This window comes from Uloborus diversus, chromosome 10 (genome assembly GCF_026930045.1).
Source record: "Uloborus diversus isolate 005 chromosome 10, Udiv.v.3.1, whole genome shotgun sequence".
Lineage (NCBI taxonomy): Eukaryota > Metazoa > Arthropoda > Arachnida > Araneae > Uloboridae > Uloborus > Uloborus diversus.
In genome coordinates this window covers 107,457,057-107,529,145 of record NC_072740.1, presented here as the reverse complement: position 1 = coordinate 107,529,145, position 72,089 = coordinate 107,457,057, and the positions used below count along the sequence as shown (strand labels likewise).

Genomic DNA, 72,089 nt, shown 5'->3' with positions numbered 1-72,089 from the left:
TATCATTACTGAATCAACTGTACAGTACAACTATAGGGCATTTGTTCTCCTTACTACATGCCATACATACAGTACTGGTTTATTTTATGTCTTTCTTTCCCATTGATCATTGCTTTTGTGCATCATAGCAGAATTTTATGTTGAATAAAACGGCTTTTTTTTTAAATACAAATAAAAATTCAGTTCTTTATGTAAGAAACAGTAAGGTATGGTTAAGAAAAGGTTTTTAACTGTTTAAGGTTGTGTTTACACGTGTCTAAAATGATTGGTTATATTTATAAAAGTTTTTACATACATGGGCGGATTTATGGGGGGGCAGAGGGGGGCAATGCCCCCCCAGTTCTGGGAGAACTTTATGTAGTAATAACACATTTTCAAATTTTTTTTTTTAAATCATTATTTTTTTTTCCTTTGACTAGTTCAGAAGGGCATGGGTGGATTTATAGAAGGGGGGCATAGGGGGCAATGCCCCCCAGTTTTGGGAGAACTTAAAATAGTAACATTACATCTTTCAAAATCTTAAAACAAAAAAATCATTATTTTTTTCTTTTTTGAATAGTTCAATGAAAATGAAGAGAATAGGAGGGAGAAAAGAAAAAAAAAAACATTAAATACAAATAGTAAAGCTTTCACTGGGGTGCTGAAAATATGCCTATATTCACTATTTTGAACTGAAAACCATTTGGGCAAGTATATAAGTGAAAATGTAGGCTAAACGAGCTATGCATTCAGCTGCAACACTTATAATAATTGATGATTATTTTTAAATTAGAACCTAAAACAAAGGGAACCCCCCTCCCCATTTGCGCTAATAGAATGATCTACTTGTTATGATTTGTTTTCTTTATTTTCAGAATGTTTGTTTTCAATTTGCGTGATTTCAAAAATTAGATATTTTGTGTTGTTACAGACGAAAGCTTTTGAAGAATCTTCTGGAATTCACACGTTCTTATTGGTAAAATTGTAAAAATATTTTAACCGTAAAAACTGACGAATGTTCGTAAAAATTACAAAAATCTGCAGGTAAGAGTGAATTACATATAGGGCCGGATTTGCCTATAAGATAAACAAGCTATAGCTTCGGGCTACTGCTTTGAAGTGGGTCCGTAACTCGCAAAAAAATTGCATGATTTGTTCCTTGAAAAATGGTAAGTGCTTGGAAAAAACTAATTTTATTTTCAAGTGCTTGAAAACCTTGAATATTTGGAAACGTGTGGCTACAAACCTCAAATTTTAAAATTTCTAACAAATGCTAGGGGGATGAATGCCAAAATATGTCAAATTCAGCTCCTTGCTACATCCTGCATCAAAAGTGTAAAAATCATGGTTCTTTGGTTTGTAACATATTACTTGAAATAAATTTTTGTGACTCACATGTTTCATATCTTGCTATTTATTTAATCCCAAATGCAGTATTTTGGAAATTCTTCTGTATTGATTGCTTTTATCTTGCTTCTACTGCATATTGTTAATCTGTTTAGCCCAGAAAAAATGATACACTACTTTTATTTCTTTTCGTTTTCTGCACTGCTTATAATTTAAAAAAAGGTTGTTGTAATGAGAGAATTCTTTTGTTTATTTTTTCTTTTAAACTTAAAGTTTGAATAATACTGTAGAACTGTATAATCTAGTACTCGATTTCAGAGACTGGAAAGTGCAAATGAGGTGCCTTAAATGATCAAATCTTCTAAAATTCTTGAAAAGAATTGGCGAAGTATAGCCTACTAGGGCTCTTGTGCCAAAACACCCAATCTAACCAACCAAACCTTGAAAATAATTAGACAAGTCTTTGAAACTCCTAAGCAAAGTGTGCTTCTATTTTGTTTCTTATCAAGTGTATAAATTATGAATTGTTCTAATAAGTAGTATGTTACTCTCATGTTACATATTTTCTAAATCTGTACAGCATTTCTTTTAAAATATTAACTTACATCACAAAGCACATTTAAATCATGAAACTTTAAAAAAAAAATTATTTGTCTATTTTTTCCCCGAGATCTTTGTCTGTCCAATTAACCCTTATAAGGCTTCAAAATGCAGAATTTTGTATCCATTTTACAAATTTTCCTCCGGGGGACAAATCCCCGGACCCCCTAAAATTGAACATATTCTATATTCCACTTAAAAGGGAGCCCTGCGTCGCTCTCTTGATACCAGTCACCTCTCTTAAGGTCAATTAAAAAAGGACAGCATGAAAAACACACACGAAAAAGGTAAAGCATGGCCTTATGCATCACCGGAGACAAACTAAAACATGGAGGAGGGGGGCAAATTAAAATGCTGCTCACAAAAAGGAAAAAAAAAAATCCTGCCCCCCCAAGAACTCAGTCCTAAATCCGCCTATGTTTACATACCTTTTTCCACAACGCGAAATTCCGACTTACGCGAGGTTCCTTGGAACGCATCCCTCGCGTAAGTCGGGATTCGACTGTATATCAAAATATCGGATATTTTCGAACCCTGATCTTAACAGATAATCGCAAAACCCCACGATGACAGCCTTTATTTTAAAATGCAATTCCACACTAGTTAAAATTTAAATCCACATTAATCGAGATAGGATTATTTAAAAATTATTTTCCCACCAAATATTGAAATTTTTACGAACTTGATGTGGGGTAAGAACTTCATGTACCTTATTTTTCTGCTGATCTAGAAGAGGAGAATTCTTCTAAAGTTTGATTCAGGTTGTGTCATAATGACACACCATAGACGTGGAACATTTTAACTATTCATCAAACACTTTTGAACTCAGATTGTGTTTCTTATTCATATTTTTACATAAAATTATATACATGTGTCCACTGATAATGATCATCTTCTTCCTTCTTAAGAAGAGAAATGATCTGTTTACGATAACTAAAGTAAGTAATTACAAATGTACATACTTATCTCTGCGCTGCCTGAACGCAGTACATGCAACCATACAAAATGAGAAAGGAAGCGAGAAGAGTATAATGTCTCACTTTTCTCCAATACCTGAAGGCAAGCAAGCCACGGCTTTCCTTCTAACCGACATTGCTTATCCCCACCACTTTTCGTCACACAAAAAGGTTGGATCATAACTTCAAAGCCCTCGCATAAAAAGTTTCACTTAAAAAATCTTTGATTCAGCATTTTATCATAAAAGTATTGATATTTCAACCGGCAAAACTTTAAATGTACCTAATTTGTGACAAACAAGAGCTGTGGCTGGGAGGACTTTTACAATCTCAAAAACCCATGATAACGGTCCTGATCTCATAGGTAATTCAACACTTGTTAAAACTTAATTATGTATCAATCATGGCCATAATTATTTAAAAATCATTTTCTCAATAAAAATAGAAATTTTTACTAACCTGAAGTGGGGTGATAGCATGCACTTTATTCTTCAGGTGATAAAGAAAGAGTAGCATGTAAAGGAAATAACTAGGCAACCTAAAAATTAGTAAACCCTAATTAGAGCATAATTAAAAGTACCAACACACTACTTGAAACGAACTTAGAACATCTCAGTTTTCTGTTTATGATGGAACACAGTGAGTGACGTGCTTGTTGAATAAAAAAGAGTAAATTACCAAAATAACCAAAACTGCCAACAATTCATTAAATTTTTAATAAAATAATACCTTTTAAATTGGCTCGCTCAACCTAAAAAATCGATAAAAACTGCCGTGAATCAAGCAAGTGTTCTACTTCATATCCACCTCAAACGCTTTGGCAAATTCATGTGGTGACATTAATTTCATAATCGAATTGACATTTTTTTTTACAATTTTTAACTAATAAATATTTGGCAGAAAATCATAACAAATCGTTTTTCCTTAAATCTAAATGTTATTAAAAGATACTGCCAGCAAGCACTGAAAGTTCTATAATTTATAAGCATTTTATTTCCTCTGCATCTCCTGTCAAAAAAGAAAAATTTGACACTGTAAATACTTACGTTGCATAAAGAGAAGATTTAACTTGGAGTTTTATAGCTTGAAGGAATATTAAAAACGATACACAAGTCAATTTTTGTCAATGATCAGGAAAAATAAAAACCCTAACATTAAAACATAAGTTAAAATGGGTTTTAATATCAAGTCACATTTATTTTTTAACAAAATTTCTTCAACATACAGCATTTATAATACAAATCACCAAGTTAAGACATCATCACGTACATCACAAGTGTATGTTTTGTTTACTTTCACTCGTCGCCAAGCACGAAATTGATCGCGCCAAACCGAATACAGAGATCTATCGTTAAAAAAATTAATTTACGCAATTTAAATTTTTGCCTTGTCTTAAAGTGTTGTTTTTCAATAACGTTGTGATTGGAATAATCGATTTAACAGGAAAACTAACTATAAAGACCCAAATAAAGTGTCAGAAGGGAATTTTAGCACACCGGAACACATGTTCTTGATATAATTACGCGATAGTTAAAGAAATAGGAATGGACTCACTCAAGTAAAGCTACCCACGTATAATTTGAACATTGTAGAACAGTAATATGAGCATTAAAATCTTGGACTCACCTTTAATTTTCCAGATTCTGGGTTTTTCCACAGCACTGTCATACGCTCCATGTTAATCCTACGGGAGAAGAAGAAACACTGCCTCAGGCGGTCTTCGACCAATAGGAAAATGATGCCGCGTTGTCGCAACTCTGAAAACTACGTTTTCATATAGGGACTCTAATGGTTACATGTCCCATGGTGCGCTGTGGGTGATAAATTTGTTTTCATGGATTACAATGCAGCATATCATCGAACAGTCACTGTCCAGTAGTGTCTATAGATACCGAAGATATTCTACCTATGGGGTTGTTTTCATGGATTACAATGCAGCATGTCATCGAACAGTCACTGTCCAGTAGTGTCTATAGATACCGAAGATATTCTACCTATGGGATGGCCAGCACGTTTTTCAGCTTTGAATCCCATTGAAAATGTTTGGAATGCTTTTTGGAATAGTCTTTCTGGTCGACAATGCCCTCCAATGAACAATGACACCCTCATCCATGAATCAGATAAATTACCCCAACAGATGCTGAGTAATAATTTGCAATGCATGACATGACGTGTGCAAGCTTGCATCGTTCTCCATGATGCCATATCCCGTACTGAAATCTTACGCCGCAATGCCTGGGAACTGGGTAACTTGCTCACAGAGAGCTGGCGGATGACCTTAAAGCGGAATATCATTTGTATCAATTGTAATAGGTAGAATCTGCCCGAAAGTGCCGAATAGTAAGACGTACAGTTTTGCTAATTCTATCTATTGGGAAATATTAACAAACAACCTATTACAAATGATATTTTTGCTTCAAGGTCTACCGCCTTCTCTCCGCGGTCAAGCTTTAATTACATTTTTTCACTTTTACGTATTCAGCAAAAATGGCCGTTTTGTGTCTTGAGAACTTTACAAAGCCTTCTGGAATTCTGAGTAGAATAAATTATCGTCATTGTAATGTAGTCTTCTTGAATTAGTTTATTTCACTTGGCATCCAATCACACTTAATTTTTTACTCGCTACATAGCCCTCTGGGGGCCGTGGTAGCCTGATCGGTAGGGCATTGGACTCGGGGCCGGAGGGGCTCGGGTTCGATCCCCGCTGGTCGAAGACCCACCGTCGTCATTAAAGGGGACTGGGCGACGTTAAATATGCTCGTGGTCTCAATGTCCTCCAAGTGAAACGATACCTCTGGGGGTGCTAGTACCAGGTAGCTATTAGCTCTTGGACTAGTTCTAAATTCTCATTAACTGTTCGATCCGGTGATGGTGCTGCCATCTATCGGTATATAAAATAATGGAGGCAAGGCACTAGTATGCAGACCTCGACATAAAATACAGTTGAAGTCAGTTGTGACTCTTGAATAGAATAGAATAGAATAGAATAGCCCTCTGGGTTCCGTCCTTAACTATTGTCTACCAGTATAGATATGTGTAAAGGCTTTATAAGAGAAAATATTGGTCCTCGGAATGCATAACCGGCCACATTGTGTTCAATCTTGAACGTCACTCCCTCACAAGTTAGGGAATGACGAATTCGTAAAAAATTGATATTCGTTATTTCATTTAACTGATATTTGATGTTACTTGTAAGCACGTTCTCTAGCGAGGAAGTAACTTATGATCAATCAGTTTTCATGCATTATTTTAATTTGTTTAACAGTAAAAACAGTTGTGAGGGAATGACGGTTGCAGAAACACTTAGTTGGTTTTATACTTTCATGTAGGTTCCAAAAACAAATCTCCAATAACTTAATTCACGAAAATATGCTGCACTAGTTTTCCGGGTTGCCAGCTGCACATTACTAGACTGTTTGTTTTTTAAAAATAATATTTCTGTTCGAATCTAAGAAGGAAATTGACTGTTGAGACGAAAAACGCTATTCGCTGGGGAATAACTTAAGAATATTTGTATGAGCTAATTTGGAATAAAAATATTGTTTTATATGATATTTCTTTATATTTGAATCATTAAATATTTTGAAATAAAAAAAACTATGAACTTATTGCTTGTTTATTTGCTTAGAAATAATGTTTGCTTATTTTTTACTAACTGGGAACAAGGGAGGGAATGACATTTCGGTACTTTAGACTCATATAAAACATAGTTAAAACAAAATATAGAACTTTTACTTCAATTCTCTTGTTAAACTCGATTCTGAAAAGTATTTGCAACCCGAAAAATATGTCTGAATCATAGAACATTCATACATTATAACAAGGACATGAAAATGATCGTTTCTCTGAGAATGACTCATTTAGAAGATAGTTTCGTAGAAACTTGCTTTAAAGGTAGGAAATAACTTTGAAGAAGAACAGGGTCCGGCAACGTTTACTTTCTTATTTAAAGACACAATAAATCCCATTTTATTCTTTGTTTTTCTTTTAATATTGTAGGAGCAAAATTAAAATTTGTTTGACACAATTTTGAGCATTACATAAGGTAGGTGAAGTTCCCCTTAATTCCCAGTGAATTAGCCTGTCTGTATCGTTTCCCATTACTCCTAAAAGCATGAGCAGCGGGTATGTCGGCAATTTCTGCCCATATGTTGATCTTCACGCCCTTGGTTTGTTTTAACAAACTAAAGATCTTACTCCCCCCCCCGATAAAATCGAGAATCGAGAGAAGCCAAATTGGTGGAGCGGACTGGTCACTCCAAAGCACCTTTAATTGATATAAGGCTCTTCGGGAAGAGGTTATTGAAGATAGCTATTGATGTACTCAATGTATGAGCCCGTTGTCCGTCTGAATTGTACTAGATGACCCGTAAGCAAAATTCATCAAATCATGGGGGGGGGGGGGTTACAAGGATCTCCAGGGTCACCTACCGGGTGTGATATTTTAAACTGTACGTAAGAAAACTTTAGATATGTGCATGCATTGTTAAAAATAATTAAAATACTCTGATTTTTTTCAATAAGAAAACTGGGTTGTCGGACCTTGTATTTGTGATAAATGAGGCTTCATTTAACGCATGCACCTGAGTTTTTGAACACATGAATGATTCTGAATTCTGTCACCACGTTTATTTATTCAAATAGTTAGAAGCGTTTTATGTGCATTGCAAAGTAAAAAGTAAAGATATCTGACGAAAAATTTACATGCTTGTTTAAGGGAGGAGGTAGAGCAGGAGGTTTTAAAAACAACTCCTGTGCTTAAATACAAAGTTTTTATGGAGTGAAATCTTAAGTTAGTCAAATCACTGTCAGTGAATATGAACTAGCCGATAGCAATTTCGAAAATTACTTATATTTAATACAGATTACGTTGATCACATCAATTCTTCCTTTTCTAGCTATAATTGCTTGTCATTGAAGATCTAAAATTTTCTGCATTAAGACAGAGATTTTTGGTAATCTCAAAACACGTGTATGCAATAATTTTTAGCTGCGGCAATGTTGGCTTTATGTTTCAGGTTTTGTGCTCATAGGTAAAGCTATATCAGAAGTAAAGTTATAAGGCACAGGTGTGAGCTATATCAGAGCAGAAGAATAACCAATATCTATCTGAAACACTGCAAAAACAGTTCAGAAACGTTCCTGGAAAATAATGGGCAGCTATTGTGCCCAATTTCTGCAAATAACATATCTTGCAAAAATCGGGAAAGTTTCGTGCTAAAAGTTAGTAACTTTCTTGAAATTTGACTAGAATCTTTCTGAAAAATTCAGAAACCTTCCCCAATCAAAGCCAAACATGTTCCTGAACTAACTTAAGAACGTCAGTAAAAACTTATATATCACCCACTCCTTTCAAAAACGTCATATCTCAAAAATTAGCAATTTTAAGTTTTTTTGAACTATCATGAATGAGTAGCATATCTCTGCCAAACCTGCATTTCTATAACTTAATATTTCGCCGTTAGAGAGCAAAATTGTCATATTTGCATTTTCAAATATTCTCGGAATGTTATTTTAAAGAATATCACATCTTGGGTTGCGCTTGATCCATCTGGCATGAAACATTTGTGCTGTTTAGTGAAGGTGATATTTCTTATTCCGAAAACAGTATTGCGCACAAAAACAAAGCATTTTCCATTCTTATTTTTTAATCAAGAACGCACTATTTGCATTTATGTCGGTCTTGTTGGTATTGAAAGGAGAACTATTAGTATCAATAATGACTGATTTTGATTTCTTCAAATAGTATCTTTGAAATTGAGTGCAAGAACATCATATATAAAACGCAACTTGGTAAAACTTACACTTTTTACACTTCTTTTTGAACCAGATTTTCTCAAAAAAGATCGCATGCGCAAGAAAAAGTTCAATCAGTGGCGTGAAATATACAACCCAAATTCAAAACATTAGAATAACAGAACTTTCTAAACAAAATTTGATATTGAGTCGTGTGAAATGAACGCACGCACAATAAAAGAAGGACGAACGTTATTTTGGAAGTAGTAAAACAATTTTTAACATTTATGCAGACATTTTTGTTTATAATTTCAGGGTAGTTAACACATTTAAAAATGCTGGTTTTGTATACGGGTTAAAAAATTAGAATTATCAATATGAATTTGAAAACTAGAGAGAATATTTGCATATTTGTTAACCGATAGGGTTGCGACAAGAACAAAACTTAGCTGTCAGCAAGTTTTACGTTCATCTTTTGCAGGTAACAGGTCATCAAAGTGATTTTTCTGGAGTAACGAAATCGTGCATTATATTACTATTAAAAGATGGAAAAAAAAGAAAAAAAGAATTTATCTCGCACCAAATGAATTTTTCATAATCTATGGTTTCGAAGATTTTAAGGAGATATATAAGAACCATCCAAGAGGTGAACGCAGTCGAAAGCGAATCGTTAAAAATAATCGCTTTAAGTGTGTTTCTTACATTAATAAGTGATGGAAAGAATCTGGAGTTGTCGTGCCCATGTCAATTATACTTGGACGATTGCATCAGTTAGGTTCAGTCGTGGATCCCCAAAGTAAACCAAAGATGGACATGAAGCAGAGACGTGCACGACTGTCCTAGTGCAAAGAGAAGCTCATCTGGGGACAACAATAGCAAGAAAGTGTTTCTCATTATGTGATGAAACACAGTTTCAAACACATGTTGATGAAGGAAGTGATCGGATTAGGTGTTTAAAAAGTAAATACTTTGATAAATCGTATCTAAAACTCTTGTGTAAATTTTCGACATTCGTTATGGCATGAAGATGAATGAGTGCAGCTGGAACAGGGCAATTCTGTACCATAAAACGACGTATAAACTCTACAGTGTACCAATATATGCTGGAATGCTACATGATAACCTCCTCTAAAGATTTATCAGTGACAAATTTAGCTTTGAGCAAGATTCCTTTTCGTATCACTTTTTTAAATCGACTCGTACATGGGTAAATAGCGAGCAGAAAGAGCAATTACTTTCCTAAATCGACTCGTATATGGGTAAATAGCGAGCAGAAAGAACGATATCGGTATTCAACTTGCGAAATAGCTCTCCCACTACCAATTCGATCGAGAATTCGTGGCATCGTCTGAAAAAAAGTTCAGGACTTACTTTTCACCAGAAAAAATGAACTCATTGCTGCATTGAAGAATACATGGTACACTATCAGTAGCAATTAACTTAAATAGCTAGCGGAATTCATGTCTTAACAGATTAGACTGTGATTATAGCAAAAAGTGTCACTGCAAATAAGCAAATAATTGATTTTTTTTGTTTGCATTTTCCCCCTCTAGTATTCTAATTTTTTGACCGAATGTAAATTACCACCATTAAAAACTTCTGGATTATTTAATTCAAGATTCATTTGAATTTGTGTATATATGAACTGTTCTACATACTTTAATACCTAAGAAAGTTTAAATTGCCGTTTAATGCCTACTTTGTGCTTATCTTTTGTTTAACTAAACGTTTACCCGAAAAGTTACAAGTATTCTACTATTTTTAAAAATTTAGGTTGTAGTTTTACTTTATGATATCTTACTTTTAAGAAGCCCAGTGTCTCAGTGGTAGCGTTTGCCGCTCCCTCGCCACAGACCCGAGCTCTATTCCTGGGTCAGGTATGGTTGACTCAGCTGTTCATCCCTTCAGTGAATCGATAAAATGAGTACCAAGCGTACTTGAGAACCAAACACTGGGGGTTTCGCGTTATTCTGACCACCTAACCGGAACATCTACCTTGCATCCTACAGCCCCTGGTGAGGAAAACTGAGTTGGGCAAAGTGGGCCTTGGCCCTCACATGCTGTCGTGCTACAGGGTTTAGTTTTTATTTTACTTTTTAAACTCTACAATCACTCGCTTGAAAAATCAAGTTTTTGAGCTATGACGGATTTGAAAGGAGTGAGCAATACGTATATAGTCATATAAATATGGCCGAAGCTAAAACAGTATTGTAATCAATCTACAATATCCGGAAACTGCATTATGTCCACGAATGAAGTTTCGGTCAAACCAGAGAAGCCGCAGCTAAGCCCGAAAAGTTAGTCTCAAAAAAAAAGAGAGAGAGAAGAGAAAGGAAAAAATTCCAAGCGATTACACACACACACACACACACACACACACACACACACACACACACACACACACACACACACACACACACACACACACATATATATATATATATATATATATATATATATATATATATATATATATATATATATATATATATATATATATATATATATATATATATATATATATATATATATATATATATATATATATATATATATATATATATATATATATATATATATATATATATATATATAAAAGAAGTAACCCCCCCCCCGAAAGTCGGGTCTAGCTACGCCACTGGTTTCTGGTTCCTGTAAGATATGTTACTGGAAGAAATTGGGCATATCAGCTGCCCATTATTTTGCAGGAACGTTTCTGAATCGGTTTTGCAGTGTGTCCTATTTCTATTTGCCAACTTTCAAAATTATTTTTGCAATGGATATTATGTTTTGAAGGATAAACTACACTGGGGAATGATTTGTAACTAAATGTAGGTTGATTTCGAGTTTTGATCTGTTTTAAGAGTAAAGTGTGCACACTGATTTCAAAACCACAATGTAAAAACGATTCAGAAACGTTCCTGGAGAATAATGGGCAGCTGATGTGCCCAATTTCTTCCAGGTACATATCTAACAAAAACCAGGAACGTTTTCCGCTAAAATTCAGTAACTTTCCTGAAGTATTCAGAAATCTTCCCGTTTAAGGAATTTTAATGAAAATTAAGCGTCTTTCTGTCCCGCACGTGACGTTGGAATTGCCCTAAATGTTGCTTAACTAAAAAATATTATAATTTTTCTATATTTTTCAAAATTGTCTTATATTTTATGAATTGTTCGCTTTGATCCCTTCATGCCGCGTACAAGTTTGACGTGACAGACTGAAAGACAAATCAAAAATAAATGCGTCTAAGCAACCACAACGCTTTTCCCCAGTGTTATAGAACATAAACAAAACTAAGAAAGAAAATGTAAAGATGAATGATCTTTATTACATTATTGAATGCACAGCCATAAGCTTTTACATAAATTACGAAGAAAAAGTTATTTCTTGATTGATACAGCCAAGTTAAGTGTGCACGTGGTCCCAAAGAACATTTTTAAGCAAACAAACCCCGAAAAGTAATAAAATGTGCACTAGAAAAGCAATGAATTGAAAACAATATTAATTCCGCCATGTACACAGATTGGGAAGTAATATTCAAAACTGTGGTATTTCATATTTGAAATACATGGCGCAAAATAAGTCGATTAAAAAAAAGGATGAAGTTATATTTTAATTAATTGCATGAAAATATGCATACTATATATCGAATCGTCTGTAAGAAACGGCATCAAAAATGGAGAAAAAACAAATTTCAAAAGCAATCAAAATGCTGAAGTAGTTTTTTGGTATCAAGGAACCACTGAAAGCAATTTTTTTGTCAGAAATATTTTTTACATTCCACCATTTAATTATTTTTCACACTGGCAAACAATTGAAATTTGACAAAATATAAACACTGAAGGATAAACTTTAATTATCTTAATGTTTATATATATACAAACAAAAAAAACCAATGTTCTTTCTTGAAGCAAATCTTCATAGTAATCTCGGCAAATACAAAATGATCAGGATGGAAAAAGTTTTCTTCGTAAGTTGAGAACAGGTAAAAACCCTGTTAGAGAATAAACTTTGTAGGTGTCAAAACAATTTTAATGTCATGTTAAATGTCATATTCACATTGTTATAAATATTTTTATGCAACAACAGTAAAAATTATTTCATTAAATCTCTTATGAATGAAAGACTTCAAATAACAACTGCAACTGCTCAAACAATGTCACCAAACTTTACACATCAACGAGGATAAAAATTAACCGTTTAAACTCTCTTTAATGATTCCTGACGTCAAAAACGTAGAAAACAAGATTCCATGTTTAAAATTTAATACAAAGTCATCAAGAAACTTTACAGGAAGTAACAACATAGTAAAAAATCACATGAAGGGGTTTAAAACGCACCATGTGCGCACACTTGTTAATTGCCATATTTTATTCACTCTTTGTCATATTTTGAACATTTAAAATTTTTTAATCAGTCGGTTCACAATGGATTCATTGATCTTTGCTTCAAAGTTGGTAAAAAAAGGCGCGCAATAAGATTATTAAAACAGTTTTTTTTTTAAATCTCAACAGAAATAAACATTCATTAGTTACAACGTACTCAAAAGGGTAATATGTGAAAACAAATAAATGTGAGAAAATTTTATCAGAACTGAAGATTATGTATACATGGTGTAATTTTTTTGTAACCTATACATGATACTGAGTAGCAAAGTATTACAGACTCAGCCATCTTGCAATATATACAGGGTATGTAAAGATATAAGGTAATTCAAAAAAAAAAAAAAAAACGTGGACAAACTAACAAGGCAGAGCAGTCATACAACGAGGATAAAAAATCATGTAGGAACTTATTGTCACAAACACAATATGAACGCGCTCTATGCTCACAAAACCAGACACTGACGAATGTGTTCACCTTATCCCATACTTATTGCACAAAGATTTTAAGCAACGTTTTTAGTTTGTAAGAAATGGGTAAAGCGGTTGTTGAAGTTTGGGGTCTGCAGTTCTCGTACACGCGTTGCAGCGAAAACACAGCAATCTCTGAAAATTTTTCAATGAATCCTTATTACAACGTTCGGCAGCAACCGCTTACAGCCTTCCTTAAAAACTTAAGTTTTGTATAAAAATCGTCTTTATTAAGTTTTTGATATGTAGTGCATCCGTCAGTGTCTGGCTTTGTGTGCAAGTAGTGCGCCATTGCATTTTTGACCCTCTGTTCCTATGGTATTTTTGATCCTTGTTGCATGACTGATTTTCCATGCCATTTGCAAGTACGGGTAAAATATTTTTCGAGTTTTTCTTCACATTTTTTTACGTAGGAAAAAAAGGTTGAAATTTATATTTATTTAAAACATACTTCTGCAATGGTTTAAATTTTCAAAAATAAAACAAAATAAATTTGCATTAACTGTCTGGAAAGGAAAACAATTGAAATACATTTTCTATACGCAACAATTTTATTATTTACGATTTTTAACAAACTATGCCTACAATTTACCTAAGAATACAAATTATTGAACTATATAATTTCATGTGCGCATGTGCTTGAAAAAATGTAGATTCTCGAAAAGGGTGCAGCTTAGTTTTGAAATTTAGTGATTGGTTCAAATGAAGCAATATGGAAATCCATATTGGTAAATAGTGCACACCTAAAGAACAAAAATATACTTCGGAAAATTGTAAAGTTGAAATTAGCACTACACTGCTTTGCCCTATTTATGTATCCTACGGATGCATAATATGCGTTTCAAAATATTCTAACTCTTTTGCTACAATAGTAGTATTTAAAAATTGTCACAAAACTCTCTTCAATACCAAATGTTAACAAAAGATAACACAGGAAGTACACTTAAAAGTACAGAAAACATTTTACAGAAAATATTTGAAATTTTTTTTTAAATACGATTTTAAAAAAATCAAAAACTCTATTTGTGATAGATAGAAATGCTCCATTTTAATATATAAATAGAAATTTTCTCGCTTGATAGAAATATTTAGTGTATAGTAGTGTTCGTGAATATGATAGATATCTTTCCTTAGTTTAACCATTAAAATGAAATTTTCAATCTAGCAATCTCCTTTTTGGTTATTTTTTTTCCAAATCGAGGAGCAGTTCCACCTTTCTAAGGAATTCGTTTTACTGTCTAATAATAAAAACTCAGATTTATTACAAACTTTACAGATTGATTGTATTACTTATGTAATTACATGTATTATTAGTTAATTACATTTACATACACATATACCTTAATTTTATTGACAGCTAATCCGCAATTTAAATGCTTAAGGACTTTGGTGGCTCATCCTAAAGCTTTATATAGTAACTGCTTTCACATAGCAAGCAAGCGTTAGACAATTTTTACTTTTACGAATTTATGCGTAACAAGCTTGTTATTTATGCTTAATATTAATTAAAGTCGCATAGTACTTCACGTGCTAAGTTGGAAACTAAGCTTTCAAACCATGACATTACTAATTCGATGGTTTTAATTATATGTATGGTAAAAAGAGGATTTCGTCCTTAAGGCTAACATGCATAGTCTCGTACAAAACGCTGCTGCTGCGCTTGGCTATAGTGTACTTCTAAATTTGAAATTAGCACAGATACTTTTTGCTTGAAATAGTGTGCTATAGTATAAGGAAATACCTAATGAAACTGCACTATTTCAATGCAAAGATAAAGTTGTCGAAAGCTTTAAACCTGAAATGGAAGATTCGAACGATTTGCTACACTTTCTACAGCAGGATGAAGAACTTTCACATATCTATGTTTATGAATTAACAACAACAATTATAATATAAAAAACATAGGGTGACCAGATGAGTAACAGGATTGAAATTATTATGTGGTTAGTTTTCTTAATAATAGCTTAAGATTATTAAAAATCCTCTGTCGGTGTATAATCTGGCAATATGTTAGGAATTTTAACAATAAAAATTTTCAGCTTAACTTGAGATACAATTTAAAGCCAAAATTTTGGGGGATGAATATATGCGTGGAAAATATCAATTTCAGAAGCAAAATAATTATATTTTTACCGCAATATTTCAGTGAATAAATATTGTAATATCACAATAAGGTAAGCTGAACAACTTAATTTCTGCCTTAACCTAAAAAATAAATATTGATTAGTTTATTAAACATAAGTTATGAAGCAAAAAGTAAAACTGAAAGTTATAATTACGTATTCAAAAGCTCATAATAGGTGTTTATCTTTTAACGCACATCCCTTTCCAGCAATTTTAATGTTAAAAGTTCTTCATACATATCTTCTTTAGTGCAAAGCGGATGATATATGTGCTCGTCTATTATAAATATCCCAATAAATGTATCAGAAATAAATATCTGTGCTGTTTTTCACAAGAAAACTTCTAAAGCTATGAGACCCACGTCAAATAAGATAATCTTTAAAGGAAAGACAGCTCTATCCAATTTGACCCCCCTCCCTTTTTTTTCACGCACACCCATAAATTATTTAATTGATTTTTTTCACAAAACTATACAATGCCAAATACAGTTTACCGCTAAAACTGAAAATGATGAAAAATATTTTAAAGAAAATTTGATTTTTTAACTTTGAATCAATCGCATACCGTTTCCGTTACGCCACTTGTATTTTTTTGTGTTTGCAACTTAATGTTTTAATAAAGTTCCAAAGGTCATTAATATATCTGGCCACCCTACAATAACAAACATTACTCTATGTGCCTTCAGCAGCAATGGAAGGCTTACGAAGGGGTGTCAATCCTTCAAAAAGTTTTCGAGAAAAATCTTTCTCTGATTTCTAATTTGTGCAGCGAGAAAATATCTATCTGAGCCACGTCTTCCAAACTAACTAAAAGACCTAAAATAAGATCAGCATTCCTATCCTGTACATGTTCCGAATAACTGTAAAGTGTGCGATACATAAGTTGTGTTAAAGGAAACACTTCGTTTTCCAAAAAAAAAGCACTACATAACTTACTTTTCTATATAATTTAAAAAAGAAACTCCTCAATAATATGTTACGTTTTTCTGTGAAACGTGGATTTGAAGGTTTGCTCGATGTCGACTTTTTTTTTTTGTCTTGTTTTGTTTCTATATTGAAACTTGCTGCGAAAACGATTACGTTTTTTTTTTCTTTTACAGCGCCTTTACCTCTGAAGCCAGGATGCAAATTAAGCTATTTTGTAAATGTTCATTATAGTACCTAATATGCTTACGTGGAGATAATACGACAATATTTCTCTTTGTAAAATTCAATTATGTTTTGCTACAAAGCAATGGTCTTCAAACTGCTGTACAGAGCTCTATGATTCCGAGAATCAAAATAAAAACTAAGAAAAATAGATGTAATCAAACACTTGAACTAAAAATGTAAAGAAAAATACGCACATAAAATGCAACTGAAAATAACAATTAACTAAAAATAGCTTGTACGTAAGCATTGTTCAATCTCCATAACAAGATCATGCAAAAGCAAGTTACGCCTGTAGCACGTGTTAATGCTATTTTGCATTAATTCCATGGTTAAATTTGTGTCTGCAAATATTTTTTAAATTGCAATCATGATGTATCATAACATATTGATCTCATTTAAGTATACTATGAAGATATATCTCTCCAAATTGAAACGGTGTTCCATTAAAATACACTATAGTGCTAAAGGTTCCGTGCATCTAAAAAGTTCGAAGACCATTGCTCTGAAATATAGAGCAGAAATACAACGCTTCGCTTTCCCAATGCGGTAAGAATAAATTTTGTCTTTTGGCCGGTTTATTTTCCCCTAAAAGTAAACTCATCAGTTTTGAGCAGCATAATTTTTAGAACCAGCACCACACATATCTATTCATCAAGCAATGTTAATAAGTCGAAAAAATGCCCTTCTTATAGCCGCTGATAGACACATATCACAGACCTTCCTGACCCAAAACGATTCCTCTTTGAACACATGTTAGAAATGACTTGTGACTTCCTTCTAGCGGCCTTATTTACCAGCGCTGACTGCCGATTTGAACCTCTGTCAGACACTAAAACCGCAAATTTCGAAATCTTCTTCAACTAATAAGAAGGCTTCATTTGGCAGTTCGGCTACCTGACGAAGGTTCGAGTCGGGTGGTGAATAAGTCCGTATAAATAAAAATAAGACCATATTTTGCGTCAAATTTTGGGAAGAACCCCAAAGACAGCAATAGTTGTGATGGTACTTATTTAGAAGACCAAAACGAGAGCTTGCTTTTGTGTTAACATACAGCTAAACATGAGCATACATAGCTACTGAAAGTTACTTAAGAGAGCTGGTCTATTCCATGAAAGAATAATATGAGTTCAACAAATATTTAGCAGAAACCGCAACCCTCCTTTATCAATGGAAGTATGGAAGAAACGCAGCGGAGTCGAAGTTTCTGTTAATTAATTATTGTTAAACTCTTGTTATTTTTTACATAACCATTTATTGCAGCAGTGTTTTGAATTGGATGCTGTAGATTTCTCCTAAAATTGGATTGCGTTTTGAGTTTTCTTTAAAATTTATAACTTTCTATAACGATTTCTGGATTTTTTTGGTCCAAAATTCGTTTTATTGCTGCACTGGGAAAGCGACTTATTGCTCAAATTATTTTTCCGTTATATATTAAGATACATGCCGATTACTGACACAGAAAGTGTACGTGAACGGAAAAAATGCATTTTTTTCTTTATTATTATGTTTAAATTACCTATGTAAGTTATTTAACTTCTTATTAAAATATTGTTTAAAAGGGTTTAAATGACAAGATTAGTTAGTTTGCTTACGACTTTAACTGCAAAATAATACTACAGTTGACGCTCGATTTTACGGGCCTTTAATTTACGGAAACTCACGATTTTATGAACAGCTTGAAACATTACTATTTTATTTAATGAACTCTCGATTTTATGATCATTTTTCGTGCTCCCAAAGAGCTCGTGAAATTGAGCGTCAACTGTATTAAATATCGCCATTTCAGCCTGTTTCAAGTATTAAAAGCTTGAGAAATTTTAATATCAATTCTAATAACCGAAACAGATATGGAAATTTGAAGATTTAGATTTAGGTAATATTCGATAAAATTAAGACATCGTACTTTTAAAATAATAATACCATTCTATTCATCTTCAATAATTGAATTCAACTTCTTAGAAAAGTCAAGTGGTTATCTGCATTAGAGACAAAAGATATAAGAAACATTCTTATCTAACAAAGATCCAGTAATTTCTTTTTTTTTTAAGCCCCAAAATATCGCTGTGGAGTCTTTGACCATTTTTGTGCGTTTGATTTACACTGCAAAATGTATGAATGTGTAATGCAAATTTTAGCACTAAACTTGATTTTTTTCAAAATTATCTGTTGTTGAGTTACGCAGCTTTTGTAAAGTAAATTTACATTTGAATGACGCAATTAAAAAAATAATAATAAAATAAATATTTAAAAAAAAGTGCGGAAAAAATGAGCGGGAGAGAGAGAGAGCGAAGTTTAAAACTATTTTAATGTTATATGTGTGCGCTTTAAATATGATTGTATGATTGATCATTGGTGGACACTTATGAACGTTAGGACAGGGAAGTAATAGTATTCATAAATAATTTAAAGAGTGTAAAAATTAAAAGCTGTTGAATATAAAATGAATAAAATCTTGAATTAAAAAATAATTGCAAAAAGAAATACTAAAGATTAAGGTTGAGAGCTAATAAGTTGGTTGTGAAGTTTTTTTTTTAAAATTAAATAAAAATATTGTAATGTGCTCTTGTTTACATAGTATAGTGCCAGCCATCTTATATCATTCATGTGATTACTTCTTTGGGAAGGGTCTGAAACACTAGGTGTTTCAGTTGCTTTGATTAAGAAAGTATGCCAACTGAATAATGTACTTCAGCTACTTCTCATTAAAGAAAGAAATAAATTGAATTTGACAACAATCATAAGGCTTTGATTTCGAAATAGGTTTGCAGAAGTTTTCATCAAATAATAAGAATAATAATAATAATAAAAAGTAGAAACCTTAAAATTGTGTTCCTCTTTTGTGGTAATTAATGTTCCATCTCTCTCCTGACAAAACATTTTTCAGTGTTTCAATTTAATGTCATTAATCTCTTTAACATATATTATGTACATTTTTTTTCAATAAATTTCGGAAATATAAAAAAACATTATTGCTAATGCATCTGAAATTGAGCTAAATTTAACAGAACATTCTGTTATCGTTGTTTCTGCGTGATATTCACACTTGTAAATATCACAAAACATGATGCCTTTAGGAGCATTTAATAATTGTATAGTTACATTGGAGGTCTTTTAATTTTACTTGAAGAAACGAAGCAAATATTCAACAAAATCAAGTTAAAGAATATTAAATATTTTATATTTTCGTGTAAATTATGTTATGAAAGCACATATTAATCATTTTAGTATTATGTTGGATCTTTTGCTGTTTTCACAAGAATGTATCGTAAAGCCAGCCATCCAAGCTTCGAGGGCCCATCTTAAGGTGATACTATTTGCACCAAAGATAAAATTATTTTAAGTACTGAAAGACAAGATGATAGTATTTAAAACGCATGGTAATAAAACTTAAAAACACTTCGTCCCGAAAAGATTAACATGTTGCGTATTGTAAGGCACCTAATGTGTAAAGCGAACTCTTACTTTTTTTCTTTTACCTCAAATAAAGTAGTTTTTGTAATTATTGTTTTCTTGGCATGAAATTGTGTTAAATAATCATGCGAAACAAACCTATGCATTTATACAAAAGGACAGTAAAAACAATAATAATTTGCACCGTACACAGATTTAGGCACATTCGTTTAAGTTCTTATTCAAACTTGAAATTTCTGCACGAAACCATTCAATTAATTTAGAAATTTTCATGTTTGGTATTAGAGATTTATCTGAAGAAATTTCAAGTTCGATAAGAATCTTTACACGTTGTTGGATTTGCCTTTTCTTTTTCACGCTTCACACTAAAAAATAGACTAAACATGGAACAATTTAACCCATATATCTCTGTCTTCAGTGTAGCACTCTCGATGCTTTTTTTTCTTATATTGTCCATTGTTTTATTAAACATATTGGCGCATGTTCTGAAGTGTCCTGTAGGATCAAGGTCTGGGCTGTTCTGGAGCAGGGTAACAATTCCCTGAGGTATAACCAAAAACTCTTCCCAGCAGCTTAATGCTGTAAAATTAGTGCAAAAAATATACGCGTAGAGGAAGAATGCAGTTTGATGTCACATCTTGTTCCCGATGATACCTATCCGATTGCTGAGAAAGAGCTGTGGAACACACCCCGTTCTTCTTAGGTAATGGCAGCACTCTACTAGTGGCGACATCTCGATTATCAGTAGGATCACAATATTGTATTAAATACTTGCATATTTCTTGTTATATTTTCATCCTGAAACAAAGAAAAAAAATCGACACGATTTTTAAATTTTCAGCATCCCAAGCACTAAAAAATGCAACTACACTCAAACATGTTTTTATGTAGTCGTTTTTTATGCGTTTTTTTTTTTTTTGTGCGGTACATTAAAATTTCAATCAGATTGGGATTCAATTGACGGAATTATTCTTAAAACGAGTGCGGGGTGGTATATTCTAAGTGACGACATAGGCACCTCGATGGTAAGTCACTGTGACCTCCCAAAAATTTCCTTATTCGTGGAATTTTGTCCAATACTCGGTAAAAATTATCACTTGGTTTATTTTGATTTCGTTTAAATGTTACAATTTTATAAGTTTTTGGGTTATTTTCAATGTGAGTCTTTTTTTATGCGATACCTTTCCACCGCAAAAAAAAAAAAAAAAAAAAAAAAAAAACTGTTGCGAAAACAACTTTTTAAAGCTACTCGTGAAGTTTCAAACAATTTTTTATGCGATCCCTATTCACCGCATAAAAGCAGGTTTTGGTGTACAAGGTTATCTCTATGAAATAAAATTAAAGCCACTAATACTGCCGAGCGAAGGTACTACCTGTAGAAGTATGTTTATCAGAAATTTGAAAAAAAAAAAAAAGTTTTGTATTGTACGCTTAGGAAACAATAGGACGATAGGAAAATGTTTAAGCTTAATTTTGTTTTCTTTTTGTGCTTTATTTCCAGCGGAAACCAAATAAGCAAGATTATACAACATAGCTAAAGTACTACAAAATATGACAAAAAAAAAATCAAATACTGCGATTAACTTTTCCGCTGCAGTCTACAATTTGATTCAAAACTATTGTTCAACAGTCTGCATTTAGGTTAGTCTAAAGCTCATAAAGGCAGCTAAGGTGACTTATCCGACATTTTGGTTCCAAGACGAATTGAACGCAACCTCGTTTCTAGTATTTATAAATACGATATAATATTCGCTGGTTGCTATGTCGTAAAACAATTAATGATAAATTGAGTAAAATGTCACTTCAGGAGAATCTAGAGAAATAACTTAGTTCACAAATTTAACAAAAATGTATCAGGAAAGGTTTACTGTAATAAACATTTCCTGATACATTTTTGTTGAATTTGTGAACCTTATTTTCACACCTTATTTGTTTTAAATTTGTATTAATTAATTATTCTTCATCTACAGATTAAAATAATCAAACATCAATCAGGCAACACATCTAAAGCTTAGGCACCAGTTTTCTGCAACGAGACTTTTGTACAAATACTATTTTTTTCGTCCGACAAATTTGGAACCAAAATGTAGAATAAAACAGCTCCCCGTATGTAGGAGCCTTAGGTTGACTTAGAGCCCCTTGAAAAAGACAGGCTGACTTATCCGACACTTTGGTTCCAAGACAGAATTGGATCCAACCTCGTTTCCAGTATTTATAAATACGTCATAATATTCGCTGGTTGCTAAGTCGTAAAATAATTGATGATAAGTTGAGTAAAATGTCACTTTAGGTAAATTTTGAAAGATAACTTCGTTTACAAATTCAGCTAAAATGTATCGGGAAATGTTTACGGTAATAAACCTCATTTTCATACCTTATTTGTTTTTAATTTGTATTAATTAAATTGTATTCATCCACAGAATAAAATAATCAAACATCAATCGGGTAACACACCTAAAGTTTGGACACCAGTTTTCTGCAATGAGGCTTTTGTACAAATGTTTATTTTTTTCGCCCGATAATTTTGGAACCAAAATGTCGGATAAGTCAGCTCCCCTTATATAGGAGCCTTAGGTTGACTAAGTTCCCCGCGAAAGCGAATAAGTCTCTGGAGAGGCTGCAGATTTGTAAGGCATTCGAGACTACTTCTGGAGCTTTTTTACTTTGGCTATGGTTGTATTCATGCTTCTGGAGCTTTCTTAGTAGCTCAAGAAGTTTCTAGTCAATGACATTAAACCTACCGAATTTTCTTGAAGGTTCCAGACTGGATTTAACTGGGGGCATTTCCAAATTCTTAAGAAAGACGCAAAATGCTCCTGGTTTTTGCAAGTTATGTTACTGGCAGAAATTCGGCACATTAGCTGTCCATTATTGTCCAAGAACGGTTCTGAATCATTTTTACATTGTAGTTTTATTGGTTTAAATTCAGTTGCATGGTGCGTTAGCAAAATACCCCACATTTCACTCTTTTTTTATTCAAACAGAGGAAAAAATTAGCATTGAAAAAAGCAATACTAATCTAAAAATATGGAAAAATTTTGTATGTTATTAAAATGCTAATTTGTTTTTAATCATTCAGATATCACATGCATATCATATAAAGTACAGTCGAACCAGATTAATGGAATAACCATTTTGACATGAAATGTTTTCTAATAAGCGGGATATTCCATTAACCAGGATCAAAATAACACATTACATTGGTTTGATACATTGAAAACGTATTATATTAAGCGGTATATTCCTTTTTACCGATATTCCAATAAGCGGACTCGACTGTAGTTATAAAATAAGATTATTTTTTCTCTTACCCGTTGACAAGAGTCCAAAAAGTCTTCCATCGACACAACTCCATTTTTGTTAATGTCTAATTTCTATAAAAAAAGACAAAATATAAAATAATTATCCAAAGCAATTTAATACATGTATTAAATAATAAATTTGTCTCAATGTTTTTGCACTAATGCCATTTCAACAAATCTAGTTAACTTTTATAATGTTTATTGATTTGAAAACAAAATTTTTTATTCAAAATTGAAAGCTCTTAAACATTTGTACTGCATTCAGGAAAGTGAGATGGTGGGAGTTTTACAATTGTGGCTAAGAATGCTGTTTCGGATTCTGAACTTCGCCAAGTAACAATTCCATGACACGAAAAAAGTATGGGACTGAATAATTCATATTGACATAAGGGAGATTTTTTTCAGCATCAGTGGCATTCAGTTTTCCCTATGCTTTAAGTTAGGATAATTTCATTCATACATTGCAGTTGAAAGAAGGAAGATAAAAGTATTTGAGGGAACAAATCGAAAATAAAAGATGCGACTTAGAAATATTTAAGTAAACACAAAAATGTTGAATTATTAAAAAAAATAATAAAAAAAACCCCATAGACATTCTTCTGAAGTTCATCAGTTAATAAATAACACTTACTTGAAAAACCCTTTCAACGTGATCTCTTGTTGTGTGGTCTTCAATCATAGGCTCCACAGCTTTACCCATAAGTTCATAAATTGATTGTATAATTCGAGACACTTCATCTTTCGTTATGAAACCGTCTCCGTTTATATCATACAAGCTGAAGGCCCATTTAAGTTTATCTTGCAAGGAACCTCGTGCTAGAACGGAAAGTCCAATCACGAAATCCTGGAAAAATAGAAAACAAAGAAATTATACGTATACAATAAAAAACAATGTTTAAAATGATCCTAATATTGATAAAGAACGTTAAAAGTTAATCTATTTTTTGTACAACTGATGCTCTGGTATCATACATCACTTAAATTACTCAAAAAAAAAAAAAAAAGAATGTATATGTACACTAAAGATGTGGTGCATCAGCATGCGGAAAAGCGGCGTGGGAATTTTTTTGAATTGTGAAAATACGAAGTTCTTTAAATGTAACAAGACGGTTTCTTGTCAGAAACTATGCAGTGTAAGAAAATTCCGAAACTTCTCTGATTATAGTTTCGGGTGCCGTTCCGGGATTTCACAGGTTTTCATCAATTTTCTGTGAAAATAAAGTACCATTGTTAAAAAGTTTCTTCAATTGCTACAAGTTGCACGAATATAGACTTCCAACTGTTGTAAAAAAATATTTTTGCTATCAGTTTAAAAATAAACTGAGCGCATTTCTGAAGTATATTGCCTTCAGTTCGACTACGGCTCGTTCAGATTGTCTTATCTCCAAATGAGAGCGAGATGTAAGATCTCTAGATTTCTTAACTTTGCAAGAATGGCGGGCGAATAAAATGTTTGGTTCGTACTTGTAATTCTGAGTAAACTTTAACTATAATTACAATAACCCTTTAGGAGTTTTCCTGGAAAATCAGAAAGGTGCCAAGCTATTTGTTACCATCTTAGTTTTCTATAAACTCTGATTTGTTTCAGAGACATGACTGCTTTTTCCGGGAAGATATCTGAATTCTTCGGAAAGATTTCAGGAAAATACGAGGACGGTTATTGACTTGAGTGGAAAATGTTTCTGTTTTCCCAAGTTATGTTACTGGTAGAAATTGGGCACATTCGCCGACCATTATTTTCCAAGAACGTTATGGAATTGTTTTTACAGTGTGACATGTAGAACTAAGGAGCATAAGTTTTGAGATACGGCTTTGAAACTAAGTCCTTTTTCCCTAAGGGTTTTTTTCCCCCTTAAACAGCACTTTTGGCGGATTCGCCCTTGTTGCATAGAACACCAAATATAGCAGATGCGAGTATCTAATTAGTGAAAAATGAGGATAATAACGAGGTTGGACATACAACAAATCCAAAGATTAGCTGTTTAAGAATTCCTTTTTTCCTTTGAAATATTTATACAGGCGGGAGAATCTTTACATCCCATATGTGCTCATTCCCTATCAACAATGAATGCAAGTTTTGTCGCTAAACATTAAGAGTGTTAAGGAAATTCAGACCCATACTCTTCAACATAGGTGGTGCAAAGCCCATCCTCATGTTCTATTGCCCATTTCCTGGGATTGAACAATGAGCAAGTAGAACTTCGTTCCCAAGTAGTTTTGACCTTTTCCCGCAAGGGGACTACACGAGGCTGACTTATCCAAAATTTTGGTTCCATAACTATCAGGTGACAAAATTAGTATTTGTACAAAAGCCTCGTTACAGAAAACTGGTGCCCAAGCTTTAGATGTGTTGCCTGATTGATGTTTGATTATTGTATTCTCTAAATGAAGAAGATTTTATTAATATAAATTTAGAACAAATGAGGTACGAAGAAGAAGTTCATTACAGCAAACGTTTCCCGATGGATTTTTGTTAAATTTGTGATCGAAGATATTTTTCTAGATTTAACGTAAGTGACATTTTACTTAACTTATTAGTCGTTTTATGACATAGCAATCAGCAAATATTATAACGTATTTCTAAATACTAAGAAACAAGGTTGGATCCAAAGCAGTCTTGGAAGCAATGTCTCAGATAAATCGGCCTGTCCTGTTCAAGGGGTTCTAGATATCACAGATCTTGTTGGAACGAATAACACGCTCGTCGCCTCTCTTATTCTAGACTTATTTAAGACATCTCCAATTTCAAGAATCTCTTTCTTCCTTTGAAGATCATACTCCTGGATGAAGAATCTTTCGGATACATGCTTTTGTAACTTCTCCCCGTTTATGTAATACATTTCGTATCAATGAGCCTCCATAAAATCATTGTTATCAAAATCCGATTGAATAAGACATCACATGTAACGAAACGTTAAAAAAGAACATTAAATTAACCATATAATATCTCATCTCGTCGTTGCCGAACAACGAGACTGAAGAATTAGCACATGAAAAATTTTAAGATTTTCGTGCATTATGTAATGTAGATGTTATGTCAAATGATATATGTCATAAGATGATCATGATGATGTTATTATGTCATAAGAAAGTATATGAGTTATATGTATAAATTCCATAAAGTTGCTAATATCTTCATTATTTTCTAAATTATTCAACTTTAAGAGGAGTCGAAACATTTAAAAACTATTAATTATACATACACGCAGTTTCACTATTATTATATTATGATGCAAATTTAATGTTTTCTCACAAAAAAAAAAAACCTTTACACATCAAGTGCAGAATTTTTTACAAGAAATTGGTAGGAAAACAAAAACCATGAAGCCAAATATTAATAACTTCTCTTTGTGCATTGTCATAAAAATATTTTTTTCTGTTTTTATTAGTTAGTTTTTCATCACTTTTAACTTAAAGTTTCAAGTTTTCCTCTTCATAATATTTTAGTTTATATAATTTTCTTGAGATTTGTAAAAGTAAAAAAGAGAATGTCCGTTACAAATGGAAAATAAAAAACAACAGCAAGGGGCCGAGGGGGGGGGGGGAGTAAGTAAAGAAACGAAGAAGAAATCATTTTCGATAATACTTACGGTAAATGTTATCGCGCCAGAATTTTCTGTGTCAAAAGATTTGAAAACGTAATGTGCATATTGTGCCGTTTCGGCTCCTTTAGGAAAGTATTGAGCGTATATGCCTTTAAATGTTTCTTCTTTTACCATACCATTTGGGCATTCCTAATGAAAAGATACAATGAAACATGTTAAGAGAACAGAATAAGATATTCATTTTTAAAGACAAATTACAGATATATATATATATATATATATATATATATTGTTTTATTACTTCTTTCAGACAAGTATCTTCGTTTGTAGTTACCACTTTTTTCATTTTCTTCACCCCATTGTTAAAGCCACTGAGTTGACTGAGGAGATGCATGGCAACCTTAGACAAAGTCAACGCGCCTTAAAGCGATAAAAATATTTTGCAGAAGGAAAAGCTCAAAAAAAAAAAAAAAAAAAATCTTTAATTAAATATTACAATTAATTTTTCGGATGATATTATCTTTGTGTAATACTTTATCTTTCAGTTGACGGTAGAGTTGTTATTAATGAACCTAGTTATAAAACTAGTTTGATGAAACAGATTGTACGACAATTTCGATATGTCTCTGATAATTTCCGTAGAACGTTTCGGTACGTAATTTTACAGGTTTTTAGAACTTTCCTTTGAAAATCAAATATATTTGCAAAAACGTTACCTGAAATGCAACAAGTTGAACGAATGCAGACTTCTCACTGTCCTAAAAAATATATTTAGCTACAAATATAAAGACTGACTGAGTGCATTTATTAAAAGTATCGCTCTTATTGTGATTACGCACTCAAAACTGAAACACAGTGCAGAACATAATAAAGATTCATGAATCCAAATAACGCACTCATGAATCGCTACACTGTAAAAACAATTCAGAAACGTTCCTGGAAAATAATGGGCAGCTGATGTGCCCAATTTTTGCCAGTAACCTATCGTACAAAAACGAGGAACGTTTTCCGCTAAAATTCAGTAACCTTCCATAAAATAATATGGAAGCCTCTTGAAAAATTTAGAAATCTTCCCGTTCAAATCCAGTCGTGTCTCTGGAACTTAAGAGTAAACTTAGGTAGGCCATAATAGTATGATAGCTAGGCACCTTCCTGATTTATCAAGGAAATTTCAAAAGCAGTATTGGAAACATGGCCAAAGCTAAGACGAAATTGCAAGCAAGTATTAAGAATTGTACTCGCTTCAATTCTTGCAAAGCTACCCAGACCATTAATTTATTTGCTCCCATTTCAATTCCTGCGAAGCTACGCAGTCCATAAACTTATTTGCTCCCTTTAGGAACTATAAACAATACGCACGGGCCGTAATCAGACCAAGCCAGATACACTTTATAAATACGCTCAGTTAATCTTTTAAATGGGAACTAAAAATATTTTTCACAACATTAAGTTGTCAGCACTCCTGCGATTTTTTGCGATTCCGGAAACTTTTCAACAATGATACTTGATTTTTCCTGGAAGTGGATAAATTTATTAAAATCCCGAAACGTTACACTGAAATACTCAGTAACGTTTCAGAATTTTTTTACAGTATTCTACTAGAATGATGGTGGGAAGCATCTGTGAAAGAAGTTAATGTATAATGCGGCTCTGATCATTTGAGGATTCAACTTGACAACTTTTAGTCCTGTTTTAGATAATGTTGAAGGGTATTTTGCACTTAGTTGAGTTAAGTTACTTTTGAAGTAGATTTGCAGGGGAATTTTGACTCAAATCACAGCGGCAATGTTACTTTCCGTTTTAGCCGAATCCCCTCCAAAAGAAGTAAACTTTGTCAAGGTTATACCTCAACTTATATAAGCCACGCGATTGACATGTCACCCTCCAAAAGAGGAATTTCATGAACTGTTATATCAAACCACCCTGTTTTACAAAACTCTTCCCAACATTTATTTTATCCCCAACTTTCATATTAAAGATATTGCTTAAAAATTCAATTTCATGTAGTCAAAAAATATATATGTTGCTAAGAATTCTCCTTTGAAATAATTAAACGAAATAAAAAAACCCCTTTTTAGAGAAAATTAAACACATAATTTTATTGAAAGTGAAAACGCGAAATAACAAAAAAAAGGAGTGTTAGCAGAGTTTCAAACGTATATCATATCAGCAGCAAAATGATCTTCGTAAAATAACTGATGAGCCAGATACAAAATCTGTGCAAAAAACTGTTAAAAGTTCCGTTAGTGAGATAGAAAATGAATAGTGTTAAAACGAAAGTTTTAAATTTCTATTTGTTTGAAGAAAACATTATCTCGTTAATTCAATATGATGGATCAACACAACGTGGAAAAAATGAAAATCTCCAATTCATCATACAAAAACATTTTGAGATGAAGAATCATATTTCTTGAAGTGATCAGATGAAAAAGTAGTATAAATGATAAAGAAACGAAGCATTTTAGGTTGAAGAAACATTACTTACCTGGAAAAAACCTTCCAGTGAAAAATGTCTTTTTATAGTTGATGATAAAGCAGATCACGTAAAAGACACATAAAATACTTTATGTATAAATGTACCGGGTCATCAGAAAATGTGTATACATTTGAAAAACAATTACTGCACAGAATAATGTATGTAGTTAAGCATAATGGATGATGTTGTTCGGAAACTTTTTCACATGAAAGATATGCTACATCTGTCATTTTTGAATAAAAGTTAAATCACGTATGCATTTAAGGGACCAGCAACAAATTGAGAAAACAAAAAAAGGGTTTTGCTCATCCTTCTTCGTAAATAGCTGGGAATAAGCTATAAGTTTCAAAAATAAGTTTACTTACTATGTAAAATTTATTTTTATATTTTCGTGAAATTATAACTCATATTCCGAAGATATAAACTATTTTTTTCAAAAATGCTTTTTGATTTAGCGGTAAAGGACTGGGTTGTCGACACAAAGATTCTTAGATCAATCCCCGCCACAGACACATCACTCACTCTGCCATCCACATCCGTACGCCATATACTACAGCACCAAAATTTGTTAGAACCAAGTGATGATCATTTGAAAGATTAAAGCTGCTGTCAAAAATGATTTATTTGCATATTTCTTGCGCGCACTTTATTTCAAGGTTTTCAGCAAAAATCAGACCACTATTGCTCCATTGGCTCCTAACTCTCCTGATGCGGTACTGTGCGACTTCTAGCTTGTGTCCAAACTAAATAGAAGATTGAAAGGTTATTGCTGCTCCAGTCGTTTCGTCATTTTACTTGAAATTAAAAAATCCGACGAGGCAGCTAAACATTACGTCAATTAATCTCTGTTTGCCAGCGGGTGACAATTTTGACAGACGAAAAAACTCACGCATGCGCATATAAGGTTCAAAGGTGGCTCATGCAAGCGCATTTGCTTTATATGCTTTATTTCCATCGATTTTTCACACTACGGTCGGATACTTTCCCAACAGCACTTGCATATCAATACATTACTAATACGCTCACTAAATTTCATATGTGAATAAATTTCTTAGCTAAGTATACATTTGCAAAACAAATTTGCACTGTTTACGCATAAACCGTCTAGTTTCTAAGAATATCTGTGAGCGACAGATGTATTCACTTAAAAAAATAATTAATAACTTTAATGCGAAACCATCCTTTTCTTTACATTTAAGTAATTTATATTCCATTGCTGCTTTTTGCTTTTCCTATAAAGTAAGTTTTATTGGATACTTTTGGTAAATGAGGCTTCTGCTGCATTTTGATCGCCAGTTGTAACTAGTTCGGAAAGCATAATTTACCATATGGATGGCATTCAAATTGATGTATACTGCTCATCTGGGTTTTGATTTGGATTTGGATTTCGATTCCGAGTTACAACTGACTACAACTGTATTTATGTCGAGGACTGCATACTAAGTGCCTTGCCTCCATTATTTTTTATACCGATAGATGGCAGCACCATCACCGGATCGAACAGTTAATGAGAATTTAGAACTAGACTAGGAGCTAATAGCTACCTGGTGCTAGCACCCCCAGAGGTATCGTTTCACTTGGAGGACATTGAGACCACGAGCATTTTTAACGTCATCCAGTCCCTTTTAATGACGACGGTGGATCTTCGACCATCGAGGTTCGAACTCAGGACCCTCCGGCCCCGAATCCGACACTCTACCGATCGGGCTACTACGGCCCCCTCATCTGGGTTGATGAAGTGTGAGTCACTAATCATAATGTGTGGATTATGTGGAATAGAAAAAGAATGCTAGAGGCAAAAAAATACTTGGGGAAACCTAAGTATGTATCTCAAAGTTTTAATTGCGGTTGAAATATTGGTTAGGAAATCTGAATTCGAATACTATTCCTCAATCTAAGCAATCAAATAACTGTGATTTGGGGAAACTTCATCTAATATATTCAAATCAATGAGATGGAGCTATTTTTCTTTAAAATGCTTCAATACTTCTGCAATTAAGTAAAGCAAGTTTTACTGCAGAACAAATCATCAGAAATAACAGTTTTGCTTAATTAGTTCACTTGTGCTAAAGGGTAAAGTTAAATTTTATCAAAGAAAAAACAACCAAAATAAATAAATAAATAAATAAAGAAATAAAGAAAGAAGGAAAGAAAGAAAGAAAAGAAAGTGTAAACTTGTTTAAGAAATGACGAAATGGTATTATCATTTTATTTATTTTTTTATAGGCAAGTTAATTCGCAATACTGCAGCATTCACACCCCGGCAAAAGAAGTGACCCAACTCAAGGAGGGAAAAAAAAAAAAAAAAAAAAAAAAAAAAAACTGGAAAAAATCAAGGTTTTACGCTGTACCACTTTTAATTGATTTATTCTCAAATACACGCAAAGCATTTTTGATACGTTTCTTGGTTTGTTTTTGAGGCCTAAATTAATAGTTTACAGTTAAATATTGAAAAAAAAAAAAGAAAAATAATATATATATCGATAATGCACCACTACGAGCCAGTTGTGTTGAATAACTGATTTGTGCGAGTGTTGTGGCAATAAAAGGCATTAAATTAAGTGTTTAATCAATAACTAGTTATTTTTTAATCAATGTTTTGAGTTTTGTCACTTCGGTTTTCGGTTACTGTATGCTAGCGATGTTGCGCTTATATGAAGACACAGTAACATTATTTTTTCCAATTACATTTCTGCACCAGTTAGCATTTTTTTTTTTTTTTGATTCATTCATAATTCAGTCACTCTGTACTTCAGAGCCAGAGTGACGTAAGTCCAAAAATTGCGATTTTCTGTTTATTAGTGCATTGTATGTATAAGCCTATTTTGGCATCGAGTCATGTAAACGTAATTCTTTAAAAAATTCATTTGCAATTTTTTTTACCAAGGATAAATGAGAGCGATTCCCATTCTTTACATGGGCCAGAAAAAAGTTTTTCCTCTCTACTGCAAAATTATCGTTGCATGACTTACGTCGTTCTGGCTCAGAGGTACAGATTTATACAGTGGCTCCCAAAAGTATTCGAACACTTTGAAATTTTTTAGTAAAACCAATATGACGCAAAACTGAATTTGAATATGAAGTCCAATATTTTTTTACATCATACCTATGTCATTCTAAGTAAAACACTGTAGTTTTTAAAAAATATTGAAGGATCTTCTTTTTGAAATGAGTCAAAAAACGAAAAGATAGAGAAATAATATGCCACAAAAGTCATCGTACACTCAAATATTTTCGATTGAATTCGTGATTAAAACTATCATATGACGTTTTTTTTTTTGTTATTTTTGCATTGTGTTGACCCTTAGAAGTCATGTTGGCTTGAATTTTTTGTTTATTTATTCCTTATTATTGTGCTCATTACTTTAAAATAGCTGGTATTCGTAAAAAACCACAAAAACCATTCGAAATTTGAATATTTTCCTCACAGTAGCGCTAAATTGGTTTGGAATGTCTCTAAATTAGCTATTTTATTCCATTCTATAGTAAAGTGCTTGATAAAATGCTTTAAAGAAAAGAATCGGACCGAAAATAAGGTAAGGGATGGTAGACCGGCAAAGTTCACAAAGCGTGATCGGAGATTTACAGTTTAAAAATTTATGAAAAATACACATTTGAGTGCTGTAAAAGTTTCTGCACTGTTAAGTGAAAATTTTTACTTTTAATTTTCCCCTAAAATTGTTCGACGAGTTCTCAGATTAGCTGGATTAAATGGGACCTTTTCCCGCAGAAATTTTCTTGGCCGTGCAAAAAACAGAAAGCTTACGCTTTTCGTCACAAAACCAATGATAAATAAGCTCAAAACGTTTTGGAATTACGTCTTACTTTCAAATAAAAATGAATTGAACATTTTTGGTTAAATTGTTATATAATTGTAAGAAGAAGAAAAAATTAGGAACTTAATCTTAAGAACTTAGTTGGACCAGTTAATTAGGACGGTGAAGGTGTTCTTGTGTGAGGGTGCATATTAGCATTAGGACTTGGTAGTTTGGAATTTTTTGAGGAAGTAATGAGTAATGCTAATCGTTTAAATGTTTTAATAACCAATTTTAAACTTTTAGCCAAAAATTTGGTTATCGGAAACAACTTTGTTTTTTTATCAAGATAATGATAAGAAGCACACGGTTTTCAACGTTTGCGTCTAGTGCCTCAAAAAATGTCCTAAAGTTTAAAAAATGCCCATTCACTCTCCAGATTTGAACATAATGTAACATATTTAGAGATGTCTGGAGGCTAGATTACGAAAATACGACTTTGAAACGAAAATAGAGCTAGAAACAGTAGACTCGAAGTGTGGTAGAACACTTACTCAGAAATTACGCAAAAAAAAAACATGAAAAAATGAAATCTATTCTAAGACGTTTAAAAGGTGTTGATACTGCATGATATTCTACTAAATAATAACATAATAAAAAGTTAGATTATTCAATAATATATAGACATTTTTCAAAGTGTGCGATGACTTTTGTGACATAAAATTTCCGGCACTTTTTGGTTTTTGAATTTTAAAAAATTAAGTTTTAATATATTTATTTTAAATGTCATGTAGTTTTCTTGAAATTTGATCATAGATCTTATAATTAAATACCTATTCCGAAACATTGATTTTAACCAATGGAGAGGGTCCTTTTTCAGTGAAAGTCGTAGGTGCACGAACACTTTTGGGAGTCACTGTAGACTGAAATAATTTTGAAGAACAAGTTCTAAAGACCAAATTTTTTTTCATCGTCCAAACAAAAAACGTAATAATTGGAAGACATCCAAAACTTTTTTTTAAATCAATATTTTTTCTTGCTTTTCATTAATTTTGAAAACTTCATTAAATAAGGACCACAAATAGCAACACTGATTCATGTTATGGCTTTAAATATAAGATTTCGAGCAAAAATTTTACAACAACCCTTGATTTTTTGCCTTTACCTTCATTTTTTGACCTGGTTTCATGAAATTATTAAATATTAAAGTTAGACAGTTTAAAAATTACATTGTTTAATTTAATTATTGATTTATGCTGCACTTAAGACTTTTTTCAGTTACGTACGTTTATTTTAACAAAGTGAAATTAAATTGAGAAAAATTATTTAAAAAAAGTAGTTTAAATCCTGAAATTTTCAATTCAAATTATGTTTTTCGCATTCACGAATTTCGGCAGGACCCTACTCATTGGAGTTATTGTTTCTAGAAACGGCTTCTGTCCCTTCAAGCCTGCTACTCCTCCTGGGCGGTTACGTGTGTATAGTTGTGTGTGAGTGAGTGTGCAGGCGTGTGTGTGTATTCGTGCGTGCATGTGTAGACTAGGCTTGTGTGTGTGAGTAGACCTGCGTATATGTACGTAGGCTTGAGTGTATGAGTGTAAAGGGGGTGTCAGCGTATATGTGTATCAGTGTGTATGTGTGTAAAGCGCGCGTGTGTGTAGGACATGCACGCCACCGGATTCCGAAGGACAGTGGTCAGGACCAAAGGAGGCGCGCCTGCAGAGGCCGATGGGCGGTGGTGCTGCAGAGGTCCCTGGACCGAACTGAAAAAGGAACCGGACGCCAAGGGCGGTCAAATGAGATTAATAAGCATTCGTGATTGCTCAAGAACAGCGTCTATACTGTAAGAAAATTCTGAAACGTCTCAGATTATTTTTGATAAACGTTTCCGGATTTCACAGGTTTTCATCGATTTCCTGTAAAAATGAAGATGTTTGGCAAAAAGTTTTCTGAATATCTACAAGTTGCACGACTGCAAACTTCTCACTAGCGTAAAAAATATTTTAGCTACCGGTTCAAATATTAACTGGACGTATTTATTAAGTTAATCACCTACAATTCAACTACGGCCTTTCCAAAATGACTAGGCTTTCAATGGAAGCGGAATGTAAATCTCTAGATTTCGTAACTTTTCAAAAGTTGCAGGCAAGCATAACGCTGAGTACCTACTTGCAATTCCATCTTAGCTTGCTTAATGGTTGAATCGATGCATTAGCTTGCAATTCCGTGTTAGCTTTGGCCATGTTTGCAATGAATCTGTAGGAACTTTTTTTGCAAATCAAAGTGGTGTCAAACTATTATTTCCAACCTGCCTTAGGTTTCTATGAAGGACCTTGATTTGCTTTACATACATGACTGTCTTTTACAAGGGAGATTTCTGAATTCTTCAGAAATATTTCAGGATATTTTAAGAAAGGTTTTGACTTTTAACGGAAAACATCCTGTTTCTGCAAGGTATGTTACTCTCAGAAATTGGGCACATAAGCTGCCTGTTATTTTCCGGAAACGTAATCGAATTGAATATTCGACTCCAACTGTCAAAAACTACACTCGATCCATCAAAAATATGACAATTAAAACAACATAAACTCTTCCCATTAATTCGATGTTCAATTTAAAATATTAATTGTTGTGTTACTTATTCATTTCTTCCTCCTGTTCAATTTTAATTTTTTTGTAATAGTGTGTTTCTGTGTGTGTGTTTTTTATTTTTTTAGCAATCACGAATTGCTTACTATCCTCACTTGACCAAAGTTAATGTTGCTCTGATTTTTCAGCTTGCCGTGACGACGAAAAAAAAAAAAACTAACTCGTTGTTTTTTATTTTATCAAGATGACAAACAAATTTCCTTATGCATTGAATAAACGGTTTGCGTTATTCAATGCATAACTTAAGCAGATTTTATTTTTAAAACAGGAAAATGGTGTAAAATTACGATTTTTAAATTAAAGTTATGTCTTTTGCAATCCCGAATCGTGATATGACCCTACTTGTTGAGTTTCTTGTTTCTAGATACACAATGTAATAGACATTGCCAAGAAATTTGCATCCGTCGTATTATGACTGGTGATTTCCTAGAACAGTTAATATGAAGCAGTTATTTCAAATTTCAAAGGCAATCTAAAATAGAAAATGCAATTGTTATGATCAGACACTTTGTACAAAATGTTATTGGTTGAACGACGATTTTATCTTTTTTTGGTGTTTGACCATGAAAACTCTCAAATACAAAAGAAAAAGCCCCCCTCCTTTTTTTTTTAAATTTAACTTACCTTTATGTGTATTTTTGTCAAGCACAAAAAGAAGATGTCTGGATTTTATGTGTTTTTTAATGCTTAACCGTTTATATGTTCCAAGAAAAACAGAGCTATAAAGAAACCTTATTTTTATTCACAAATAAAAATTATTTTTTTCCATTTGTTTCAATTTTTTCCAGAAAAAACCCGTAAAAAAACGTTTTTTTTCCATCACTTCAAAATTTCCGGAAATTTTACATCTACGTATAGTGACGACATATTGCAAAGAGAGCGTCAGCAGAAATACTAAGATTGTCGTTCAATGTCAAACGATATAAACCAAAATCTATTTTTTTTTAAAAAGGCAACATTTCTCAATGAAGTGGAAACTCAATAGGGGACTTAAATTTGCCACCACCGCAGAGAATTAACGAAAACAATTCTATAAAAACAAGATTAGTCCATGAAAACCAGGGACATTAATTAATGTTTTTTGGCATACCCGGTGAAACTGTAAACCTTAATAAATTCAACTCTAGCCAACTAAGGCTCTATATAAGGGGAGCTGACTTATCCGACATTTTGGTCCCAAAATTGTAGGGCGAAAAAAATAGTATTTGTGCAAAAGTCTCATTTCAGAAAAGTGGTGTCAAAGCTTTAGATGTGTTGCCTGATTGATGTTTGATTGTTTTATTCTGTAGCTGAAGACGATTTAATTTATACAAATTGAAAACAAATAAGGTGAAAAGATGAGGTTTATTACAGTAAACATTTCTTGATACGTTTTTCTTGTGTTTGTGAACTAAGTAATCTTTCTAGATTTACCTTAAGTGACATTTTACTCAACTTATCATCAATTGCTTTACGACATAGCAACCAGCGAATATTATAACGTATTTATAAATACTAGAAACGAGGTTGGATCCAATTTTGTTTTGGAACCAAAATGTCGGATAAGTCAGCCTGTCCTTTTCAAGGAGCTCTATAGCCAACAATCGATCAACAGGCAGACTTTCTTTTGCGATAGTTTTTTACGGTACTGCTGAGACTTTACTTACTGGTTCAAAAATTGACTATTCCTCATTTAAACTACTTTGAATATCTCATCCGATTGGGACAACTTCTTAAAGTTGGTGTCTCATAATGTACGACGAATTTTCGATAAGTCACCGTTTGGCTATAGAAGGCGTTGATAGAACCTTAAAAGGAAAAAAAAGGTTCAGAATAATTATGAGATGTGTCACCTTCGTATTTGATGGTGACTTTCATCAAACTCTTCCTCTGGTACCCTAGAGAAGCACGTAAAAATGCATTCCATTTCTGATTAAAGTCGTCTTCCTTTAGGAGCCCTTTACAATCTCAGTATCATAAGAATAACTATTCGAGTTCATTTAAGATATGGTGGTAAAAATTACTAGAGTCTTTTATTACAAGCAACGGGAAAATAGCTGTAAAAGAATATCTTATTAAAATATAAGTTTGGAAAATCTCTCTAAATGATTTATCCTCGATCTTTGTCCTAAAACCAAGACTTTTTTCAAAAAAATTACACGTGGGTGTATTATACACGGGGGGCAATAGTTTTTGTTAAGAGCGCTGTGCAAATGAATTCCATAATTCCCTTAACTTCTCCGGGTTTATATTCATGCTTTTAAAAGTAAAGGCGGTATCCCAATAAGTTTATTGCGCAACTTTAATTTGCCTAATCTAAGCGATGTAATTGGACCCCAACTAAAATCACTAAGGAATAATGTAATTTAGAGTATTGTTCTTACAGCATTAGCAGTAGATCAGTTGGCTCATATTCCTTGCATCCCCATGGTCCCTGCATTTTTGCTTTTCCAATTTTAGTAACTGTAAATTCGAATGAAAATTTACTATGCCATCACCATCAACAAATCAGAAGTAACAACTTTACGATACGTAGTACAACGGTGCATACGGGGAAGATTGTATTGCTCGGTGGGAATTATATGTTGATCTCTCTTAATCAGGAAATGAGGTAAATCAATTTCTTTAAAATCTCATCAAAACCAAACAAAAAATGTTGCTTACTATTAAACTTTAAATTTTAAAGTTACGGCACAAAATTTTTTTTTAATATTGTTTTTTTTTACCCGATTAAGGTCTAAGGTCGGGTCTCTATCAGTTATCCATTCAAAGTAGATCCCGGTGTCCTTGTAAGACATCAATAATATGGGACAACCACGCAAAATTCAACTTACAAAACAATCCCTTTTCAACAACTTTGAAAGGGACCAGCTTGAATGAGCGTTCCTCATCTAACCACAACATCAAGAACAAGTAAAATACACAGATATCAGCAAATTTTTATTACTAAAACTGGTAGTTAAACAAATAACAGCTATACTGACAAATAGAAGTTGATTTATTCAATTTGAAATATCTTCATCTGCATTCTATCCAAAAATCTTCTATTTTTTTATAGACTAAAATCCCCATTTTATTATTCCTCAAAATTTATAGAAAAATTAATAGGAACGGGCTTCTAAAAGGTTCATGTTCTGAAAAAACTAGTATCCATGGTATTTTTTAGTCTCCCGGGTGACCTAGCATTCGGTTTTATCGGACCATGCACATCATATGGCACTATAAAATGAACAAAAAATTTAATGAAATGGCATATTTCAGATAATTAGTCAAAAAGGATGCCACCTGAAGTTTTACTTGATTTATAGTAATTCCAGATATGTATAATAAAATTTTGAGTCACAATTTTTCTATTTCAAACTATAGGGGAGAAAGGGGTTAGTGTGGACAAATTTGTATTTTTGGAAAAAACATATACTAATTACTGTTTTTAATACACCTGATATCTTTTTAACAATGATTTGCTCTTTTGCACTTATTTTAACTGATACATTAAAGCATTTGACCGAACAGTTATTTAACAAAAAATGTTTCAAAAAAGGTTGTTTTTGTCCACACTAGCCCCACGTCATGGGGCTAGTGAAGACAAGCTAAGGGGCTAGTGTGACAAGCTAAGGAACTAGTATGACAAGCTAGAATACTAATCAAGCAATGTAAACATTGGATTTAAAAACAAAAATAAATACGTTTTAACCTAAAAAGAATATTCCGTAGTCAGTGTTAACCTTAACAAAGCATATTTTAATTAATAATAAAATTTTAAGATATTAATTCGTAGCTATGAAGTGTCTTAAAGTAAAGAAGCTATTCAAAAGACAAACTAAAATGTTTGAAAGCTATTCACTTTTATTTAGATGAAAAAAGGCGATTTTAGTGCAAAAGAGAATTTTTTTTTCTATTTTACACTAGAATTAAGATATCAACATTCAATGTTATGTGAGATGCAGAGCAGAACATGCTCTGCAAAAACTAAGGCTCCTATATAAGGGGAGCTGACTTATCCGACATTTTGGTGCCAAAATTATCGGGCGAAAAAAATAAACATTTGTACAAAAGCCTCATTGCAGAAAACTGGTGTCCAAACTTTAGGTGTGTTGCCCGATTGATGTTTGATTATTTTATTCTGTGGATAAATACAATTTAATTAATACAAATTAAAAACAAATAAGGTATGAAAATGAGGTTTATTACCGTAAACATTTCCCGATACATTTTAGCTGAATTTGTAAACGAAGTTATCTTTCAAAATTTACCTAAAGTGACATTTTACTCAACTTATCATCAATTATTTTACGACTTAGCAACCAGCGAATATTATGACGTATTTAGAAATACTAGAAACGAGGTTGGATCCAATTCTGTCTTGGAACCAAAATGTCGGATAAGTCAGCCTGTCTTTTTCAAGGGGCTCTAGCAAAAACGATTCAGCAGCATTCGTGGAAATAAATGGGCAGCACCATGTGCCCAATTTCTGACAATAACATCACTTGGAAAAACCAAGAACGATCTCCACTAAAAACCAGAAACACTCGTAAAATTGTTCGTTAATATTTCTGAAACATATGGAGATCTATCAGTGAGAGAGCTTGAATAACCTTGACGGACCGTGCCTAAGCATAAGGCGATACACTTAATAAATACACTCAGCTAATCTATAAACTGGTAGCTAAGATAGTTTTCACTCCACTGAGGAGTCTACATTCATGCAACTTGAAGCAATTCAGAAATCTTTTTCCAAAGAGACTTGATTTTACGGGGAAATAGGTGAAAACCCGTGAAATCCTGCAACGTTCTACGAAAATAATCAGTAACGTTTCGGAATTTTTTTAGTGTGCTACTAGCAAGACCTGGCGATGGTAGATGGAAATTTGAATTATAAAAAATAATAAATGTGTGAAAATGACAGAATTCCTTGGTAAATTGATTTATCACCTTTCAATAAGCAAACTTATTTAGTAAAAAAATGGGTTAAAAATTTGCAAAAACATACAGAATCCTTTTTAAATGTCATTATTTTATCATTTTCAATAAATCATTTTATGAAGCAATTGGTAAAGAATAAAATCCCAAAATTTAATATGATAAATAAGTAAATAAAATCATTTGTAAAAGAATTCATCACTTTACAAGAATCAATATTATTTTGTAAATGAAACCTAAAATATGAAAAAAACGGGGCATAAAATCCTTTAGTTAAATGCATACTTGTCAAAGTTAATCTAATCAGGCAAATACCTTAAAATATATTATATTTTCTGTAACTCCTTATTTTTTCCTCACTCAAAGCTGCAAGGAATTAGCGTGGGCATGAGTCCACAGAAGCCTCATTACCATGCGTCCACAGAAGCCCCATCGCCGTGTGTCCACTCTAACCCCATGGGGCATTTTTTTTCTTTTAAGCCTTTTAATTATTAATTAAAATTATGCACAGCATAATTGAATTTTTAAAATATATATTTAATACATTTATTTATGATATATTATCTCCTTTTGCTTGAAAAAATAAATTAAAATAGTCTAATACTTAAAAGAAAATCCATTTTTTTCCCCACTGTGAACACCTTCTTTTGTAATTTGCTACTAAACTATCAAGTGTGTTGACATGAAACTACACATGAAAGTGCAGGTTGGTGTTGTCATTATGCATAAATCAACAGAGAAATTTTGAAAAAACAAATAACAGAAATATTCCAAATGTCCGCACTAACCCATTGTCCACACCAGCCCCCTTCTCCATTATTACTCATGCTTTAATAGTTTTATTGTATTTGTTTTTTTTTTTTAATTGAAGTAACGCTTTGAAACTTTTTTTTTATTATTATCCAAAATTCCGAAATAAAATTTACTAATACATTTAAAATAATAATTATTTCCGACACATAATACATTTTTGGCCAGCAAATTAACTTATGTATAGTTTTTGTTATACTCATTAATAAACAACTGTAGCCTTTTAACTTCATTCTAATCTGCAAATGCATGTATGAGGATAAAAATAATGATGTGTAAAAAATAATAAAGCATAACGTATAGCTGAAATCAAAATAAGGTGTAAACAATGATAATGCGTAACTTATAATTGAAATTAAAACAATGTGTAAGAGATAGTAATGCATTAATTATCACTGAAATTAAAGTAATTTCATTTCACCACGTTGATACTTTCTGAAATTGTCGTTCATAGACTACTACATTTTAATTCAGTCTTCAGCAAGTATTTCATACTAAATCTTGACAATGTTTCCATACTTGATTCATTTTACCGAATTAAAATGCAAGCGTGTCCGCAAGCAGAAAGTGGTTTGCATTTATAAATAGAAGAAAAATCTATATCGCTCGCATGGAGCTTAACTGTAACGACAAAGCAACACCTACAGTTCCTTGAATGGGAGCATTCTGCGGGAAAGCTTAAAACACTCGATAAAGATGTGTCAAAAACGGAGATCTCGAGTCAAAATTCTAGTTTTGCATGTGGGTTTGTAGAGCTAGTGTTTTCATTATTTCCTAAATTTGTCTGATTTAATATGACATACAGAACACTTATTATTATTGAGTTGTTTTATTTTTTGTTTTTTTAAAGAATAGCAAACATATTAATACGTAGTTTCTTTTCTAGCTATCATCTTTGTCTGAAAAATTGTACTCAAGTACTATTTGTTTATTCATATAACGATTAAATAATTATAAAAATGCATATCATTAGTTAAAAAATTTAAAATTTCACGCATTACATAGCTTATAATATGTTTAATGATTCACACTGTTAAAGGGATTTTCTTTATTTTCTGCACACTAATGTTTGTATTTTGTGCTAGAAGGGAAAAAAATATTTTAAAAATTTACTAAAAATATTGCTTTTTCGAGCAAAAGAAGTTACAGATTTAAAAGAATAACTAATAAATAAAAAAATTAATAAATCCACTATAATATTAAAATCTGTTCGCGTCCGTCTGTCTGTCTGTCTGTCTGTCTGAAGATCGATCTTCTCGAGAACCACTGCGAATCGGGAGTCAAACAAGATGCCGATCAATTCGAAATTTTCCAAAGAAAACATTAGGACTAATCTCATAATTGTACGACTTTAATTAGCGGAGATATTAATTAAAACGTTAATTAACATAACGCTTTTCAGGAATTTTTAATGTCAGAATAATACAAAAACATCAATTGAACAGCTCTTTCATTTTTTAAGTAGCCCGTGCAACGCCGGGCACGCAGGCTAGTAAAGAAGTAATAAATAAATAAATAAAATAAAAGAACAAAAATCTGCATTGGAGAAAATCGAGGTTTTATGCAATATAACTATTTTTGAACTATTTAGTCTGTAATACTACAATATCCACAAAAATATTATGATGTTATGCTTTCTGATTGGTTCTAGTTGTCTACTTTAGTGTATACTTAAAGATAAAATTTTTTTCTTCATAGTTATAAAATTTTAATGATATATCGCTACTGATTATATTTTTTTCGCCACCACGTACTAATTATAAAAACTTAGTATTTGGCACGAAAAATCATTAGATGAATATTTAAAATAGAAGCTAGATCGTTTCTAGTTTTTTTAGCTATGTCATTTCTGCTGTCGGTGTCCGATACGTTAAAATTGAAGTTTTTTAAAAATAAGCTTAATGGATAGCTTTATAGAGTATTTTTGAGACTTAGTCTATTTTTTATGACACATGAAGTACAAAAGAAAGCTTTTAAACAATCTCCACATTTATCAACACCTAAGCATTTTTATTGCCAAAATTATATCACTATATCACTTATAACCACACGATACGTCCTTGGTTGTGTACGAAATTCAAAAGAAAAGTTTTTAAATGAACTTTTCATTAATTAATATTTGAATCCTTTTTTTTTACTAGAACTTTAAAGCTGTACCTTTAAACCTGTATTAATAATTCATTTGTTCATTATTCTGTTACTTAAAGTTTCATGAGCCATTTTATTTCTTACCATGAGAATTGGTCTATTTAGGTCGAACTAAAGTCAATATGTCATGCTGTTACTGCAACAAACGGCAGAACAAAATGGAGTATCCTGTCTTTTTGTTTCTAAGTTTTCGGTTATTTAGGTTATGTCGTGTCCTTTCACAAAAAACCGGTCAACTGGATTTTAGACGTATTCCTTACATGGAAATATCAGATATCTGTTGAATCTGACCCTACATGAGTCTAAATTTTGGGGGAAGGGGGGAGGGAGGTGGACTGTGGACACCATTGACCAAAATTTTCATACTAAAACTTGTGCCAAACCTATAATACCTTTCTTCATACTGTGCTGCTTCTTAAGTAACAAAATCATTTCTATTTTAGCAGCTGTTACTCTTACATCGTGAAATATTTTCAAAACACGACCCCAGGCACAAATACATGACATGAAAAGGGTACCGCGTGGTGAATTTTAACTACAAAATTGTTTTAATTTTTAAGTATTATTCCTTAAAAAAAGTTTTTAAGATTTTAATACATGAATGAATATTATTAACACATTCATCTCCAGTTCCTTTTATGATCAGAGCCAAATTCAGTTCCATGTTTACCATAACGCTGAGCAGAAAAATCTACTTTCTTCCTCTTTCCTCAAAAAAGGAGACAAATCTACAGTGTAAACAAAACTAAAACCTTTAAAACCACCATCTCAAAAATTAAAAAAATAAAGAATTTCACTTTTTGTGTTATTTTGAATTCAATGGGATGACAGGAGAAAATATCGGTTTACGGAAAATTAATTTATGACACTTGATGAAAATTATTTCAACCAATTTAGTTATATGACATTGACGGCAATCATGAAAAAATTATTTAAATGAATGACATCGTAAAGCATAAAATATTGATATTGTTTTTAAGAATGAAACATGAAAACTATATAAAAAACAACTCAGATAACTCGGGAAATAAGTGGCAACTCTTAGCAGCTGCCTACTCAACCATTAAAAAAACAGTTCTGTGTAGGATTTATTGAATGTAAAATAACGTAATAATTGATTTAAGAAATGTTACTATACATTAAAGTTATAAAAAAATTGCGGGGGGGGGGGGGTTGATAGTACAACATTTTCGCGCCAGGCACCGGTAGAGCAGGGCCTTCCAAACGGTGGTCCGCGGACCCCTAGGGGATCTTTCGACTCTTAGTAGGGGGTTCGTGGTAAACTTGGAAAAAAATAAACATAAACGGGGAAGATTGTATTGCTCAGTGGGAATTATATGTTGATCTCTCTTAATCAGGAAATGAGGTAAATCAATTTCTTTAAAATCTCATCAAAACCAAACAAAAAATGTTGCTTACTATTAAACCTTAAATTTAAAAGTTACGGCACAAATTTTTTTTTAATAATGTTTTTTTTTTACCCGATTAAGGTCTAAGATCGGGTCTCTATCAGTTATCCATTCAAAGTAGATCCCTGTGCCCTTGTAAGACATCAATAATATGGGTCAACCACGCAAAATTCAACTTATACAACAATCCCTCTTCAACAACTTTGAAAGGGACTAGCTTGAATAAGCATTCCTCTTTTAGCTACAATATCAAGAACAACTTAAATACACAGATATCAGCAAATTATCATTACTAAAACTGGTAGTTAAACAAATAACAGCTATACTGACAAATAGAAGTTGATTTATTCAATTTGAAATATCTTCATCTGCATTCTATCCAAAATCTTCTATTTTTTTATAGACTAAAATCCCCATTTTATTATTCCTCAAAATTTATAGAAAAATTAATAGGAACGGGCTTCTAAAAGGTTCATGTTCTGAAAAAACTAGTATCCATGGTATTTTTTAGTCTCCCGGGTGATCTAGCATTCGGTTTTTATCGGACCATGCACATCATATGGCACCATAAAATGAACAAAAAATTAAATGAAATGGCATATTTCAGATGATTAGTCAAAAAGGATGCCGCCTGAAGTTTTACTTGATTTATAGTAATTCCAGATATGTATAATAAAATTTTGAGTCACAATTTTTCTATTTCAAACTATAGGGGAGAAAGGGGGGGGGGTTAGTGTGAACAAAAACATATACTAATTACTGTTTTTAATACACCTGATATCTTTTTAACAATGATTTGCCCTTTTGCACTTATTTTAATTGATACATTAAAGCATTTGACCGAACAGTTATTTGACAAAAAATGTTTCAAAAAAGGTTGTTTTTATCCACACTAGCCCCACGTCATGGGGCTAGTGAAGACAAGCTAAGGGCCTAGGCCCCTACCCCTAGGGGATCTTTCGACTCTTAGTAGGGGCTCGTGGTAAACTTGGAAAAAAAAAATCATTAAATAGTAGTAAAATAATGCTTTTACTTTTGAAAATTAGAGTTTTCACGTTCAAAGTATCGAGTTTTCCATTGAGCACTACTTCCCGATATCTCGAGATACAGTGCTGCAAGATCATGCATAGGACATCAAATCGTTTTCTGCTTTGAAAAAAACCTGTCTTCATGTGAATATAAATGTTAGATAGATATGACTTCAGAGTTCATTGTGAAATCTATCTTCTTGGGTACTTTGTCCCATTTTACAAATAACACGGCAAACAAAAATATTAACCGCTTGTAGGAAAAGCAAAGCGTGTTCTTCCATTTCTCACAACTTGCCTATGCGAGTCCAGAATTTCAACCTATGAACCCACCAAAACTAAATACCGAAACAGGTTAGATAGTGAACCGACTTTCATTGAACCGACATACAGTAAACCCTCGTTTATCGCGGTTAATTCGTTCCAGACTTTACCGCGATAACTGAATTTCCGCGAAGTAGGGTTCTGTATTTATAACCGTATATTTTCCTAATTGGAGCGCATAAAACTTACTTAAGACAATTTAAATAGATTTTTAATATATGTAGAGCCCTTTAGACATGAAACGTAGCCACCATTACATTTGCATTGTTTAAAAAATTGCACAAAATATGAGAAAATGAGATATGTTAGACGTAATAATTATCACATTGTTAATTATTGAGAAATAAACTACACACACACATGCAGTTCGTACACACTACTACTAATCTATGAAAATAGCTCAACTTGTTTGATAATGAATTAATTGCCAGTTACTGACCGTATGCACCCCCGTTCTTCCTCTACAATTATCCTCATTTAAGGTATTACGTATACAACTTAAAATTCTAGTACATTCTTGAATACCATTTACAATTACAGATGTAATAATATAGTGATTTATACATTTCATTTAGTGTTTAACGACAAAAATGAGATAGCGATTCCCAATTCCTTCTTCGACGATTTTATACCTACACTCCTTCAACTAGTACAGCTACAACCCTCAGAAGAGCTTACCTTACTTAAAAGAAAAACTTTGTTATTCTTATGTAGGAAACAGTTAACACGAGCGCATAAAAAAAGCTAATTACTATATTTGAAAAAAAAAAAAAAAAAAAACGGAAAAAACCGCGATGTAGTGAAGCCGCGAAAGTCGAAGCGCGAAGTAGCGAGGGACGACTGTAGTGATATTCGACTTCAACCATCAAAAATCTTCTAATTAAAACAAAATTAACTCTTCCCAATCATTCGATGCTCAATTTAAAATTTTAATCGTTTTGTATCCTCTTCCTTTCTTCCTCCAAAGTTGACGTTGCTCTGATTTTTTAGCTTGCCCAACTCGTTGTTTTACTAGTTATTAAGAGGATAAATTTTTGTCGCCGTAGTTACTAACCGTTTGCGTTTATTCAAGGCATAACTTAAGCAGATGTTGCTTTTAAAAGTAGGGAAATTTGTGAAATTACGTTGAACTTAGATAGCAAAATTCATCTAAATGCAAAATTTCCAGATTACTAATTCCCATCATTTAAGATTGATAAGAAATAAAAATACATAACTTTATACTCTGTAAATAATCTTTATATGTGTACTGGTGGTTATCGGCCATAAAATATTTCTCTTTATTACCGCACCTAAATCACTATTTCTCTTTTTATAACTGTGCTGCGTATTAACTATTCTAGGAAATTGGAAGTCATAATACGACGGATGCAAATATCTTGGTCATTTTCATTCCATTATATTTGCAGAAACAAGAAACTCAACGAGTAGGATCCTATCACAGTTCGAGATAGCGAAAAACATAATTTGAATATAAGATGTTAAATTTCAAATGAATGCTGGGGAGGGGGGGGGGTCCGCTGACTATAAAGTTTGAGAAGTCCAGTCTTAAAGCTACCCTGATGCTAATATTTTAAGATGGTTATTGCACATTTGTTTTTCTCAAAACATACTGGAAGTATTCAATGTTTCAATTTAAAAAACGTATCGAAAAAAAATTATAAATGTAATTATTTCGGCGAGTCATGCTCTCAGTATTATTTCTGGAAGAGCGAAATGCTGATAAATACCACAATTCGTTATCTTTTCATTTACCACTAAATGCAGAGTAAAGGTCCTACGGACGTTTTCCAACTGCATTTGCGTTAACGCTACGATGTTTGTAATGCGAACGTCAGCCGTGCTCAGTGGGAGCAAAAATGTACTGCAAAATACAATCGAAAGTTGTTGAATAACATCTAAATAACTACACAAGCGAGTGTTAATAGTCATCTATTTTCAATATCAATAGGAACAGTGAAAACAACATTACGAAATGCACATCTTCTAATATTTTCCAAGAACATCAAACACTAACTTTTTAGACGAAAGACAACTCGCAGTACTGAATTCGATAGCAGGTTTGACTCAAAGTTTCGTGGGCATTAGTAATTTGCCACCTACTAGGTACAGCCCCTAGTATATGAGGAACGCCGAGAACTTGTTCTCTCTCGCTTAAACGTATGCACAGTAAAACCAATAAATTTGATCGCTTTTTGTAAAGCACGAAAAAAAAAAAAAAAAAAAAAACACCCTTTTTGTCCCCTTCCCTAAGTTGACCAGTAGGGTACCGCACGTGGGGTCAACTTCCATATCTTTCACTCTATTAGTAGACCATACAAAGTCTCTGAACTTAACGAGACTTCAATACCATGCGCCAACCACGCGAGAATCTCTATTCACTCAATCAGTCCCTGTTACACAACTGTCAACGGGACTTGCTTGAATGGAGTTACAATTGAACAAACCGCGTTACTGACAATTGTTATTGCACAGATATTAACAACTTATTACTTACTAAAACTGGTAGTTAAACAATTACTTGCAATATCACAAATCGAAGCTGATTTATTCTATTTGAAATATCTTAATCTATATTTTATCCAAAAGCTTCTGTTATTATAGAATAAAACATTCATTTTCAAAGTATAAACGGAGATTTAAAAAAGAGAGAAAAAGTAGGTTTAATTGTGAATTTCTTTTTGCCGAAAGCGGTGCAATAAATTGGAAAAGTGTAATAGAATGTTGCATAAAAATCTGCATAAGAACTACAGGCTGTATCAAAGTTATGCAAGAGCAAGGGGCGTTTTTGAAAAATTGATTTTTCGAACGTAGGTCTATTTTTTGTCATTAGCCGGCCCGAAAAGCTTTACAATGAGGGGGAGTTTCTTCAAGAAATAAGAAAGATCTCGTATACCAACAGAAAAATAATCCACAGAAATAAAATATAAGGTAATATTTTGAAGAGACGTGTTTTTATTTTTGAAAATTTATACAATTTGTTATCGCAGGCTGCTTGAACCGTTATGGTTTAGATGGAAGCACGTGTTCATCATTTAACCGAACGGTTAAAATACAAAATCAGTTGAACTACGTTTGTTTTTTAAGCGCAGCTTTTCGAATGTAGTAAAAATGTGACTGGCTATTTGTTTTTTGCCGAAAGAAGAAAAAAAATGATATTTTATCCATCAAGTTGCAAGTAATTTTAATGTTTTACTTCGTATTCTAATAAATATTCATATGTCAGTAAATGAAAGGAGTAATTACAATTTGGGGTAGTAATTTTTTTATTAGTCCAAAGGGTCAAAAACTGTCATTAGAAGATCTATATTTCAGTATAGGGTTTCTTTTCTGAACAATAATTGTTCTATTGCAGTCTGAAATCTTAAACCTGATGATTATATTCTCCCTTACATAATGCTTTAGTTTTCTGACCGGAGCTAAAGCTTTAAAAACAAAACAAAACAAAAAAAAAAAAAAAAAACCTTACAATTAAGAATCAATAGAGCTACAGGTTGCATCAGGTTTTCGTAACCACACGGGCCACCGTCCATCTCATTTATTTTATTCCCTCACTTGTGTTATTTATTGTTTATAAGTATGAAATGAATGTATGATATTTCTCTAATTTCTCGATGCATATTTTCCGGGCTCTGAGCCCGAACACTCGTTCTTCTGATTACCAGTCGAACGCTCTGCCAATCGAGCTATTCTTCTCTGCCGGTCACATAGCAAGTTAAACTTATAAACATAACCTAAAACCTTAGTCCGGTGCTTTAAAAAAAAAACAGTTTTTTTTTTGATAGAAAAAAATTTTTTTAGACTGTGGGTCTGTTTTTCGTCATTAGCATGCACGTTAAGTTTTAAAATGAGGGGTAAATCAAAGAAATCGATCAAGAATTGAAGAAGATCTCGCGTAGGAATAAAGAACAGGATACAGAAATAATATATAAGAATAAATATATAAAATAAAAAACAAATTCTGTTTCTTTATTTAAAATGTGTACACAAAATTTTACCTAAGCTCCATGCCTATTTCATGAAGTAAAACAAACATTCTGCTATACTAAGGACAACTGCCCGACAAAACTCTATCTTTCAATGGAAAAGCATTTAGTTTAAATACTCTTTAAATTAACTTGAAGCCACCGTAGCTAAGCGTTTAAAGTTAAATAATAAGGTAATGAGTTGCAACTATCCAATCCGAAAAAAATGCCCATAAAAAAAAACAAAAAAACAAACAATCTCACTAAGTTTAGATTTATCGTCTTAAAATATTAATAAGTAAAATAAAAGAAACATCCATAAAAATTAAAACTATATTTATGCGTACAAAAAAAGGCAGAATTAAATGCAATACTTTGTACAGTTAGAACAAAATGTAAATCCGTGCTTCTCCTGAAGGAAAAAGACCTAATTGAAATATGTGATATAATTACAATAAATAATAATTCCCTCCCCCTCCAAGAAAAAAAGTTTCATTTAAACATTCCAGTTGAATATCGATCAACTAAAATCCACCATATATTCCGATCAAAAATAATAACTGTCTTTATTTAACAGTTTCATTCATTAGAAAACTCATTTTCACTGAGACTTGAATTTCGGTGAAGGGCATTTCCAAAAAAATGACAACTTATTCGAATTTTCTCTATTCTTCACACATTTTGTTGGAATGATTTTATAAACTATTAGCTGACCCAGCCACGCGTTGCTGTGGCTGATAATGGAAATAATTTTTTACTCATTATTTTCATCCGATCAAATTATATTTTTAACAAAGCTGGAAAATATTCAGTCGATTTTAAATCACAGTGAATTGAGAATGGTCGTGTTTGGCCGAAGTAGGAACTTGTTAAATTTAATAAGTACTAAAAAACTTTTAACATTTTTAATAAAATTCAAACTTGTTTAGCCGATTTTAAAACATATGAGGTTAACAATAGGCGTATTAGTCCGAAGGAAGTACTTATTAAATTACTTAATAAACTTACGCTTAGTAAATTTTGTAAGTACAACTTCGACCAAACATACACAATTACTTGAAATTTATAGTAAATATCGAAACTGATTGTAAAATATCGGAACGTAGAAATTTAGCACAAACCAACATACAGTTTTAGAACGTAATCTACATTTTATCCATTTCAGATTTATCTATAGTTTGTAATCAATGGCTTCTTTACAAAATACAATAAGTAAATTAAAACCTTACAAAAATTAAATTTTAAAAATGAGTTAGATAACATTTATTTCGAATTGTTTTTTCTATTTCTTGAAAACTGAAACAATCTAAGCACTAAGTTGTGCACAATATTCTTGCTTAACCTGTGTCTTTTGCTAACACGAATAGGTATGATAACTTTCCCACGAGTAGGCGATAGATAGTTTTCCCAGGAGATAAATATATATATTTCAAGTACAAACCGCAAATAGACATTGTTTTGTCTTAAGATATTTATAGGGTGATTGAAAAAGCTAAACGCGTTGAAGCCTTCTAAATGTGTTTCAAAATTATGACGCTATTAATGGAATTACGTGGTAACACAAAAAATTCTCTTTAAAACTTTCCCGTCACAAGTGTTGACTTTTCATGAATAAACGTGTACCGTTGCATACTCCAGGTGGGTTTAAAATGTGAAAAAGAATAATTGGTGAACCAATTTTTAATCAGAACTCATATATTGGCATTCTTGGTATATCCAGAGAATTTAAAAATTCCAATGGAATGCATACCACTTTGGTTTCATCAACAACTGTATTGCCTTGTTCAGTATCAACGGACAGCATAATCTGATTATGAATATTTTTTATTCAGCTGTCAGTTGGCTCATTTTTTTCTATGATTGTTGCTAAGACAACGTCATTGCACTTTTCTCGTTGCAAATAAGTGTTAACTAAGTCAGTTGCCAATCGATCAGGTGATAGCACACCGTAATGACTTAATAACAAATTTGAAATTGAAATGCGTAAGTCTTCAATCAGCACTAAAGCTTCATTATAATTCTCTGGGTATAAATTCTAGATTTGGACATCGTTGTGTTTGTTTAACTCTGTTTGATTACATTTGTTAGCCACAATCATTGCGACAAATGAGCCAACTGACAGTTGTACAAAAATATTCGTAATCAGGTTGTGCTGTCCGTTGTTATGAACAAGGTAATACAGTTTTTGATGGAAAAAAAGAGGTATACATTCCAACTAAATTTTTAAATTCTAACTATCTATCTAACTATCTTCTAAAATATCTATCGCCAACTCACGAGTGAGAAAGGTATCATACCTATTCGTGTTAGCAAAAGACAGGTTAAGCAAGAATTTTGTGCACAACTTAGTGCTTAGACAGTTTCAAATTTTCAAATAATAGAAACAATAGTTTGAAATAAATGTTATCTACCCCATTTTTTAAATTTAATTTTTAAATTTAGTTATTGTTTTTGTAAAGAAGCCATTGATTACGAACTGTAGATAAAGCTGAGATAGATAAAATGTAGAATACATTCTAAAACTGTATGTTGGTTTATGCTTAATTTCTACGTTCCGATATTTTACAATCAGTTTCGATATTTACTCTTAATTTCAATTAATTCTGTATGTTTGGCCGAAGTCGTATTTACAAAATTTACTAAGCGTAGGTTTAGTAAGTCATTTAATAAGTACTTACTTCAGCCTAACGCGCTCATTATCAACCTCCTATGTTTTAAAATCGGCTAAACAATTTTAAACTTTTTTTAAAATATTAATTTGATTGTATCAAAATAATGAGTAAAAGATTCTTTTAATCCAACTACTGCGCCACAGCAACGCGTGGCTGGGTCAGCTAGTATATATATATATATATATATATATATATATATATATATATATATATATATATATATATATATATGTATGTATGTATGTATATTCATGAATAAACAATCTAAATAAAATTGAATATGCAAAACAAAAGAAAATGAAAATGAAAAAGGTGAACCAGGGACCAACACTTTCTCAAGGGGAGGATTGGTCACTGATTTCACAATGCCTTTCTGTTTAGCAAGAGGGAAGGTCCCAATAACTTGCTACCGTCCCCGAGAGCCTTGGAAGAAAACTGAACAAGAAAACATACCTGGAAAATAATTAACGAAAGCGAATTCAGGTGAACCGTCAAAAGGAACCTGGTCCACCTGAATTCACGCGACCTCGGCTCCTTTCTCCGTCAAGGAACAGTGTTACAATTGAAGTAGCCCGAGCAGAACATTTTGATAGAGATTTGGATTTTTAAAGGCATTGTTGACTTTATTTTAGAACTGCTGTTTTATTTTTTTTTAGAGATTAATGTCTTTATTCGATGACATACTCATATTTTAGCGACTAATGTCCTTACTGCAATGAGTTTTGTATGATTTTTTTTTTTCATTATTGTGAGGGAAATTTTTACCCTACATTTCCCATCTTTTATTCACGCATAAGGGTTGAACATGTGTCATTTGACATCGTTTTTATTTTCCAGGCTGACAGTGTTGTCCGGCGACGACGCAGATAGTCTATATATATAAAAATCTCGTGTCACGATGTTTGTTCGGGGTAAACTCCGAAACTACTCAACCGATTTTTATCTAATTTCATACCTATGTGTCATTTGGTCCAACTTAAAAGATAGGATAGTTTTTATAATTTTTTATTGCAAAGTAGATATTCATTATCTTCCGATGCCGAGTCACAACTGACTACAACTGTATTTATGTCGAGGACTGCATACTAAGTGCCTTGCCTCCATTATTTTTTTATACCGATAGATGGCAGCACCATCACCTGCTCGAACAGTTAATAAGAATTTAGAACGAGTCCAGGAGCTAATAGCTACCTGGTGCTAGCACCCCCAGAGGTATCGTTTCACTTGGAGGACATTGATACCACGAGCATATTTAACGTCGCCCAGTTCCCTTTAATGACGACGATGGGTCTTCGACCATCGAGGTTCGAACTCAGAACCCTCCGGCCCCGAATCCGGCACTCTACCGATCGGGCTACCACGGCCCTATATTCATTATACAATAATAGTATGCATTAATTGTTTAGTTCGAAAAATTCTTAATAGATGGAGGTGTAAGATAATTAATCGATACAACGTTAACATCGTTTGACTTACAGACTGTCAAAAAATTAACTGTAAAAACGTTACTGATTATTTCCAAAAAATGTTTCGGGATTTTACAGAATTTTATCCACTTCCTGAGAAAATCAAGTATATTTGTCAAAAATTTCCAGAATTGCTACAAGTTCAGAAATGCAGACTTCTCACTGTTGTTAAAAATATTTTTCGCCACCAGTATAAAGATTAGCTGGGCGAATTTAATAAGTATGTCGGCTTCACCTCGATCATGATCTGTTCATACTGGCTAAACTCCCAGTGCGGGAGAGTATGTTGTTGTGTTCCGTTGTTTGGCCAGAATTGGTGGCGAGTTATATTCATGGTACTTCCTTACTGTTCTGACTTAGATGTGGCCATGTGTTAATGCTTTTAAAAGCGGGAAGGTGCTAAGCAGTTATTGTAAACCCGTTTATGTTTTCTGTGAAAGGGCTAGAGACACGACTGGCATTCTGCGGGAAGATCATTGAAGAATTCAGAAATATTCCAGGATATTCTGTTTGATTAGCTCTATGAAGTACCTTTTCATACATAAAATCTATATAGTTTTCCCTCAGAAATGATGATTGTGTTAGATATTATGTTGTCAATATTACTTGAAACAGTTAACGAATACTGTTTGTCGTTATGCCACCTTCCTACTTTTGCAAGAAAGATTCGAAGGCATTTCTACATACATAGCAAAAGCTAAGAAAGAATTGCAAGCATATACTACGACCTTTCCTCACTTGCAAAGCTATAAAATCCCAAGGCTCATTCACTCGACCAGACAGCTTATCCCATTTAGACGGAATGTAATCAAACAGAGGTTGATACGCTTAATAAATACGCTCAGTAAATTTTTAAACTGGGAGTTAAAATATTTTTTACAGCAGTGAGACATGACACTTGTAGCAATTCAGTAAACGTTTTGACACAGATATTTGATTTTCACAGGAAATTGTTGAGAACCTAAGAAAACCGACATGTTCCGCGGAAATAATCAGTGACATTTCGTAATTTTTACAGTGCATTTAAAATAGCATGGAACATTGATATATAACTTTATGTTTGCGAATCGGCTGACCGCATAAGATTTTTGGCACTATGCGAAAGGAGCAGTGTCGTTTTTGGTGGCTGAAGTGCTCTGTGTAGAAGATTTATTTTTGAAAAATATACTCCTTGACCGTTTTCGAGATGTACTGCAAGATGCTGGACAAATTGGTCTGTTTCGTGGATAGGGAAATTAAATTATTCCCGATAGTTTCTCGTTTCTGCTTATATATCTTCTCATTTCTTATCTTGTTATTTCGTCATTTTAGCCTATTTTTCGTACTTCAAATGCGGCCTAATAAGGAACTTTAATAACGTATTTGAAAAAATGCTTAGTTGATTTCTGGGAATTGCAAATTTCGACATTAATATGAGCCTCATACATTTTTAAAAGCAGTGGTGAGTATGGAACTACCCGATGCTTATCAATTTCAACTTGATTTGTAGAATTTGACATTTACATTGAAAAATGTGGCCTCTATTATCATCGTTTCTACTGCGATACTATTGATAACCATCGATATCCGTAACATAGTATTATTTGTAAATTTTCATCGACTCAAGAGTAAAATTTTTTGAGGATGATTTAACATACATGATACTTAATGATGTAAAAAAATCTAGCAAAAGAAAAAAAAAAAAAAACGAAATCTTATCCGCTTAAATTCAGTAATCTTCTACAAATTAGCCTGGAATATTTCTGAATTATTCAAAGTTTTTCCCGCTTATAATGCCAACCGTGTGTCTGGCCCTTTCACATAAAACTTAAGCTCGTTTATAATAACTGCTTGGCATCTTCCTGCTACTCCAAGAAGCTTCTGAAAGCATTAGCCACATCTAAAGCCGAAAAGCAAGGAAATACCATAAATCTAACTCGCCTTCAATTCCGGCAAAGCAAAGGAACCCAAAAACATAGTCGCCCACTTTGGGTGGGAGTAGAGCCCCTTGAAAAAGACAGGCTGACTTATCCGACATTTTGGTTCCAAGACAGAATTGGATCCAACCTCGTTTCTAGTATTTCTAAATACGTCATAATATTCGCTGGTTGCTAAGTCGTAAAATAATTGATGATAAGTTGAGTAAAATGTCACTTTAGGTAAATTTTGAAAGATAACTTCGTTTACAAATTCAGCTAAAATGTATCGGGAAATGTTTACGGTAATAAACCTCATTTTCATACCTTATTTGTTTTTAATTTGTATTAATTAAATTGTATTCATCCACAGAATAAAATAATCAAACATCAATCGGGCAACACACCTAAAGTTTGGACACCAGTTTTCTGCAATGAGGCTTTTGTACAAATGTTTATTTTTTTCTCCCGATAATTTTGGAACCAAAATGTCGGATAAGTCAGCTCCCCTTATATAGGAGCCTTAGGTGGGAGTTTACCCAATATCGGCGGATCGTTAATAATCACGAAGCCGATACATTTATTAAATAGGCCCAGCTAATCTTTATACTGGTGGTGAAAAATATTTTTCACAAAGGTTAGAAGTCTGCATTTGTGAAACTTGTAGCAATTCGTGAAACTTTTGAAGAATGTACTTAGTTTTTTCAGGAAGTGGATAAAAACCTGTTAAATCCAGAAACATTCTTTGGAAATAATTAGGAACGTTACGGCATTTTTTACAGTGTAGATGTCAAACGATGATAACGGTGTATCGATTAATTAACTTACACCGCCATCTATTAAGAATTTATAGAACTAAACAATTATTACACAATATTAATGTGTAATAAACATTTTATTTGCAATTAAAAATTATAAAAACCATCCTATCTTTTAAGTTGAACCAAATTACAAATAGATATGAAATTTGATACAAATCGGTTCGGCAGTTTCGGAGTTTACCCCGAACAAACATCGTGACACGAGATTTTTATATATACTAGCTGCGTGCCCGGCGTTGCACGGGCTACTTAAAAAATGAAAGAGATGTCCAATTGATGTTTTTGTATTACTCTGACATCTGTTTCTAAAGCGCTAAGGAATAAATAAATACGCGTAATGCAAGGTTTTTGCAAAACACCAGTAGAGCATATTTTTGGCAAAAATCTCTTTAACATTAATCATAGTTATCAATGATACAAGTTACGAGTATTTTCAATTAGCACAAAAGATGAAAATACATGCATTATCAATTATAATCTGTGCTCACGTTAAAATGAATTACATTTGATAGACTGAAATATTTATGTACAATTACAATCAGCTTTTTACATAAAATGACACACACTTTTTGGTTGATTACGCAAAACTAAAGCACCAAGACTTAATAAATTCCAATAAGCATAAATTTAATACCAAGTCATCAGATTAAAATTAAGCTTTAGTTAAAATCCTTAAAAACAATCTTTTTTTCTCAACTCGGTTTCACTTAAAGAAATTCAAACAATCTTAATTTAACATGTTCTTTTAGCAATACAAACTTTTTTTCAAAATTAGAAACAGGAAGGAAAAAGAGAGTTATTACAGTTGAAAACTCACCCATGTGACGGGAAAAAGTCCAACAAAATAAACATAATTAGTCGCACAGCCTAAATATACCAAAATATGACGCCGGTGAATGATAAACTTACACTACAATCAATAAACATAGCTAAAGAAACAACTTCAATATGCTGAAAACAGTTAAGAACGGTGAATGTAAAAAAATAAAAAATGACAGACGGTAAAATAAAGGCTATGTCCGAATAGGGCAACCAATTTTAAACTAATTTAAAATGAAATTCTAGATGGAAACGTTGTTTTAAGATTTGGACAGGAGCCAAAAAAATCTCTTTTAAAATGATTATTAGAATTTTACTTGCTCATCCATATGCAAAATGGCAACAGGAAAGAAATAAAAATTCCTGAATAACGTTATGTTAATTAACGTTTTAATTAATATCTCCGCTAATTAAAGTCGCACAATTACGAGATTGGTACTATTGTTTTCTTTTGAAAATTTCGAATTGATCGCTATCTCGTTTGACTCTCGATTCGCAGCGGTTCTCGAGAAGATAGATCTTCAGACAGACAGACAGACAGACGGACGCGAACAGATTTTAATATATAGTAGATAGACTAGCTGACTCAGCCACGCGTTGCTGTGCCGAAGTAGTTGGATTAAATATTCTTTTACTCAGTATTTTGATAGAATGTAATTATTATTTTTTGTGAAGCTTAAAATAGTCTAGCCAATTTTAAAACATATCATATGAGATTGATAATGGGCGTGTCCTCAAAATTCTTTATTCTTAAGTTAATTAAAATTTACAAATGATACTTTGTTACGAATATTGATGGTTCTCAATTGTATCGCCGTAGAAAGGAGGAGTATTGAGGCCACAATTTTCAATGTAAATGTCGAATTCTACAAATCAAGTTGAAATTGATAAGCGGCGGGTAGTTCCATACTCATCACTGCTTTTAAAAACGTATGAGGCTCATATAAATGTCGAGTTTTACAGTTCGTTGAAATCCATTAAATACTATGTCAAGTACGTTATTTAAGATCCTTATTAGGTCACATTTGAGGTACGAGATATTGACAAAATTGACGAAATAACGCGATGAGTAGATGTATAAGCAGAAACGAAGCTATATGGCAAAATTTAAATTCCCCATGTACGAAAGATACCCTTCTGTACAGCATCTTGCAGTACATCTAGGAAACGGTCAACGAGTATTTTTTACCGAAGATATTTTCTACAAAAAGCACTTGAACACCAAAAACGACCCTGATTTTTTTTTTTTTACATTGTCAAAAAACGAATGTGTTTGGCCTGATTCTCAGAAATTAAATTATTTAACAATGTTCCACGCTATTTTACATGCACTGTAAATAAAACGCGAAATGTCCCTCATTATTTCCGTGGAACATTTTGGGATTTCACGGGTCCTCAGCAATTTTGTTTTGAAATCAAGTATCTGCGTCAAAAAGTTTCCTGGATTGCTACAAACGTCATGAATGCAGACTTCTCACTGTTGCGAAAAATATTTTTAGCTCCCAGTTTAAAGATTAACTGAGCGTATTTATTAAGTATATCGGCTTCAGTGCAACTACTTTCCGTCTGCATTGCCTAAAAGCTCCCAGGGAGAGTAAATGAGCCTCTGGATTCCGGAACTTTGCAGAAATCGTAGGCGAATTAGACTTACGGTACTTGCTTACAAGTCTGTCTTACATTTCACCGTGCTTTTAGCATTATTAATGGCGCTTTCTTGGAAAAGTAGAGAGGAGTCAAGCTTTGTATTCAACTTACCTAAGTTTTTTTCTGACGGTCCAGCAACACAACTGGCTTTTAGCCTCGGATAGTACTGAATTCTTGAAAAAGAATCCAGGATAATTTCAGTAAGGTTAATGAATTGTAGTGAAGAACTGACTTCACTACCGTTGTCACGGTCCGTCCAGATGGACGTAATTCCCAATGGGAGGAAGTGAGTCTCTGGATTCTATAACTTTCCAAGAGTAACAGGCAAGTGGAATACTTTCCTATTTTTTTGCAAGATACGTTACTGGAAGAAATTCGCCGTATTCACTGCCCTTTTTTTTCCAGAACATTTCTTAATTGTTTTTACAGTTTTGAATAAAATCAAAAAAATCATGGAAGCCAGGCTAACAAAGAACACAACATTCATCAAGCTCGGACATAATTAAAATTTAAAGCCAAGACATTGGGACCAAAACTTTATCCAAAACAAAACTGTGCTTCCAAAACAAAGTGAATGTTGTTTTTGCATTTGTTTTCGGTTAAACATTCCCGAACAGACTGGAATATTTGCAGACCGTTATTTGTCGAGTGCTTAGTACATATCACGATGCATTTCGCGAATTGTAATTATTGGTAGCACACAATCATTGGGAGTTGCAATTTCTAATGCACGTTTTGCATAACGAGAAGCAGTATTCCTCAACTGTTTAAGATGATTTTGACGATATAATATCCAACACGGTCATCATTTCTGCGGGGAAACTATATAAATTTTATGCTTGGAGATGTACTCCATAGAGTTAAACAAATACACCGATGTTCAAATCAAAATTTTACACCAAAGATGTATGATGCAGCTTTAGTGTTGATTGAAGATTTATGCATTTCAATTTCAAATCTGTTGTTTAGTCATTATGGTGAGATATCACCTGATCGATTGGTCACCGACTTAGTTAACACTGATTTACAACGAGAGAAACAGTGCAATGACGTTGTCTTAGCTACAATTATTGTAAATAATAAGCCATTACTGGCAGCTGGAAAAAACATCATAATCAGATTGTGCTGACCGTTGATGCTGAACAAGGCAATACAGTTGTCGATAAAAACAAAGTCGTAAACATTCTAACTGAATTTTTAAATTCTCTGGATATACCAGGAATGCCACTAGACGGTTTCCGGTTGAAAATTGGTTCACCAATTATTCTTTTTGACAGTTTAAACCCACCTAGATTATGCAACGTTTCTTCATCAAAATTTCAATAATTTTGACGGAAAAGTTTAAAGAAGAAATTTTTGTGTTGCCATTTACAGCGTCATAATTTTCAGACACATTTGGAACGCTTCAATTTCCGATTTGTTTAGCTTTTGAAAAGACCATAAATAGATCTCAAGACCAAAGAATGTCTACTTTCGGTTTGGACTTGAGACATACATGTTTATCTCATGGGAAACTATGTATCGCTTGCTCAAAAGTGGGAAAGTTATCTTACCTATTTTTGTTAGCAAAACAGAGGTTAAACAAGAATATTGTGCACAACTTAGTGCTTAGATAATTTTCAGTTTTCAAATATTAGAAACAATAGATCGAAGTCAATGTTATCTACCTTATTTATAAATTTAATTTTTACGTGTTTTTAATTTAGTTAATGTATTTTGTAAAGAAGTTATTGATAACAAACTATAGAGAAATCTGAGATAAATAAAAGGTAGTGTACATTCTAAAAGTGTATGTTGGTTTATGCTTAATTTCTACGTTCCGATATTTTACAATCAGTTTCGATATTTACTATCACTTTCAAGTTACTTTGCTTTGATTTATGGCCGAAGTCATACTTGAAAAATTGACTAAGCGTACGTATAGTTCTTTTGCCATTGAAAATTTAGTTAGTACTTACTAAATTTAATAAGTACTTATTTCAGCCTAACACGCCCATTATCAATCTCATATGATATGTTTTAAAATTGGCTAGACTATTTTAAGCTTCACAAAAAATAATAATTAGATTCTATCAAAATACTGAGTAAAAGAATATTTAATCCAACTACTTCGCCACAGCAACGCGTGGCTGGGTCAGCTAGTATATATATATATATATATATATATATATATATATATATATATATAGAGAGAGAGAGAGAGTAGGTTTTTTTTCCTGAAAAGTAACTTTTTCATCAAAATGTGTCTGCAATGATTCTAATATCAAAATACATCTACAATTGCAGTCAAAGTCTCATTTGAAATTTTACCTATTATAACTAAATACAATTATATGTCATTTCTGAGAAACAAATGCTGTTTGTATAAATTTTCAATTATAATTCCACTTTTTGGTTTACTTACTAATTAATGAGCCCCATGTAATTCTGATACATGTGTCCATTGTCGTATATTTTCAAATTATGTGTATAGTTTCATGTTACATAAGTTTAATTTTAAATTAAAATAATTTTTCTTATAAATAAATGTACTGCTATGTTATTGCTGATAATCAAATGCTAATCATATCAGGGAACAGGTCATTATTCCTGCTGTAAGAAAAATATGTTATACTCAAACTAAATGCTTAGAGGTATTTTCATGTGTAAATGCATAACTGAAATTAATTGTAGCCTAAATTAATTGTGGAATTGAATTGTAATGTCTGAATAATTGATTTTTTACATAGTACAATGAAAAGAAATCTAAAATGTATAACAGATAAATGGGAGTATTTTTGAAACATAAGCTATTAGAGTAGTTGTGGATTTGTGGTTGTATGTTGGCTGCAGCGGGTCCCGTGAAAAAATAGCAATATAATCACAGTGTTATGTATTAATCATTGGAAATACTATTATACTGTGTTCTTATTATAATGTAATTCTTCACACGGGTCAGCTATCTTATATTATTTTCGAAAAGTGTTATTTTTGCAACACCGCCATAACTTCATGAATAACTCATCGAATTTCGTAAGAATAACATCATTTTTTTAAAGATTTTTTTCACTGCTTTCGTCGAAAAATAAACAGTAGAATCACATTGCGGCAGTTTAAAAGAAATATCGGTTTATAATGTTTTTTAATCCGCATTGCTTTCATGTATAACGCCTCATGGGTGAAGTCTCATAGCTTGTTTGAATAGAGCGTTGTGTTGAAATCGCGGAGATCATGGGTTCGATCCAACCACGGGTTTTGTCGCTTTCGACTAACTTTTTTTCTCGGAATAATTCTGACCCAACGCTTCAAGAATGTGTAAACTGAAGTCATTGCAAGATTTTGAAACACTTTTGCACTGTTTCTTTAAAATCAGAAAAAATAACGTTACTTTTTGTATGGTAAATCGGAGTATCATGAACAATATTTCTTTCTGGTTTACTCCCTTTTTTGCGCGGGGGGGGGGGGGCTTTTCTAATAGTTCATAAAACTGCAAAAGTAAGGTATCATTGTATTATCATTTTCACCGCCATTGGCGAAAGGTAAGAAAACAATTCACATTGTTACTGTTTTTCAATGAATTGCAGTTAAAAAAATCTTATTTTTAAGGTACTGCCGTTAAGCGCAAATGCTTCGCTTCGGTCAGCTAGTTCTAATAAATGTCACACAATAAATATTAAAAACCAACAAGGACATACTATTAACCATTTTAGAGTAATCATAATTTCAAAGCAGAAAATTTTTAATTAAAACAGCAAAAAACTTCGTTAGCGTCTGACCTTAAAAACGCCTACAATAAGGAATTGCGGTTACAACGCACAGTTACTCCATACGCGTAAATATCCTTACTTAGTCCCTCATACTCTTACCATTATTCAAAAAGTTCAAATTCAAAACCCAACAGACTACGGACTGACTTCCCCTATGTACTACTAAGCATACTGGCAGATCACCCTGCCAAGACTAGCTGTTCCATATTCTACTATTCTTTACTCGTCTCTCCGGCATTTATTCAGAGAGACTTGCGTGAGGCTTGGTAGGGGCACCAAACACTATTTGATGCATGCTACAATACTTTACATATGTATTACCTTTCAATTAAAAAATTACTGGTATTGAAAATAATAATATTTAAGAACTCTATAAGTGGTTTAGTACAGATTGGAAGTTTTCCGGTACTTGTTTTTGCATATTTGTGCTCAAGTGGTTAATTACTTACTTGTGGTCAACTACTAGCGGATCACCCCATTAAATAAAAACAAAAATTTTTTGTGTTGCCAGTATCTAACTTTTCGTTGAGTTTCAAATAGGTGGAGACATGCAATGCCTAAGTAGTCAAAATCAAGACAATCAAGTATAAGTAAATCTAATTTAACCCTTTTAAATTAGATTGAGTTTTTCGTGTACAATTTTTCTTCCTCTTAGTCCTTTGAAACATTTGCAACATAGTGGCTTCGTTTGATGATATTATGTTTTTTTTTTTTTTTTTTTCCGCCAACCAACAATTGACTGAAGTGGTGTCAACAGTTGGCTGAAAAAAATGTTGAAAATATTGATGGCCTCAAACGAAGCCATCGTGCGTAATATTTCATAAAAACCTAAAAATGATGGAAAAGCTGAAAAAATTAAAGCTAATTAGAAGAAACATACGTTGTCTTTCATGCGTTAAAATTCACTAAAAGAAATTGATCAAACATTTACCTGTTTGAAACCTCTGTACATTAATTGCAGTTCTCTTTTGTTGAATTTTGTTATCTGGCATAAGGTATCAATGGCTTCTGGCTTGTAATGGGAGTGATCTGCATCCATATCATCAAGTTCGCCATCTGCAAAGAAAAGCAATCGAATTTCATATCATTTTCTCAAAAGAAGCTTTCATAAAAGGATATTTTACTGTCATAAAGAGCAAAGGTTATAAACCAACAACAAGTAATATGAGACATAAAATTACTACTTCTGAAAAAGTCAACTTTTATGTATCACGCTATTATATTTCATATCAGACACGGTAGCTAAAATATTATGCATTTTCTTTCCAATTTTATGGATCAATTTATGAACAGATTTTAGTTTTGAAGGCAATAAATTTAGCTTGAGAAGCATTTGAAATATCTTAAGCATGTTTTACCTTTTATAAAATAGTAGTTCGTAAAGACCATCCTTCCCAAGAGTACCCTTTCGAAAGTGACGGTGAATTTCCCCCCTTCATGAACAATACCTCAAAAAAAGGGACAAAATCCCCGGAAACTCTTCCCAAAAAATTTAATGGAAAAATTTGCACTACGACCCCATCCCTTACATTGGCTCAATTAATTGGAAAATCACCTTCAAAAATTCAGGAAGGAACGTTTTACTGCAGGTGCATTAAAATTTTTAAACGATCATAATATTTCTTTAATGATTTACAGTATCAATAATATTTACAATAATAATGATAAACAATGATTATATATATATATATATATATATATATATATATATATATATATATATATATATATATATAATCATTGTTCAGCACATACCGCGTACTAGACGTACTAGGTCTTCCGAGTGACTAAAAAAATACATTGGCATTTAGTTCCTATAGAAAAATATATTAAAAAAAATGCCCTAAATGTCTCGAGAAGAAATCATTCTTACGAAATAAGAAAAATCCAAAACGTTACAGATAATTTTCGGGCAACGTTTCGGGATTTCATGGGTTTACAGCAGTTTCCTGTTAATGTTAAATAATTTTGAGAAAATGGTTCATGAATCGTTGCAAGTTCATGAAAGCAGATTTTACATTATTATGAAAAATATTTTTTCCTACCAGTGTGAACATACAATCAGCTCCTTTATTTGGTGTTTTACGTTCGTAATATACTGTTTGACGTAGCCCTAAACAAGTGTTAAATGCTGGCAGTGGATACTGTAGTTGGCAGTTATTGGGAACTACAGTGTGCTGCATGATCTTGACTTGCAGTTTTACTTTAGTTCAGACTACATTTTCGTTAGAAGCTCTCAGGGAAGTTTACCAAGCCCGTGCTATGAGTACTGCCTGTTAGTAAATGGTTGACCCAAAGGCTACTCCATAGGGGGACTCTCTTGACATTTTGGTTCCAAAACGGTCGAGGGGGGGGGGATAGTTTTTATACAAAATCCTCGTTGCAGAAAACTGGTGGCGAAGCTTTAGATGTGTTGCCTGATAGATATTTAATTATTTTATTCTGTAAGTGAAGAACATTTAACACAAATTAAAAAAAAATAAGATGTGAAAAGGAGGTTCAATACAGTAAACATTTCCCAATACATTTTCGTTGAATTTTTGAATTAAGTTATCTTTCTAGATTCACCTTAAGGGACATTTTACTCAACTTATCATCAATTTTTTTACGACATAGCAACCAGCGAATATTATAACGTATTAATATAATACTAGGAATAAGATTGTATCCAACGCTGCCGTGGAACTCGAAACGTCGGATTAGTCGACCGATCTTTCTCAAGGAGTTCTAGTGTAACTTTGGCTTAAACTCCTTTCGCATGAAGTAAATTGAGGTTAAAAGTTATTTCCTAGAGTGTGAATATGAATTTTTAAAAATGCAATTTTCATTACATTTTTGCTCTCGAAGTTTTTAGTTACAAGTTAAAGTAAATTAATTTTTCCATGTTTTGAAATACAGGAAGATTAGGTTGCTTCTTCATGTCTAGTAATTTCTGAGGGAATAATTTTATTTGAACCAAACTTTATGTGCTTGCAAGTACTTGGGCAGGTTTCCGTATTATCATGATACATTTTACAATATTAATATTTTTTCTTTGAGATTTGAAAAATTAAAAGCATGTTAACATTTGAGCCTACAAAAAAAAGTGGATCATATTCCCTGTCTAATATGTAGGTAGATTTAGTTCGAACAAACTTTAGTGGAACGATATGATGTTAGAATAGCATAAAAAATATTTTTTTATATCATTTTTTGATGAATATGATTTGTAAATGCATACTATTTCATATTTTACTTATACTAAAATGTTGGACATTCCATACCGCACATATTCCGTACTTCTTGACATAAGCTGTAAAACCCCAATTACACTTTTTTTAGATGCGACTCAATTGAGTCGATGTTTTAAAACCCTTTAATTTAACATTAGAACGTATTTCGTTTCATTTGTAAAATTTCCCTTTAATAGCAAACAGTTCTGGTTATGCACCATTGCAAGATTTTACTCATATAACTATTCATTACTGCTACTCGTTATCTCTACTTCCAGAATGCTTTTTCGTCTTCTTTCTTTCCAAATGCAAAACATTCTGATAAATGCCTCATGTTGCTGAAAGGTATTGATGTGTAACTGTCAAGAGCATTGATTCATTCTTCGCCTGAGTATTTGAAGCTTTCGACACCATTATCTTCCTGGACCATTCATGGTTTACAAAAGGAAAGCACGCGTGCTGCATTTTTTTGGGCGAGTTCAAAACAATACCTTTTATAAGGAGATATAATAAATATCATTTCATAAGAAAACAAAACGTATTTTAAATAAACATCCGATCCGGGATTACACTTGTAAAAAAAATGCGGGGATGTCTTTGGAAATTTTAAGTCGGATTTTAAAACTGAAGGGGGGAGTAGTTTTGTAAAAATTTATTGCATGAAAATTTTAGAAAAATATTTAATTGCACCAGGTATTTACATTTCACATAGCATAAAACTTATTTAACGAGCATAATGTCAAAAATAAAAAAAGGTCCAGGGTCATTCAGTGTTACAATCATATATTTATATCGTTTTCTGGGATTTTATTTCTTTGAGCTTATACTTTTGTTCGGAATCTCGTGTTGACAAAATATTCAAGTTGAAATTTTTAAAATTATATTTAGTTTTTAATTTAATTGATAAGTTATACTGAATTTAGAGCAATCTTTCTAACTACTCATCACTGTTTTAATGAAAAAAGTAAAACTGATTTAAGCTATGATTAAAACAAAATCAATAGTTTTTGAGTCTATAATTAACCAGTGTTAATTGTGATAACTAACACTGCTCAAGAGTTGCGAATTGTAACAACACACGTTCTTTACTGGTAAGCTATACCTAATTGCATTCCATACATGATAGTTGGAAATTATACGAAAAACAGATAGATGGAAAAGAAATGTACACGGAAGTCATTATGCACACCTGAACGTTTTTTTGCAACTTTAAATATCCAAGAGTTACGGTCATAAACACAAGCTATACAATTATTTTTTGATAATGATGCGCATTTAGTTTTAAAGATTTTTTAAAAATAATACACACTTCATCATACCAATTACTAATTCCTGGAACTCTTTTCACAGTTTCATAAAATTTTATGTTAATGTACTTCCCTTTAGGAAAAATCACAGCCGAATATGAAGAATAAAATGAATAACGAAGAAAAAAATTATGGAAGAAAAATGATATGATATTACATTGTATTTTAACTTGAACTTCTAAATATAAATAATATGAGCTTTTTTTTTCTTTTTGCACGTGTAATCTAAAAATTTTGATGAAAACCTCAGGTTTCTACTTTTCATATCTTGGGAGCATAATCATTAGCAAAAAAAAAAAAAAAAAAAAAAAAAAAAAATCATGAAATTAAAAATACGACCGAGATAAAAAACGTGGTATTTAGTGAATTATACCACTTCACACTCGCGTTACATATTTTTAGGGGTAAATTTAAAATTGTATTTGCTGACACTATTTATTTCAACAGTCTAGACTTAAGAATGTATTAATTTTTGCATTATTTCATCATTTACTAGATTCTATCCTAAGTATTGTTATCAGTATTACTGTTTTTTTTTATTTCCTGGAATTCTTCTCTTTACTTCGGTACCTGTTTTGTTTAAGGTCAAATAGAGCATAAAACCGAAATTGTGTGTTTTGTGTACATCCTTTGAACCCGTACGTCACGAATCTTCCATATCTTGCCCAGCAAATGCGTTTTCAGTTTTATCATATGTTGTGACGATAGCACTATAAAAACGAATTTTTCATATTTTTTCCTATCATTTCAATTCCAACCATTCATCAATGAATGGTTGACAGATAAATACAATTGAACAATGAAACAGATAAATACAATTAAATAACGATTGAAAGAGATTACTAAGAGCTGAAAAATATTATGTAATATTCGGTGATGACAATTTAAAATAGGCGTTACATGCCGATTTTAATCTTTTATCTCATATCACGGTGGTGTTAAAAAATTAGACTTTTTTTTCCGCTTTTTTCAAACAGTAGTTTACACACGTTTTGCTTCGAATGAAATAGTATACTCATAATCTGCAAACTAGAAAGACTTCACTAAAAAAGTTTAAGATAACTGTCACAGGAATGCAATGAAGTCGACCAGTGATTGGTTATGAGCATTTTTAAATGCCTACGGATATAGGGAGCTATTACGGGTTCACGAATTGTTGTTGTTTTTCAGACAAGATTTTCTAATAATTAAAACAAAGTTTGCTGAAATATATTATATTTTATTGCAATTTTCTGTCATTTAATATAATAATATCTTCATACGATTTTTTAAGTGTTTTTAAGTGATTTTTTTTATTTTAAGTGCATTATATTACAGTGTTATTTATATTTACATTGTAAAGGCGTGCCGTTGTAGCCGTGAAACTCGTGCTTGTAATGTAAGATAAATTTTAAATTTCAGCGTTAGATTATTATCGTTTACTTTTTAGTATCTTTCACTAAAATAGGGTTATTCTAATTCAATAAAATAATTGCGATGAGAATAATAGGAAAATAATTTGTTGTATTAAGTAAATTGAACTTTTAGCAGAACTGGATGTAAAACTCTTGAATGCTATGCATTAAAATTTAATTTGAATAGAGTATGCTAAACAAATGTTATTGAAATAATAAATATATAAATAAATAGGATAAATAAAAAAAATCGTAAACTTACCTATGGAAGAAAAGAGGGAACCAAAGCTGCTCCTTCTTCTCTTCTTTGGGTGACGAACTTTTTTAAAAACATGGCTGACTACGTGGGAAAAAAGAAAGATTAGGCAAGAGCAACAAGTACATAAATTTCAAATCTAACACAATAATGTTGTCTGATAAAAGTAAATATATATAAGTTTCATGACTGAAAAATAAGTAGAAAATAATCATATATTTGCAAGAATCCTGATTTCATCAAATTGACAAACACTTAACATTAATTACAGCATAAAAAGTACCGCGTTTATCTTATGTATGATGGCCATTCCACGGGAAAAGTTCATTTTGTCCCACGTGGAACAATTTATATATTAAATTAAAAATAATAATTTGAAAGGGTAATGAACAAAGTTTTGTTACTTAACAAATCACAAACGTATGTGTGATTTCTTAAGCAAAAATCGCGTTCATTACCTTTTAAAATTAATATAATAGATGAATGTTTTTGTGCGAGACAAATTGGCTGCTTTTTCGTGGAATGGTCTCTACTGTTTTTGTGCGGTGGGTAGGGACCACATAAAAAAAATCCCACAAAACTTCAAGAGGCCGTAAAATGTTGTTTTTACAACACCGTTATTTGTTGTTTTTTTTTTTTTTATGCGGTGACTAGGAACCGCATAAAAAGTCTCACGTAGAAAATAACCCAAAAACTTACGAAATAGCTAGGAATTGCTTCTTTAAACGAAATAAAAATAAACCAAGTGATGATAATTTTTCCGAATAGTTAGACAAAATTTCCCGAATAAGGACATTTTTGGGAAGTCATAGTGACCTCCCGTGGGGTGCCCCTGTCGTCACTAGAAGATACTATTTTGCGCACATCTTATAAACCATTTTGTCAATTGAGACTTCATACCCTTTCACCCTTATATAGGAGACTTAACTAAGGCTCCTATATAAGGGGAGCTGGCTTATCCGACATTTTGGTTCCAAAATTGACGAGCGAAAAAAATAGTATTTGTACAAAAGCCTCGTTGCAAAAAACTGGTGTTCAAGCTTTAAATGTATAACCTGATTCATGTTTTACTATTTTATTCTGTAGATGAAGCTGATTTAATTAATACAAATTAAAAACGAATATGGGGTGAAAATGAGGTTTATTACATTAAACATTTCCCGATACATTTTTGTTGAATTTGTGAACAAAGTTATCTTTCTAGATTCACCCTAAGTGAGATTTTACTTAACTTGTCATCAATTATTTTACGACATAGCAACCAGTAAATATTATAACGTATTATAAATACTAGAAAAGAGGTTGGACCTAATTTTTTCTAGGAACCAAAATGACGGATAAGTCAGCCTGTCCTTTTCAAGGAGCGGTAACCTTAACTGCACCCATGGCAGAAGCACACGTCAGAACCCAGCGCTTCCCTTACCTGCAATCGTTGTTTTGCGAAGCTACAGTTATCCAGGGACTTATTTACCCCCGCTAAGAGCTTAGTCAACCTAAGGCTCCTATATAAGAAGAGCTGACTTATCCGACATTTTGGTTCCAAAATTATCGGGCGAAAAAAATAAACATTTGTACAAAAGCCTCATTGCAGAAAACTGGTGTCCAAACTTTAGGTGTGTTGCCCGATTGATGTTTGATTATTTTATTCTGTGGATGAATACAATTTAATTAATACAAATTAAAAACAAATAAGGTATGAAAATGAGGTTTATTACCGTAAACATTTCCCGATACATTTTAGCTGAATTTGTAAACGAAGTTATCTTTCAAAATTTACCTAAAGTGACATTTTACTCAACTTATCATCAATTATTTTACGACTTAGCAACCAGCGAATATTATGACGTATTTATAAATACTAGAAACGAGGTTGGATCCAATTCTGTCTTGGAACCAAAATGTCGGATAAGTCAGCCTGTCTTTTTCAAGGGGTTCTAAGTCAACCTGAACGGGACGTAATCGAGCTAACGACGATACAGTTAATCACACAGAATTTTACTCGCCTGCAATTCTTGCAAAGCTACGTAGTCTATGGACTTATTTGCTCCTCATGGGAGCTTAATTAGTCAGGACGGGCTGAAGCCGATACACTTAATACATACGCTCAGTTAATTTTTAAACTGGGAGCTAAAAATATTTTTCACACCAGTGAGGAGTCTGCATTCGTGCAACTTGAAGCAATTCAGGAAACATTTTTTGCAAAGATACTTGATTTTACGCGGAATTAGATAAAAACCCTAAAAATCCCGCAACGTCCCATGGAAATAATCAGTAACGTTTCGAATTTTTTACAGTGTGTGACAGAACACGCGTAAGAAAGTTGTCTCCCATCACTTACCAAAACTCGCCAAAATTGGCGATATTTCTTCAAATATTTGGCAGGCTTTAG

The 72,089-nt window shown here is 32.5% G+C and overlaps 1 protein-coding gene across 1 annotated transcript; it reads right to left on the bottom strand.

Annotated features, from left to right (window-relative positions):
* Positions 1–20,908: 20,908 nt before the first annotated feature.
* On the bottom strand, positions 20,909–64,570 carry LOC129231127 (Kv channel-interacting protein 4-like). The gene is made up of 5 exons (XM_054865373.1): positions 64,463–64,570; positions 27,051–27,194; positions 24,092–24,304; positions 23,470–23,532; positions 20,909–20,956 (listed from the first exon to the last, which is right to left on the bottom strand). Exons 1-5 carry the CDS (start codon positions 64,568–64,570, stop codon positions 20,909–20,911), a joined length of 576 nt encoding a protein of 191 aa, XP_054721348.1.
* Positions 64,571–72,089: the final 7,519 nt, after the last annotated feature.

Excerpts from the sequence above, each read along its gene's own strand:
- LOC129231127 (XM_054865373.1), bottom strand. The coding sequence starts at position 64,570 with ATGGATGCAGATCACTCCCATTACAAGCCAGAAGCCATTGATACCTTA. Across the intron at positions 24,305-27,050 it reads CTGGCGCGATAACATTTACC|GATTTCGTGATTGGACTTTC; the intron begins GTAAGTATTATC and ends CTATTTTTCCAG. Across the intron at positions 20,957-23,469 it reads TTTTGGACTCTTGTCAACGG|GATGAAAATATAACAAGAAA; the intron begins GTAAGAGAAAAA and ends TCTTTGTTTCAG.